At 37.7% G+C, this 72,089-nt stretch overlaps 1 pseudogene; it reads right to left on the reverse strand.

The window, feature by feature from the left end:
* Window positions 1–33,853: 33,853 nt before the first annotated feature.
* LOC118829890 lies at window positions 33,854–37,146 on the reverse strand (annotated as a pseudogene).
* Window positions 37,147–72,089: the final 34,943 nt, after the last annotated feature.

Consider the following 72,089-nt stretch of genomic DNA (forward strand, 5'->3'; position numbering starts at 1 on the left):
CCACTTTGAACAATCACAAATTCAAGCAAGTATTTTGTCACAGATTTAGCATCTGTAGAAGCCAGATTCTGTATGGAAACTTTGGTGCTGAATAATGACTTAATAAAGGTCATGTTCTTGCATTTATTTTGAGTTTCGCAATCTATGCTTTTTAGAACCTAGGCCCTTCCTACATTTCTAGTCCTATCTCATAATTTACTCTCCTTTGGGATACTCTGCAATACCATAAAACTGGCCCTTCTTGCTATTCCCCATACATGACACTCCAGCTCTCAATTCTGGGCTTTTTCACTGCTTGTCCCAAAGGTGTTCTCCAGCCTCACTTCCACACCCTAACTTTGCTAGCTTCCTTCAAGACTCGGATCTAATCTCATCTTGTATGGGAGGCCTTTCCAGCTCTCTCTTGCACACCCTTTCCCCTACTCCTTAGTGACTTCTCTCTAAAATTACCTGCTATTTGTACTGTAGGTATCTTGCATATATAGTTATTTGTACCTTGTCTCTCCCATTAGACTACAAGCTGCTTGAGGGCAGGGACTGTGTTTTTGTCTTTATTTATACACATAGATCTAAGCATAGTGTATAACACATAGAAAGGAGGTTTTGATAAGTACTAGACTGATTTCTATTTGCTTCATCTAATTTGATCCTTCCTATGAGGCAGACAGGGAAGGAATTATTATCCTTGCTTTAACAGATGAAGGAACTAAGAATCAGAGAGTTAGTGTGGTATATTGGTGGTGGGGGGCTTGGAGTTAGAATCAGGGGACTTAGGTTTGAGTGCTATCTCTGTTTCTTACTCTGTGAACTTAATCAACTCATTTAAACTCTGATTTTTCTTTAAAATAGAGATAATCATACAAGTACTACCTATCTCACAGAGCTGTTATGCGGTTGAACTGAGATAATGTATACAAAGCACTTTGTAAACTATAAATATTTTTTTTCTTTTTTTTTTTACTATAGTCATTTTTTTAATATTTCTAATTTAAATTTATTTATTTAACATATTTAGTTTTCAGCATTGATTTTCACAATAGTTTGAATTACAAATTTTCTCCCCATTTCTACCCTCCCCTCCACTCCAAGATGGCATATATTCTGGTTGCCCTGTTCCCCAGTCAGCCCTCCCCTCTATCACCCCTCTCCCCTCTGATCCCCTTTTCCCTTCCTTTCTTGTAGGGCAAGATAAATTTCTACACCCCATTGCCTGTGTATCTTATTTTCTAGTTGCATGCAAAAACTTTTTTTTTTGTTTTTGAACATCTGTTTTTAAAACTTTGAGTTCCAAATTCTCTCCCCTCTTCCTTTCCCACCCACCCTCCCTAAGAAGTCAAGCAATTCAACATAGGCCACATGTGTATCATTATGTATAACCCTTCCACAATATTCATGTTGTGAAAGACTAAATATATTTTGCTCCTTCCCAACCCATCCCGCTTTATTGAATTTTCTCCCTTGACCCTGTCCCCTTTCCAAAGTGTTTGTTTTTGATTACCTCCACCCCCATCTGCCCTCCCCTCCATCATCCCCCCCTTTTATTTTTTCTTTTATCTTCCTCCCTCTTCTTTCCTGTGGGGTAAGATACCCAATTGAGTACGCATGGTATTCCCTCCTCAGGCCAAATCTGATGAGAGCAAGGTTCACTCATTCCCCCCTCACCTACCCTCTCCCCTCCTCCCACAGAACTGCTTCCTCTTGCCACCTCTATGTGAGATAATCCACCCCACTCTATCTCTTCCTATCTCCCTCTCTCAGTATGTTGCCCTCTCATCCCTTAATTTGATTTTATTTCTTTTAGATATCTTCCCTTTATCTTCAACTCACCCTGTGTCTGCTCTCTCTCTATATATATATATATGTATATATATATATACACACACACATATATACACACATATATATATATAAACACACACATACATACATATATACATATACACACACAGATATATACATACATACATATTCACCTATATATACATAAACATATATATGCATATTCCCTTCAGCTACCCTAATACTGACATCTCATGTATCATACACATCATCTTTCCATGTAGGAATGTAAACAAAACAGTTCAACTTTAGTAAGTCCCTTGCAATTTCTGTTTCTTGATTATCTTTTCATGCTTCTCTTGATTCTTGTGTTGGAAAGTCAAATTTTCTATTCAGTTCTGGTCTTTTCACTGAGAAAGCTTGAAAGTCCTCTCTTTTATTGAAAATCCATATTTTGCCTTGGAACATGATACTCAGTTTTGCTGGGTAGGTGATTCTAGGTTTTAATCCTAGCTCCATTGACCTCTGGAATATCATATTCCAAGCCCTTTGATCCCTTAATGTAGAAGCTGCCAGATCTTGGGTTATTCTGATTGGGTTTCCACAATACTCAAATTGTTTCTTTCTGGCTGCTTGCAGTATTTTCTCCTTGATCTGGGAGCTCTGGAATTTGGCGACAATATTCCTTGGAGATTTCTTTTTGGGATCTATTTGAGGAGGCGATCGATGGATTCTTTCAATTTCTATTTTGCCCTGTGGCTCTAGAATATCAGGGAAGTTCTCCTTGATAATTTCTTGAAAGATGATATCTAGGCTCTTTTTTTGATCATGGCTTTCAGGTAGTCCAATAATTTTTAAATGATTTCTCCTGGATCTATTTTCCAGGTCAGTGGTTTTTCCAATGAGATATTTCACATTATCTTCCATTTTTTCATTCCTTTGGTTCTGTTTTATAATATCCTGATTTCTCATAAAGTCACTAGCTTCTACTTGCTCCAATCTAATTTTTAAAGTAGTATTTTCTTCAGTGGTCTTTTGGACCTCCTTTTCCATTTGGCTAATTCTGCCTTTCAAGGCATTCTTCTCCTCATTGGCTTTTTGGAGCTCTTTTGCCATTTGAGTTAATCTATTTTTTAAGGTGTTGTTTTCTTCAGTGTATTTTTCAGTATTTTTTTGGGTCTCCTTTAGCAAGTCATTGACTTGTTTTTCATGGTTTTCTCGCATCCTTCTCATTTCTCTTCCCAATTTTTCCTCTACTTCTCTAACTTGCTTTTCCAAATCCTTTTTGAGCTCTTCCATGGCCTGGGACCAGTTCCTGTTTTTCTTGGAAGCTTTTGTTGTAGGCTCTATAACTTTGTTGACTTCTTCTGGCTGTATGTTTTAGTCTTCTTTGTCTCCAAAGAAAGAATCCAAAGTCTGAGACTGAATCTGGGTGTGCTTTCGCCACCTGGCCATATTCCCAACCAACTATATTAGGAAGGCAGAATTTGTGATTTCAAGGAGAATCTCATATGTGCATAAAAGGTCCGGAACCGCAGGATATAAGGAATTCTCTAGGCAGAAGGCAGGAGAACTAAAGCATGTATTTACACTCCACAATAACAAGCCCACAAACCAGCGTCCCCATTTTGATATTTTCATCAAAAGCTTCCAGGCCCAATAAGTCCGCCTTACAAGGGTAACCAGGAGGCCACAGAGAAGCGAGATGGTATAAGGCAAAATCATATACATGCTTCCCCTCTATGGTAAGAAGATTACCCACTAGCCTCTAGTCAGCTCTGCTACCGGCAGCTCAGCTTCGGCTGTAGGCATCTCTGGCTCCAACCGGAAAAGGAAAGGAGGATCTTCAAGCTGTCCTCTCCCCTCTTATAGAGTTTTTGACATCATCAAGCGCCGCCTGAACGACCAGGGCCGATTGGTTCTTGACTTGGCCCCTCCCCCTAGCGTAAACCACGTTAACACACCTCCCCTCAGCCAGCCCCACGACTCATCACACAGGAAGCTCTCCAATCCCTGGCACGGTCGCTGGGCCTCCTGCCCCGGAAGAGCAAGCCCCAGCATCCAGGGAAGCTCAACGAGGCAAGCTGAGTCATTCAAAGAAAACAAAGTCCATTCTGGCTACACCAACTAACTCAACCCTTGAGTTTTTCAGTGGGGTATGACTGCTTGTATACTAACGAGTTCTATGTTCCACGTTTGGGGGGGGAGGTGCCAGCTCTGTCATACCCGCACTTCTCCTTCCCCAAGAACCCCCAGTCCAGACTGGGCTTAGATCTTCAGCAGGCTGTTGCACTCCTGCTCTGACCCGCCACTTAATTCCTCCCACCAGGTGGGCCTGGGGTCAGAAGCAGCAGCAACTGTAGCTGCCCCACCTCCGCTGCCCCCGGGGCTGGAAGCCGAACCGCGAACTCCTTCCACTCACGCAGCTTTTCCCACTAACTTTCTCCGCAGTCTTTGGTGTTTGTGGGTTGAGAAGACCAGCAACTGCCGCAGCTCACTGACACAGGGCACCAGGGCCCTCTCTGCCCGGCTCCTGGTCTGGTTGATCCACACCGCTCAGGCTGGGCTCTGCTCCACTCCGTTCCCAGCTCCCAGCTCCCAGCTCTGTGTGGGATAGACCTCACCCAGAGACCATCCAGGCTGTCCTGGGCTGGAGCCCTGCTTCCCTCAGCTGTTCTGTGGGTTCCCCCACTCTAGAATTGGTTCAGAGCCATTTTCTATAGGTTTTTGGAGGGACTCAACTATAAATATTTAAATATATTAAGGGTCTGTGTGATCACATGATTATGGGTCCCATTTAGAAGTAGAAGGGACCTCATAAATCATCCAATCCGAAGCCCTCATTTTCCAGATTGCACAAGAGGAAATGGTGAACATTTCCAATATCACCCAAAACTTCCTTTTCATTGAGTGGATTTTCTTGAATTGTTGTTGTATCCAGATCTTTGATATCACAAAATAGTAATGCCAGAATTATTTTGATGTACATAGGATCTTTTGATTTTAATCTGTGTATAATTCACAAGGGGATTTCTGGGACAAAGGGCATGAACATGAAATAGTATTTTCAAAGAAAAAAATGATCCTCACAATTCTCTTCTCTAAATCTATGCATTAAAATAGTCTGTGTTGGAGGTGGGGTAGAGAGGGTGGGCAGTTTGGGAAGCACTCCCACAATTATCTCAGTGTAATATCTTTATTGGGAAACCAGGTAATTGAAGCTCCATTGATTATTGAGCCAGATCCAGTGAGATCAGTTGGCCAAGGGGGAGGCTCTTTCTGGGTCAAAGGTGTGGGAACTGTTCTCCTCCACCAGGTATGACATGTTCTCTGTAGTCAAAGGGAGATGGATGAAAGGGGGGTTTCTTTGGCCTCCCTAACAAGCCACAGAAGGTAAAGCATAATGTCTGACCCAAATTGAATGTATCTACAATGCTTATGAGTAAATTAATTTTGCTTAAAACAAGTTCCAGACTATCCAAAACAAGCTAATGTCTTGAGGTAGCCAAGTCTCCTGTCAATGAAATAGTTTGCTAAAAGACTCCATTCAGTCAGAAAGAAAGAAAGAAAATGTATTTTTGCCAGCTATGAGTTTCTCAGTGCTGTGAAGACACAGTCACATAGTACCTAGAATACTCATCCGTAAGCCTGCCTCAGCTTTGCTGGGAGAGAATCTGTTCCCGAAAGATGAAAACTGTAGCAGATGGTAGTTTTCCATGACACAAGTATATATAAAACACTTGGTCTTAAATTCTCTTTCACCAGCTGTTTATTTTGAATTTGAGCCCTGAGGTGCATCATTAATTCAAAAAGTCTATGATACCATTCAATGGTTGAGTCTGTTGGCTAAATACTTAGCCTTACTATTCATGTAATGGAACACAGCTACCCCCTCCCAGATGCCTTCCAATGCTGAGAAAATTAACATGCCCTATTAGAGGATGCAGTGTATTATACGCTGGTCACACCAAAACATGGAAGATTAATACAGTATTTAAGTCCAAGTCTCCCTAATTGAACAGCATAAATCCAGAGAAAGTTAAATATAAAATGATATATTTGAATTATTTTAGCTGCAGACATGAATGGAACACAACACTGTTACTCTCCAACTGAATAGTTATTTGGTTCACTCTAAAATAGCAGTACTTGGTATAGGGAATCATGCTCATATTTTAATAAGAGAGGCAGTATAGAGTGGTAGAGTACCAAGCCTCAGTGTCAAGAACACCTGGATTCAAATCTTGCTTCTGTCACATACTGGCTTTGTGATCCTGGGCAAGTCATATAACCTCTCAGTTTCCCAAGGAACTCTCTAGGTAGCGAATAGTTAGCATTTATATAGTTCTTACTATGTGCCAGGTGCTGTGCTAAGCACTCTATAAACATGATATCATTGGGTCCTCACAGCAATCTTCAAAGTTAGGTGTTATTATCTCTATTTTATAGCTGAGGAAACTGAGGCAGAGTTTAAGTGACTTGCCCAGAGTCAAAGAGCTAATAAGTTCATGAGGCAGGATTTGAACTCAGGCCTTCCTGTTTAGTCTCTATGGTACTTACCTGCCTATAAGTTGCAAAACAGATTTCAATCTGTATTAGTAGAAGGAATTTCCTCACTGGGACTTCCATCTACTGGTGAAATGAAAGGATCAATTAAAAAGAAATAAAATAGGATAGAGTGGTTATCTACCACATTGTTGGGGGGAATACTCACACTGTTGCCATCATGAATTTATCCATTATCATCTGAGCTTCTGGGACTTTTGTTCATTCCCTTCCAGAAAACTTCCCTGAGGACATACATCATGTGTTCAAATATTTTTTCTCTGAGTGGTAACATTCTGTGATTCCCAGGGTCAGGTTGTTCATCATTGTGTTCTCTCTCATTCTCACTACGTGGGTGGCCTGCCTCCTCTTCAAAGCATACATGCCCTTGATGAACATGGCAATAATGGCTCCTATTTCTGTAGCACTTTAAGATTTACAAAACATTCCCCATACATTACCTCTTTTGCTCCTCACGACATCGGTGCTACCACTTCCCCCATTTGGTAAGTAACTGTGGAGGTCAGAGAGGTTGCTGAGGCCTACAACCAGTGAGCGCAGAATTCAAACTTGCAGTTTCTTTCTTATTCAAAGTCAAATGCTCTTGAATATACCATATTGCCATGATATCTTTTACAGCAGTTCTCACATTGTGTGCATGGTTGTGGTTTGTCCTTCATTCTCAAAGAGGACGGTGACATGACTTGCAGTTGACTTTGATTTGAGTGAGGGAGGGCTGTGCAAGGCCACCAGCCTTACTTTCTCCTCCAGAGCCATTTGGGTTGAGTGGACTGATATTCACCAGGATGACTGGAGATGGCCCAGGATGTAGTGGGAGATATTGGCCCTTTAACTCTAAGGTCTTTCCAGGTTCTTACTTTGAGTGAAGAAACACTCATTCAGTGAAAAGGTCTCTTCAAGAAGTGAGTCAAGGGGTGGCCCCATTTAATCATAAAAAAAATCTAGCTGGGAGGGGAAGACCCTCAGGGCTGCTGGCCAAAGAGAAACAGTTACTATTTACATTCACTCTGAGTCAGGAAGGCAGGGACCTATTGTCTAATCCATGAGATCCAGAGTGAATTAGGTTTGAGGTTTGGTCTTTGAGAAAGAAATCTAGCCAGTAAACCCCAAATTAACTAGGTAGCTTTCAGCCATCAAAACTTACCTTCCTTCAAGCAGAACACCCTGGAGAGGAGAGGTGTGGAGAAGAGAGTATTTTTGCATGCTATGGGTCTTTGCACTATAATTTTGGATCACCTGCAATTCCTATTGTTTAGAGATAACAAAATCCCGTGATTCTTTGCCATATTAGCATCACTTGGAAATATGTCTGAAAAAAATGAGCTTTGGCATCATGCAGCAGCTTGGAATCATTATAAGCACCATGTGATTTCCCAAATACAATCAGTGTATCCCCTTCCTATGAAATGAAGGCCTCAAATATTTCTTTACTTCCTAAGTTACATCACAGGATCACAGGATCTCAGAATTTTTAAAGACTTTAGAGGCTTTCTAGGCCAATTCATACGGGCTTAGGAATCCCTTCAAAGGCATCTTAACAAATGGTCATGCGTACTTCACTTCTAATGTTGGAGAATCCACTACCTCCTAAGGCAGCCCATTCTGCCTTGAAATAGTTCTAATAATTAGTAATTTTTTTCATTACTTCAAGCTTAATCTGCTTCTCCAAAACTTTTACTCACTGCTCTTAATTTTGCTGTCTAGGGCCAAGTAGAATAAATCTAATCTCTCTTCCATGTGCAAGCACTTGAGTATAGTTACAATATCCACCCTAAGTCTTGTCTTCTCCAGGCCAAACATCTGTCGTTCCTTTTACCAGTCTTCACATGATGCCATCTTAAGACTCTTTATCGTCCTATTCACTTTCCTCAGGATGTTCTCCGATATATCAGCGACTTGCCTAAAATGTGCCCAGGGCTGGACCCAGTCTAACACAGATAGAATACAACAGAGGTATCTCTTCCCATGTCCTCAATACTCTTCTATTCAATATAGCCTCATTGCCTCATTTTTTGGCAGCCATGTCATCGTACTCATCAATATTAGTATATCAAGATCATTTTTGGATGAGTCTTCCATCTATTGTTTTAACTGTCCCTACCAGATTTGTGTCATCTACAACTTTGATAAGCATTTTATCTTTGCCTTGATCACTGACAACACTACCAAAATCATCTTTTCTGTGATAACTTTTTTAAACTCTCTCACTCTCTTGTTCTCTCTCTCTCTCTCTCTCTCTCTCTCTCTCTCTCTCTCTCTCTCTCTCTCTCTCTCTCTCTCTCCCTCACTCTCTCTCTCTCTCTCTCTCTCTCTCTGTTTCTTTCCCTCTCTCTCTCTTTCTTTCCCTCCCTCTCTCTCATTCTCTTGCTTGCTCGCTCTCATTTCTCTCATTATAATTATCTTTGTACATGTTGGATTCCTAGCTAGAGTTTGCTAAAACTCCTAAATATTTTTTCTTGTAAACTATTGTGTAGCTACGCCTTTCACATGATGAATTTGTGAAGGTGATTTTTTAAATCCAAATGTAGGATTTTATATGTACTAAATTAAATTTTATTAAATTGGTCCATTGTTCTAGCCTGTCAAGATCATTTTTGATCTTAACTCTGTCTCACAAGGTTAGCTGTCCCTCCCAGTTTCATATCATCTGCAATTTTGATAAGCATGCCATCTATAATTTCATTCAAGTCTTTGAAACAAAAAGTAGAAATTCTTTGAGGATAGGGATTGGGGTTTGGTTTCTTTTTCTTTTGTATCCTCAATACTTGGCATGCTATCTGGCACATAGTAGGCTCATGATGAATATTTGATTGATTGATTGGATAAATTGTTTGGTGGCATATATTGGGAGATCTCTCTCCAACTTGGCATTAGCCCATTAATGGCTCTTCTTTGAGTTCATTCATTCAGGGTGTTCCAAATCCACCAAGCTCACATCTCTCCATTTTGTCCATAAGGATAACATTATATACGCTATATGCTTTGCTGAAATCTATATAAACTATGTCTTTACTATTCTGGTGCTCTACCAGTCTGGGAACCATATTTTTTTTAAATGAAATCATTGGTATTGTTAGAATTAATTCATTCTGTACTGGTTCAGGATTAACTCAATAGACTGACCATATAACTGCATGTCATAAGCTGGGTAATGTGTATTCCTCAGCCAAATTTCCCCCTTATGTGAATTATTAGGCTAACCTTTTTAGGAACCCATGAATTTCACTGAGGTATATAATGTTTTGGAGCAGATATGTCAATCATGCAGACTGTGGTCCACAATATTTATGAGTATGACTTGAACAAGATTAATATGTAATTGGGAAATGTTTAACAAAATAAGTAAAAATGTGATAAAGCTTAGACAATGGGTTTTTTTTAAAGTCAATATGTAGCCCTTATGGATCCTTAGGTACAGTTTAGTGGGACCTATTTCTATTCAAGATTGGCACTACTGTTTCGGATCATAGTATAAATAAATTCAAAATCCCTTGTAACCAGAAACGAATGGAGAAGTTCCTCATCTGTACAGATTCATTATCTATTTGGATTTTGTTCAGCATATGCTTATAATGAGGATGACTACCCTAAGTGAACAAGTATCCTTATTTTATTGCTTGTTATGTATACATATATATGTACATATAAAATGATCGTCACATATTTGTCACATCTAAGGCTCCCACTAACTTAGAGGAAATGTCTCCAGGGAAAAAGTAACAGCCTAAATTCAAGATAATCTGTGGATTCCCCTAAAACCATAGCTGATGAGCAACCACCAAAGTGCTTACCTGGAATGGTTAGCCTCAGGACAGAATAACAGGCAAAGAAACGTTTGACAAAATAGTGAAAAATGTAACAATAAAACATTTCTCCTTTAAATCTGGAGTACACATACTAACAAATATGCCGATCACTTATAGTTTGATACACATGGGACATGCATGTGGAAAAGCATGCAGCATTCTTAGGTAAAATGCCAGTATATGTTTGGAGAGAGAGCTCATGCATCTGATACTGAAAAGTCATTTATGAATTACAGTGATGTCATTACATTGCTGCAACTGGCCTTATAGTGTCTGTTACTCTCAGAATCTCGATTGGATGCTCCACAGGGCAAGTAGCTTGCCTCAGATGTTGCTTTGCCAGATGCTTATTGGTTAATGTGTGGTGCCTGCCGCATTCTATTTGGCTGAGTGCTCCTTATTAGGTACTACTCCACTCCCAATTTCTGGGTCTACTGATATCCTTGGCTATCTCTTCCTTAGGGGAAGATCGGAGCTGCCATGCAGTTTTACCTTGAGAGTATTGACTTTTCCCTATGCCTTTATTCCCCTCCAAAGCCTCTCCTAATACTCTCCAGTCTTCTTCCCCCAGAATCACTTCTGTGATTCTCCTCAGCAGGAGATTTTTCAGACTTGATGCCAAGCCCTTTAGAACAAAGAACAAGGTTCTCCCAGTTAGTCAATGCCTTTGGGTTTAATTCTTTTCTTTGTATTAAAGTTTTTAGTTTAAAGTCTCCATGGGCAACCTCATTCTAGCTAATTGGTGGGCATTATATTTGCCTTCTGATGTTAATCTCAGAGTGCTATATCATAAACCAGCCAATGGTTATTTGCTAAATAACTACCAAATGGCTTAATCAGGGGTTTGGAATTCTCGTTTTCCAACCCTAAATCTCTTCCATTCTCATATGCAGTTGCATGGCCTAGGAAAAAGGTATGAAGACAAAGCTAAATCCAGAGGACTAAAGTATCATCTCTTCCCCCAGTTTAGCCACATTTGTGGTCCTTTGATATTGAGATATGTCCAACTAAAGCCTAAAAGGGGCTTTGAGACAAATTCTTAAATATACGTGGGTGAAACTCTATTGGAGGAGAACATTTAAAGCTGCATTTGGCTCTATTGAACCAAGTGCTTCATCAAATTCAATTAGCAAACCATAAACTGGCAGAATTTATATTCTCTATTCACTCATTCATCTGTTGACCACTGTATCTGTGGCCTGCAGGGAATCACCTAGGAATGTCTTCTGATTTCTTTTTTAAAATTTTTATTGAGGATACTTGAGATATGTATATACTTGAGTCTAATAAAGATTTTATAGAGATGAGAAAGTAGGTATACAGTTTGTGGTTATTTAATATCTGCTTTTTTCCCACTGGTATTACTACAGTCCCTGATTTGTTTTCCTTACTTTTCAGATTCTCCATTCCTATTATGGTATCTGGAAAATCAGACCATAAGTGCCTTTAAACTCCTATCACCTATAACTTGGATTTCTTCTCTATATATCTGGTTGAGTCTAGCTATTTTCCCAGAATCTTTTGTTAAGTTCTTTTTACACATCCTGATGGAGTAAATTGCACACTGAGGTATTATCGGTCCAAATATGGTACTTAACTGTTGCTAATGACTTAAATGCATTTCTGTAGAAGTACTGGAAGATCTGTTGTATTTCACTTGTATTTGTTGTCTTCATTCCAGTTTCACTTATGAATGTTCTTGCAATGCATGTATACATTGACCTTTTTTTGAAAATTTTATTAAATTCTCACTAGAAGTATTTCATCTGGGTGAAACAAGATAGTTACATAAACATAGCAAAATTTTTAATACTTTTGTTTCCTGCCTAGGAATGTCATTAGCAATGCAAAGTAAGATGGTTAAATGTCCTACATGTCACTTCTGTTTGCCTGGATGTGCAATGAAGACAAATCTAAAAAATTCTTTATTTGACTCACTGAGCAGAACCTGTAAGTCATTTTTCCTCATTGATATAGCATCTTTATCAAGTCTCATTTATATCAAAAATATTCATTTGGAAGTGGTTTAGTTCCTCCATTAATGTATCCACTCTTTGGTCTTTAGACATTAATTTAAGTGTTGGTACTCTGAAGATGAGATCAATGTTTGTAGATGCTCTAAAAATTGTTTGATTCTTAGAACACTCTGGGGCCCTCTAGCAGTCTGCTGTCATCACTACAGAAGCAAAAAGGAGCCACATAAGACCAAAGGTCATTTTGAATTTTAATATTTCACATGTTGCCAGGGCCAAAACATTCTTCATTTGGCCAAAATGCAAATAATATGCCTCTTCATACTCGGGTTGCTGGCTCTAGTCTGATCCTACATGCTAGAACTCTCTACCTAGATGTCCCTTTAGCAATTAAATATCAAATGCCCAAAATGGAAATCATATTTTCCTGAAACTTGCCACTCATCAATAATTCACACTCTTACTGAATTCACCAATTCCTTGTCTCCCAGGTTTGAAACCTTGGAGTCATCCTTGACCAGGTCTCCCACATTTTTCCAACCCATAACCCTTCAGTGGCCAAATCAATTTTACCTCCAAAATACTTCTCATCCATCTTTTCTTAATTCTCACAAGCCCATCATCCTTTTCCGAGTCCTCAATACCTCTTGCCAGAGTTATTGCAACAATTTTTAATTGATCCTCCAGCTTCCAGGTTCTCCCCTTTCCAATTCACATTGCTATAAAAAATAATCTTCCTAAGGTACAAGTCTGACTTTGTCACTCCTCTGATCAGATACTTTCAGTAGCCCCCTATTGTATCTAGGATAAAATACAAACATTTAAACCTGGTTCTTAAGTCCCACTTCAGTCCAGCTCTACCTTACCTTTTTAACCTTAGCTCCTTCATGTACTATTATGTTCCAGCAGCTATTTCCTGAAGTTAACATTCAGCTTTGAGCCTTCTTGCATTTTTCACAACCCATCTCATTCCTAAATGTACTACCTTTTTATCTCTGCCTTTTGGAATCCTAGTCTTCAAGGCTCAACTCAAATGCTACCTGCTCCATGAATCTCCCCATTTACCGGTTCCTTCCCAAAAAAGCCACCTCTTATCTTGACTGTATTTATGTGTATGTGCATATACCCAATAAGAATATAAACTCTAGAGAAAAAAGATATTTAATTTTTATCTTTGAAGTCTAGTAACTAGTATAGTGCCTTTCATATAATGGGCACTTAATGCATTTATTTGGTAGAATATACCAGAACTTGCATTCTGGTGCAAGCAAGGCCCTTACGAGTCAAGCATTACTTGCATGACACAGTGAGGTGTCAGAGTAAGACTCTGTGGAGGATTATAACCTCTCACATTGATATGACACTTTTTATTTTACAAAGAAATCTCTTTAAAATAATCCTATGTTATTGCAAGTATTACCATTTCTTTCTTCCAAATGGCAAAGTCAAGGCTCCAAAAGGGTAAATGACTTGCTCACAGTTGCATAGCTTATGAATGATGTAGAGCTAAGACTGGAAACTAGATCATCCCCATTTAAGGCCACTGTTCTTTCCACTCTGCCACAAGTTTATATCAGGGGCTAGACTAGAACATGGAAAGGAAAGGAAATTATTTTTACCCATCATGAGTTAATGGTTGCCATACAAAAACATATGGGGACCACATCAAGAGCTCCTCTTATTCACTTACGGCATCCAGCAGGAGAGAGAAAACTGTGGCAGTTTTAGATAAACTTAATAGAGTCTCTTTAACTATGACTAAATCAGAGTAAATGAACACCTAGTTCTGTGTGGCTGGATGGCTCAGCAGACTGGCTTTGACCAGTACTGTTTCCTCTTGTCTGGTATGCTTTTAGGTATTACATCACCTTCTTTGATTCTGTCCCTCCCTACCATCACCCAAAATACACAGGACAGTGTTGACTTGAGGTTTTACCCTACAGGTGTGTGTACACACATAAAATACTTTGAGAAGGGAAAAGAAGTTGAATTCCATTAGACAACTGGTTATTTGGGTAAAGGAAAAGAGGTTCTGTCCAATTACTAACTACGTAGTTGACTGAACTGTTGTGGCTAAGTGTATGTGTATAAAACTTAAATATTAATACTAGGGATAAGAATAGGGACCAGACCCATGATTTCACTGATATGGGGAACTCCCAATTGAGGAAACTCTCTCTACCAATGTAGATTAGCACCTCCTCTGTGGCTAACAGTCTTAAAGAGCTGTCTAAAATACTGAGATGATGCCATTTGTCTAAGGATACTCCTTCATAATGGCCTATAAAGACTCAAACCCAAGATTGCTTGACTTTCTATCCATACTACCTATAAGCATTATTACTAAACAAGCAGAATATCAGCTACCATTTCTAAAGAAAGGCAAGGTCCTTAAGAAATGGCCCTCTTAAAAAAGTCACCTTCTTTCAACAATGAGTCATCAGAGTTAGACTGTATTTAAGATTATAATAACATCTCATTATCTAGTATTTAGTTCGTAGTTTTTAAAAAATATTTCCTCACAAAAGTCCTGTAAGAAATAGTGAAAGTATAATTATCTCCATTTTACAAATGGCAAGGCTGATTTTCAGGAAGTTTAACTCACTTATTCACCAATACAACACTCATGAATGATTTATAGCCAGTTCTGAATAATGAAGTATGCTAGAGTTACTATCTTTCTTGCTAAAATATGTCCTAGGGTGGGAAGGGGAATAGATTCATAGTAGCTATCCTATAGCCACCTAACATCAGCAGTGATGATAGGAGATATGTTGGACTGGAACAGCTATTACGACTTACAATTTGGAATATGGCTAAGACGTAGAGTTCGATATTACCAATATTGACCAGGGTATCAGTTTCATCCCCTTCAAAGGCAACAATGCTTCCCTTTATCAGTTACAGTGTCACCACGAATCCATTGGAAAGATCATTTCTAATTTACCTGGTTCCAAGGCCTGGGGAAAAAATTATATTATGGGATTGTGTGTTCTTCCTGTTATTCTGTTTTTATCTAGGTCCATATAATGGCAAGCAGGGTAGGACTTTTTGCTGTTTTTTGTTTTGGAGTGCTTCTCAGCGCTAAGGCAATTAAGTGCCTTTGAGTCTTGCCTCCGTTTCAATCCAGAGTCTTTGATTGAATCAAGAGTCTTTGATGACCTGCTTACGTCACAAGAAAACCTGAGTCACATAAGTCACATAGTTGTGATGCCCTTTGACCCTGAAGAAGTGTGTATGTTCTCCGAGGTTAGCATTGTTCTGGGAGCTTACTCACTGGAAGAGTGCTGGTGTGGCGACTCTGTGTAGCCGTTAAGGAACCCCCCAGCTTTGAAAACCCAGATGTTGGTGCTTCTCTCTCTGGTAACTATGTATGTATAGTTTGGTCAGACAGCTAGAAGCCTGTCTGTTGAGTTGTGCTATTTGCTCTATTTATATTTTCTCTGTTTGTAATTTGTTTGTATTTGCTCTTAAGTTCAGGGTGCTGACTTTTTCCCCTGAATTAAGTGAATGACATATGTATGTTTAATTAAAGTGAGATTGTAAACCCCTTAAAGTTGCATTCCTTAGAAAAGCAGATCAAAGAACCTGTGCTAGCAGCCCTCCTATGTGCTGGTATTATTGGCCTTACACAGCCACAGTAGCTTTAAGTAACATTGTTGTTACAACTCATAATGTTCAAAAGAACATTAATGTAAGTCTTGGTGGGGAAAAGAAGTTAAGGAGGGTTTCCCTGAGGCTAATATGTGGAAGCAGACCATTAGTGTGCCATGGGGGAAGATGGTGGTAATTACTGGCAAAGCTATCTTCTCAATTTAATTCATTTTATGTGGGAAGCACTATGCTAGAAGCTGAGGATACAGAGACAATAAGGAAACAGTCTTTGCCCTCAAGGAGTTTACATTCTCCTTGCAGAAAACAGTATATATGTAAGAAATTAAATATAAAATATATACAGGGTAATTTTTTATTAGTTGAAGGGCACTAACAACTGGGGCATCAGGGTCACTTTCCTATAAGAGCAAGGCTTGTGAGCAGGCTCATGAGGAAGGCTCTGAGCAGTGCCTTAAATGAAGTTAGAGATTCCATGAGGAAGAGGTGAGCAGGGGCAGAGGGGGTGCATTTTAGCCAACCTGTGCATAGGTACAGAGATGAAAGGTGGAATATTGTGTATGATGGACAGTGAAAAGGTCAATTTGGCTAGAACATAGAATATATGTTGGAGAATAATGTCCAATAAACAGGCTTCTCTAGGATCAGATTGTGAAAGGAATGAAAAAAATCAAAATTTGTGTTTTATCTTAGAGGCACCAAGGAGCCACTGGAGCTTCAAGAGTCAGGAGAGTATTATGGTCAGATTTGTACTTTTGGAATATCACTTTGGCCTCTAGGTAGAGGATGGCTCTGAGAGAAGAGAGCCTAGAAAGGGGGAGACTATTTAGGGTTTATTTTAATTTTTAACTTAATTTTAATTTTGAGTTCCAAATTTTTTCTATTTTCCTTTTCCTTTGACTTCCTTTGGGTACAGATCTAGTAGTTGTAGTGCTGGGTCAGAGGGTTTACACAGTGTTATAGCCCATTGGGCATAGTTCACAATTGTTCTCCAGAATGTTCAGACAAGGTCACAGCTCCAACAGTGAATTACTGTACCTTTTTTCCTATATCCCCTCAGGCATTCGCATTTTCATCTTCTGTAATTGTGGCCAGTCTGATGGGTATGAGGTAGTACCTCCGAGTTGTTTTAATTTGCATTTTTTTAAATTATTAGTGATTTAGAGCATTTTTATATAACTAATGATAACTTTGTTTTCTTCCTCTGCAAACTGCCTATTTATTCCTTTGACCATTTATCAATTGGAGACGAGCTCTTATTTTTATAAATTTGACTCAGTTCTCTATATATTTAAGAAATGAGACCTTTATCAGAGGAAGTTGCTGCAAATATTTTCCCTTGTTTCCTGCTTTTCTACTAAGATTGGCAGCATTGGGTTTGTTTGTGCAAAAACTTTTCATTTGATATAATCAAATTATCTATTTTACCACTCATTAACCTCTCTGTCTCTTTTGGTCATAAACTCTATCCCTAGCCATAGATCTGACAGGTAATTTCTTCAATATTCCACTAATTTGTTTAAGTTACCACCCTTTCAATGTTTATGTGATTACACATGTATAACCTATATGTGATTGCTTACCATCTCAAGGAGGGTGTAATGGCAAGCAAAGTGGGACTTTTTGTTTTGCTCTTTCAGCACTAAGGTAATCAAGTTCCTTTAACTGAACCTTGCCTTTGTTTGAATCAAGAGTCTTTGATTGAATCAAGAGTCTTTGATGACCTGCTTAAGTCACAAGAAAGCCTAAGTCACAGGAGTTTGAGTTACATGTTTGTGATGCCATCTGTGGGCTGGCCCTGAAGAAGTGTATATATACTCTGAGGTTATCATTTTGCTTCAGGGGCTCACTCATTGGAAGACTGTTCCTGTAATTTGGCCAGATGAGACTCTAGGTAGTCATTAAGGAGCCCCCTACCCCCACCCAACTTTGAAAACCCAGATGTTGGTGCTTCTCTCTCTGGTAACTATGTATGTATTGCTATGGTCAGACAGAAGCCTGTCTATTGATTTGTTTTATTTTCTCTGTTTGAAATTTCTGTTTGTATTTGCTCTGAAGTGCAGGGTGCTGACTTTCTCCCCTGAACTATGAATGATATATGTATGTTTAATTGAAGTAATATTGTTAACCTCTTAAAGTTGCTTTCCTTAGAAAAGCAGATTGAAGAACTGTGCTAGCAGTCCTCCTGTGTGCTGGTGTTGTCGGCCTTGCACAGCCACAGTAGCTGCAAGTAGCATTGTTTTTACAAAATGGCATAGTCAGCAAGATCTGCAAACTAAAAACAAGGTATGGGAGCTGGAATAATCATTTGTTTCCCAGTTGTGGATGATTCTGTGGAGCCATGGAACAGGAGTGGGAAGAGCCCTCCAAGAGCACATATGAGCCTCTGAGAGAACAGAGGAGCCTCTGAGAGCACAGAGGAGCCTCTGAGAGTACAGAGGAGATCTCCTAGACCACCTGCCTCCCCCCCACCCTGAGGGGAAGCTAAGTGGTGCAGAGAGTAGATCACTGGCCCTGAAATCAGGAGCACCAGTGTTCAAATCTGGCCTCAGACACTTACAGCCATGTGTGACCCTGGGCAAGTCACTTAACCTTGATTGCCTCCAGCTTGGTGGTTCAGTGGATAGAGCACAAGCCCTGAAGTCAAGAGGACATGGGTTCAAATTTGGCCAAATAACAGGAACAGTTGTACAATGAGTGAGCCCCTGAAGCAAAATGCTAACCTCAGAGAATATGTACACTTCTTCAGGGTCAGCCCATGGAGGGCATCACAACCATGTGACTCAAACTCATGTGACTTAGGCTTTCTTGTAACTTAAGCAGGTCATCAGAGACTCTTGATTCAGTCAAAGACTCTTGATTCAAACAAAGGCAAGGCTCAATCAAAGGCACTTGATTACTTAGTGCTGAGGAAAAGTAGAACCCCAAAAGAAAAAAGAGCAAAACAAAAAGTCCTACTTTGCTTGCCATTACAGAGGGGAAAAGGGAAGGAAGAGAAGGAGGGTTAGAATTTGGAACTCAAAACCTTTTCTAAAAGTGTTAAAAATTGTTTTAACATGTAATTGGGTGAAAATAAAATATTATATATAAAAAAGATGTTAATTGTTATGTTTAAATCCTATAGCCATTTTGAGTTTATCTTGGTATAAAGTATGAGATGTTGATCTATACTTGGTTTCTGACAGACAACTTACCAATTGTCCCAGCAGGTTTTGTCAAATAATGAATTCTTATCTCAATAACTGGGATTTGGGGGTTTGATAAACCCTTATTATCCATTTATTTTATTATGTAATGTATATTGTATACATATTTATTGTGCAATGTATATTGAATACATGTCTATTCCATTGATCAATAATTCTATTTTTTATGTGGTATCAAATTATTTAGATGATTACCATTTTGTAATAAAGTCTGAGTTCTAAGCCCCCATCTAACATTTTTTTCATAGATTCCTTTGATATTCTTGATCTTTCATTACTCCAGTTCAACTTTGTTATTTTTTTTTAGCTCTCTAAAGTAGTTCTTTAGTAGTTTGGTATGACACTGAATAAGTAAATTAATTAAATAGCACTATCATTTTAAAATATTGGCTTGGCCTAACCTTGAGCAATTAATATTTCACTAATTATGTGGATCTATATGTGAAGTGTTTTCTAATTGTGTTGATATAGTTCTTGTGTGTCTTGGTATATACTTTTTTTAATATGATCTGCAGTTATTTTAAATGGAGTCTCTCTATCACTTTCTGCTATGTTTTGTTAGTAACGTAGAAAAATGCTGATTTGTGGAGGTTCATTTTATATCTTCCAACTTTGCTAAACATGTTAATTGTTTTGACTAGATTTTTTCAGTTGATTCTCCAGGGTTCTTCTGTAAGTATACCATTATATCATCTGTAGAAAGTATTAGTTTTGTTGCCTATGCATATTCATCCAGTTTCTTTTTCTTGTCTTATGGCTATATCTAGCATTTCTTTTTTATAATTCTTTTATTTTCTTTATTTTTCTTGCTTTTTAAAAAACAATTTTATTTTCCTTCCATTTTTAATGTTTTTACTTAAAGTTTTGAGCTCCAAATTCTATCCTTCCCCTGCCCCGCCCTGAGACAGTAAGCAATCAGATATAGGTCATATATATGCAATTATGTAAAATATTTCCATATTACTCATTTTGTACAAGAATACTAGGAAGGAAGGAAGGGGAAAAGAAAGCAAGAGAGAAAATGGCATGCTTCAGTCTTTATTCAGTCAATATCAGTTCTTTCTCTGGAGGTAGATAGTATGCTTCATCATTAGTCCTTTGGGATTGACTTGGATCATAGCCAAGTCATTCACAGTTCTTCACCCAACAATATTGCTGTTACTATGTACAATGTCCTCCTGGTTCTTTTCACATCACTATGCATCAGTTAATGTAAGTCTCTCTGAAATCATCCTTCTTGTCATTTCTTATAGCATAATAATATTCCATTACAGTCTTATACCACTGCTTGTTTAGCCACTTCCTAATTGATGACATCTCTTTGATTTCCAATTCTTAGCCAACACAAAAAGAGCTGATATAGCTAGCATTTCTAATAAAATACTGAATAATAATAATGATGATGATGATGGACACCCTTGCTTCACCCCTGGTCTTATTGGAAAAATTTCTTCTACCTTATGCCCGTTACAGATGATATTTGCTTTTGGTTTTAGATATATGCTGCTTACTATTTTTAAGAAAGGCTCCATTTATTCCTATGCTTCCTAGCTTGTTTAATAGGAATGGTGTTGTATTTTGTCCAAAGCTTTTTTTTGCATCTATTGATGTAATCATATTTTGGGCGGGTTTTTTATTGATATGGTCGATTTTGCTTGTAATTTTCCTAATATCGAACCAGCCCTGCCTGAATTCCTGATTAAAAATCCAGCCTGGTCACAGAATATTATCTTTGTTATATATTGCTGTAATCTCCTTGCTAGCATTTGGTATATTAATATTAATTAGGAAAATAAGTCTATAGTTTGGCTCTCCCTGGTTTAATTATCAAAACTATATTTGTGTCATAGAAGGAATTCGGTAGAACTCTTTATTTTTTTCAAGCAGTTTATATAGTATTGGAATGGTTCTTTAAATGTTTGGCAGAATTCATTTATAAATCCATCTGGTCCTGGTTTCCTCACCTCCTTAGGGTGAGGAAAAACCATTAAACCATTATAAAAACCATTTATAACTTGTTCAAATTATTTTTCTAAGACAGGGTTACTTAAGTATTTTGTTTTATTTCCTCTTAATCCTATTTATACTTTTGTAAATATTTATCTATTTCTTTTAGATTGTCAGTTTCATTGTCATACAGTTGGGCAAAATAGCTCTTAAAAATTTCTTTGATTTCATCATCACTGGGTTGTGCATTCATCCTTTTCATTTTTGTAATAAGTAAATTGGGCTTTTTTTCTTTTTTAAAAACAGAGCCAATAGTTTATGGATTTTATTGGGTTTTTTTTTCATAAAACCAGCTCATATTTTTATTAGTTGGGTTTTTTTTTACTTACAGTTTCATCAACCTCTCCTTTGATTTTCAAAATTACTATTTTGGTGTTTAACTGAGGATTTTTTTTTGCTTTTTTTTGGCAGAGCAATTGGGATTAAGTGACTTGCCCAAGGTCACACAGCTAGTACATGTGTCAAGTGTCTGAGGCCGGATTTGAACTCAGGTCCTCCTGACTCCAGGGCTGGTGCTCTACTGACTGCACCACCTAGCTGCCCCAAATTGAGGATTTTTAATTTTTTTCTTTTTCCCATTGTTTTAGTTGCATGCCCAATTTGCTGATCTGCTCTTTCTCTTTTTTAATTATGTAAGCATTCAGATACATAGATTTTTCTCTCAGGTACTCCTTTGATTGTGTCTCACAAATTTTGGTATGTTGTCTACTTATCATTATCTTTTTAAAAAATTATTATTTCCATGATTTGTTCTTTGACCCATTCATTCTTTAGGATTATATTATTTAGTTCCCAATTAACTTTTAACCTATAATTCCAAGGCTTCTTATTGAATGTATTTTTTGTTACATTGTAGTCTGAAAAGGATGCATTTAATATTTCTGCTTTTCTTCATATGTTTGTGAAATTCTTGTGTCCTGATACATGGCAAATTTTGGTGAATGTGCTATGTACACTTACGAAAAAGGTATATTCCTTTCTATTCTCATACAGGACTCTCCAGAGGTCTATCATATCTAACTTTTAAAAAAATCATATTAGTCTCCTTAACTTCTTTCATGTTTATTTTATGGCTAGATTTTTGTAGGTCTAAGAGGGGTATATTGAAGTCCCCTTCTAGTATACTTGTACTGTCTATTTCTTTCTACAATTCATTTAATTTTCCTTCATGGATTTGGATGCTATGTCATTTGATGTATTTATGTTCAATTTTGATATTACTTCATCAGTTATAGTAGCTTTTTTTTTAGCAAAATGTAGTTTCCCTGATTACCTCTTTTAATTGGGTCTATTTTTGCTTTGGCTTTGGCTGCCTTTTTTTTACTTCCGTGGAAGCATAATTGATTCTGTTCCAGCTCTTTGTTGTAACTTTCTATATATTTTTTCTGTTTCAAGCATGTTTCTTGTAAATAATAATTGTCAGATTGTGATTTCTAATCTGTTATGTTGTCTTTTTCTGTCTTATGTGTGAGTTCATCCCATTTACGTTCACAATTATAATTGCTAACTATGTATTTCTGACCATCCTATTCTCTTCTACTGATCTTTCTTTTTTATTCTGTTTTCTTTTCAAAGGCCTATTTTGTTTCTGGTCACTTAAGGCATCCCTTAATTTACCCTCCCTCTTATCACCACCCTCACTTTCTCCTATACTCTTCTCCTCCTATTTTCCTGTTCAGTAAGTTGAATTCCTCTACTCAGCTGTATGTATATGTATATACACCTACATACATAGAACTAGTTGGCATGAAAGCAAGATTCAAACATTGCCTTCCCCCGACACACATTTCCCCTTCTGTTGTAAAAACTCTTTTACGTTTGCCTCTTTTGTGAAATAATTTCCTCTATTATTCCTCTTTCTGTCCCCTTATCTAGTGTAACTTTCTTTTTCATTCTTCCATTCTTCTTTTGAGATCATCCCAACTTATTAGACTCATACTCTAAGTTTTAAATTTAACATGCCCTCCTTCTAAGTATATTCTTTCTTACTTACCTAATGGTGATAAAGTTCTTAATGGTTGTATGTATCATCTTCCCATATGATTTCTCACTTATTTTTACCTTTTTATATTTTCTTTATTCTAGTATTTGGTCTTTTCATCAGGAATGCTCGAAAGTCCTCTATTTCATTAAATATCTACTTTTTACTTTCTACGAGTGTACTTTTGCTGGGTAGGTTATTCTTGGTTGTGATTCCAACTCCTTTGCCTTCTAGAACATCATTCCAAGTCCTCTATTCTCTTAGTTGGTAGCTGCTAAATCTTATATGATGCTGACTATGGCTTCATAGTTGTGTATCTGAATTGAATTTTTTTCTGGCTGCTTGCAATATTTTCCCATTGAAATAGGAGCACTGAAATTTTATTATAATGGTCCTGGGAGTTATCACGTTGGGACTGGTGTTTGGTGGATTCTTTCAATTTATACTTTGCTCTATGATTTTAAAATATCTGGAAAATTTTCCTTTATAATTTTTGAAATATGACATCTGGGCTCCCTTTTTTTAAATCACAGCTTTCAGGTATCCATATATATTCCAGGTCAGTTGGTTTTCCTTTGAGATATTTAAAATTCTCATTCATTGTAATAACTTTTAATTTTGTTTTATTGTTTCATAATGTCTCATAGAATCATCAGCTTTCAGTTGGCCAATTATAATTTTTAAGGAGATAGGTTCTTCAGTGAGATTTGGTACGTCTTTTAACCTTTGACCAACTCTGATTTTTTAAGGATTTATTTTCTTTAGTATTGTTTGTACCTCATTTACCATTTGGCCTATCATGATATTTTTAAATTTTGATTTATTAGTTTATTTTTGACATTTCTTAAGTTATGACTTTCAAATTCTTTCCTTTCCTCCAGCCCTTCACCTACTCACTGAGAAGGCAAGCAAAATTAATTTTAAATGTGAAAACATGCAAACCATGTCTCCATATTAACCATGTCACACACAAACACACACACACACACAAAATAAAGTGAGAAAATTATACTTCAATTTGCACTGATGGTTCATCAGTTATCTCTCTGGAGGTAGATACACTTTCCATCATGAGTCCTTCAGAATTGTCTTGTATCATATTGATTGTATTGATCAAGCATTGCCATCCCTCATTCCAACCCTATTTTCTCTTCCACTGTAAAAACTCTTCACATCTTTTATGCATAACAAATTACCTCATTCTTCTTCTCCCTTCCCCATTCTCCCAGTGCAACCCTCTTTCTTGCTCTTTCATTTTTTTAGATCATCCTGACATAATCGACTCACACTCATGTCCTCTGTCTATGTACACACATTCTAACTGCCCTAATAAAGAGAAAGTTCTTACATGTATCATCTTCCTATATAAAAATGTAAACAATTTAACCTAATTGAGCCCCTTATGATTTCTCTTTCATGTTCATTTTTTATGCTACTCTTGAGTTTTATGTTTGAATGCCAGATTTTCTATTTAGCTCCAGTCTTTTTATCAGGATTGCTTGAAAGTCCCCAATTTGATTAAATATCCATTCCCCCCAAGGATTACACTCAGTTTTTCTGGGTCCCTTCCAGAATATTATATTTCAAGCCCTCAACTCCTTTAACATGGAAGCTACTAAATCTTATGCGATCTTGACTGACTTTATGATATTTCATTTTTTTTCTTTCTTTCTGCTAGCAATATTTTTCTCCTTAAGCTGGGAGCCCTGGAATTTGGCTATATTTTTGGAAGTTTTCATTTGAGGATCTCTTTCAGGTGGTGATCAATGGATTCTTTCCATTTCTATTTTACCCTCTTGTTCTAGGATAATGGGGGCCTTTTCCCTTATAATTTTTAAAAAATATAATGTCTACGCTTTTTTAATCATATTTTTTCAGATAGCCCAATAATTTTTATACATCTCTCTCCTTGATCTGTTTTCCAGGTTAGTTTTTTGGGGATGAGATATTTCACACCTTCTTCTAATTTTTCATTCATTAGATTTTGTTTTATTGTTTCTTGATGTCTCATGGAATCATTAGCTTTCTGTTTGCCTAATTCTCATTTTTAAGGAATTGTTTACTCCAACAAGCTTTTGTACCTCTTTTTTCCACTTAACCAATTCTGCATTTTAAGGAGTTCTTTTCTTCAGTGAAGTATTTTTTAATCTACTGCTCCATTTGACCAATTCTGCTTTTTAAGTAGTTCTTTTCTTCAGTGAATTTTTGTACCTCTATTTCCATTTGGTATATTCTACTTTAAGGTAAAAAGTTCTTTTAGTTTATTTAAAAATCTACAATTTTAACAAAATGTATTTTATGGTATGTGCATGTGTATAAACTATGCTTCCACAAATTTATAACTAAGTAATGACTGTACAATCATTAAATATTTAAATAGTCCTTCTTATTTCTGAACTTTGTTGCTATGGTCATTTCTAAAGTCACATGAGTTGAAAAAATAAAGGTTTGTATTTTTGTGCAACACCATCTTTTTTCACAATATCTCTCAACCTCTTCTCCCAGAGAGGCATGCCAAGCAAGAAATAGTACTTGAAGACGAAACAAAAGAATAATAAGAGAAAAAATCAGTATAACTGATCTATATATTTAAAAATATCTGACATTATGTATGATGTAACTCTCTCATGGATCTTGGCCTCTGCAAATGGGGGGGGGGGTCATACCAGCTCCTATCTGTTTTTGAGTGTTCTTTATCGTTTGTAGTTTTGCAACATTGATTTGATTTTTTGAGAGGTTGTTTTTTCCATTTACACTGTTGCAATCATTGCATATATTGATTTCTTGACTCTGCTTACTTTAGTCTGCATCAGTTCATGTAGACCTTTCTGTGGCTCTCTGTATTCATGACATTTATCATGCCTTACAGTATGATAATATCCCATTACATACAAGTATGACAATTTGTTTAGTCATTCTCCAATTTCCAGTTCTTTGTTATCCCAAAGCTTTCTGCTTAAGACATTTTTGTATACATAGGAAATTTCTTCTCTCAGTGGCCTTTTTGGCATATAAACCTAGTACTAGACTTGACGTTTTATTTATTTTCTTTACATAACTCCAAATCACTTTGCAAAACTGTTGCATTGATATACAGCTTCACAAAGAATTAACCAGTGTGCTTTTCTTGGCATAAGCCTGCCAATACTGACTATTACAATTTTTTGTCATCTTTGCCGATTTGCAAGATGTGAGGTGAAAACTCAGGGTTGTTTCGATTTTCATTTCTCTTATTATTGGGGATTTGAAGCATTCTTTCATATAATTGTTAATAGGTTGCCATTCTTTTTTTACTGTACAAAATTATTTTAATATCCATTTAAAAAATATTGAATTCCAAACTCTCTCCCTCCCTCCAGCCCTTTCCCCACCCACTGAGGAGACAAACAATATGTCAGTTATTAATGTGAAATCATGCAAAACATATTTATATATTAGCCAGGTTGCAAAAAAGCAAGAAACATAAAGTGAGAAAATTAAGCTTCAACTTGCACTCAGAGTTCAATAGTTTTCTCTCTAGAAATAGATTGGATTTTTCATCATTATTTCCCCTCTTCCTGCCTCCCCTGCCCTTCTCTTATCTCTTCCTCACCCATTTTCCTGTTGGGTAACACGGATTTCTATATCCAATTAAATGGGGTGTGTGTGTGTGTGTTCTTTCTTTAAACCCAGTCTGTTAAGAGTGAGGTCAAAGTGTTACCTGCCACCCCAACTCCCCCGCTTTTCTCCATCAACTATAACAGTTCTTATTTGCATGCCCCTGTTTGGCCTTTAAGGAGTTATTTTTTCAGTGATTATTCTGTGCCTCTTTTACCACTTGACCAACTCAGGTTTTTTAAGTGTTATTTTCTTCAGTATTTTTGTGCCTTTTACTGAACTGGTAGTTCTCTTTTCATAAAATTTTTTTGCATCGGTCTCATTTCTTTTTTCAAAATTTTCCACTATCACTCATCTCTTCCTTTAACTCTTCTAGGGATTCTTATTGGACTTGGGTCCAATTAGCATTTTTCTTTAAGGTTTTGCTTGTAGCTTTTCTCACATTGTTGTCTTCTGAGTTTCCATCTTAGTCTTCCCTGCCACCTTAGCAGATTTTTATAGCCAAGTTCTTTTTTATTTTTTGTTAATTTTTTTCCAGTCTATTTCTTACCTTCAAACGTTATGTTAAAGTCCAGTTCTACTCACCTGGTGAGAATGTAAGGATGACAAGACACTGTCTCAAGCTTCAGGCTTTTTATGCTGAAGTTCTCAGATCTAGTTCTGGGGGTTTGTATGTTTTCATTGGTAGGCCCTTCACCCAGTGCCAGCAAAGGATCCCCTGTAACCTCTGATCAGTTGCCTGACCCTCTTACCATCTCTGGGCTGAGACCTCCTGAACCTGCTGATATTGCAGAGTTGCCTCCAAGGCCCACCATTGATATTGCCATATGCATTCTAGGTTGGCCCTCATCTCAGTGTCATATATTTCTCCTGCTAACCTCCTAAGTTGTCTTAGGCTCGAAAACTGTATCATCCTAAACTATAGTTGGCTCTGTGATTCTAGAATTAGATTTAAGGTTTTATTTTATAGCTGTTTGGGGGGAAATGTCAGGAGAGTTCGGCTGGTTTGCTGCATCTATTCCATCATATTGGCTCCACTCTCCCCAATTATGATTTTTAAGGAGTTACTTTATTCAACATTTTTGTGCCGAGCTGTTAATTCTCTTTTCATAGTTATCTTTCATTTCTCACTTTTCTTTTCTCATTTTTTTCCTGTCACCATAGTAGCTTTTTATGGTAAATATTTTTCTGTTTGCTCATTTTTCTAGCCTATTTCTTGACTTTGGATTTTATATTAGGGTTGAGCTCTGTTTACCTCAGAGTTGTGGGGGGAGGGATATGTCTGGCCTGAGCTTCTGTCTTTTAAGAGCTTCTGCTGCTTTTACACATGAGTAGGTGCATGTAGGTTTTTAGCACTTCCAAAATGCTGTGATCCAGAAATGGTCTGCTCACTGCCCTACTGGTCTGTGCTCTTGTCCTTACATATTTAGGGCCTTTGTTCCCTCATGACTGTGACCACTCCTCAATTCCCTATAACTGTGAAAAAAAACTGGGTCTTGGGCTCCCAAATGGCACATAATCCTTCTCTCATTGCAAGTACAAAGGTCTCCTGGGCTCTCTTTCTAACCAGGTGTTTAGTCCCCTTAGTCATCCCCAGTTGCTTGGTTGCTCTTGCTGCTACCACCACACAGCTAGTTCAGCTTCAGCTATGTTGCACCCCTGGCCACCACACCCTAGTGTCCACCAAGTTCTCTTTTGAGTCTATCACTTCTCTGCCAATATGTGGAAAATATGCTTCAATTTTAGTCCTTTGGAATCATGTTTTATCAATTCATTGACGAGAATTCTCAAGTCTTTTAAAGCTGTTATTAATAAATTTTTTATTAAATAAATTGTTATATTGGTTCTGTTTACTTCTTTCTACATCAATTTATACATGTTTTGCAAGTTTTCTCTAAAATCATCCATTTCATAATTTTTCTAACACAAAAGTTCAACCTGGAGTACATATGGTAGCGACACCAGTGATGGGCCTTAGAGACAGCTCTGCAACATTAGCTGCAGCAGCTTCAGAAGGTCTCAGCCCAGAGATGGTAAGAGGGTCAGACAACTAATCAGAGATTACAGGGGACCCTATCATTAATTAATTTTCATTTATTCATATAATATAATTTCTTCAGTTATTGACCAATAGAATAGTTTACAATTTTTGTCTACCATGGAAAGAGCTACTATAACTACTGTATCTATTGATCTTTTTCCTCTTTTTTTAATGTCTTTGTGATATAGGCTGGATTAAACAGTTTGTTTCATTTGTTTTTCTTTGTATTGTATCAAGGCAGTGCCTGGCATAGGTAAGGAACTTAAAAATGTTTGTGGATCTGAAATTAATTCACAGAAGACTAGAACTTAAAGATCATCTATTCCAGCACTTTCTTTTTTAAAATGAGCAAACTGAGTTAGACCAATCACTTCTGCTTTGTGGTATTCCTGGCTTCCTTCACAACTCTGCTTAGATGCATAGCTGACTGGTTTTTTTTAACCTAAGTTGATGATTCAGTTCATTTAAAATGGCCCATCTAATTTCCCCAAGTCAAGACAGCCTGCTCACCATTTCATTAGGAATGACATTAAACAGCAAACTTGTTTGACAAAGATCAGTCTGGCCTTATCCATCAACCCTACTGTTTGGAAAGATGCTACTCAATCCTGTAAAGGCGCCAAGGTTTTGGTGGTGTGCTTCTGAGAGATTATCAGCCAAGTTTAATTGATTGCTATACCATCTGGAGTTACCTGATTGGAAATGGCATGTTGTGTTGCCACCCTTATGTAAAATTAGGATAATATTTTGAACAATAACAGAACGAAGGCGTTGGGAAATCCTTACTAGTAACTATTAGGCAATTCTACTTTGAATTTTGGCCAGAGTGTTGCATTATATTATTGCTTTGTATTGTATGAACTCTTTCATCCAGCAGAAGAGTGATATGATTTTCATATTATACTAGAGTCCCTGCCCCAAATCTACAGGAGTTGAAGGTAATGATTTTTTTTAAAAAAATTGGCTATATAATTTAGTAGAGGGACTATAATAGGTTCCATAACAGAAAAATCAGAAATTTTAAAAGTAAACCTTTGGGGAATATCCAATGCTTGTGGATGCTGCATAATTTTTATTCACCGATTTTAATTAAGCCTCTGATCTTATTTATTATTTCTTAATTACTAACTAACATGCTTATCTTCCGCTTTTGTCTTTTTATTATTCCCATTTTTTTTTATTTTTTAGTATTCATTAAAAAAATTTAGTTCTAATTTCTTTCTGTTCCTCTTCCCTCTCCCCCAACCATTGAGAAGGCAAGAAATGTGATATCAATTACACATTTGAAATAATGCAAAATATATTCCCATTTTAGCCATGTTGCAAAAAAGCAAGAAAAATGAAGTGAAAAACTATGCTTCAACCTGCACTCAGCCTCCATCCTTTCTGTTTCTGGAGATAGCATTTTTCATCATAAGTCCTTTGGAATTGTCTTGGATCATTGTAATGATCAGAATTCCTAAGTCATTCACTGTTGATCATTTGTATGATGTATTGCTGTTACTGTGTGAAATGTTGTGTTGGTTCTGCTCACTTCACTTTGCATCAGTTCATAGAAGTCTTCCCAGAGTTTTCTGAAACCATCCTGCTCATCATCTCTTACAGCACAAGGGTATTCCATCACAACCATATACCACAACTTATTCAGACATTCCCCGATTGATGGGCATTCTTTCAGTTCCCAATTCTTTGCCACCACAAAGAGCTGCTATAAATATTTTTGTACCTGTAGATCCTTCTTCCTTTTTCTTTGATTTTTTGGGATACATACCTAGCAGTGGTACTGCTGAGTCAAAGGGTGTGTACAGTTTTAGATCACCTTGGGCATGGTTCCAAATTGTTTTCCACAATGGTTGGAGTAGGTCACAACTCCACCAGCAGTGCATTTTGTTCTTGTTGTTTGGTCATTTTTCAGTTGTCTCCTACTCTTTATGATCCTACTTGGGGTTTTCTTGGCAAAGATACTGGAGTGGTTTGCCATTTCCTTCTCCAGATAATTTTACAGGTAAAAAAAACTGAGGCAAACAGGGTTAACTGACTTGGACAGAGTCTCATAGCTAATAAGTATCTGAGGCCAGATTTAAACTCAGAAAGATGAGTCTTCTTATCTCCAAGCCCAACTCCATCCATTGTGCCACCTAGATACCTTGACAGTGCATTAGCATCCCAATTTTTCAACATCCCCTCTGAGATTTGTCATTTTCCTTTTCTGTCATATTAGCCAATCTGATAAATGTGAGGTGGTACCTTGGAGTTGTTTAAATCAATAGTGCTTTAGAGTTTTTTTTTTCTTATGACTATAGATTTCTTCCTGTGAAAACTGTATAACATGATTATCTTTGGAAGAGATACCTGGTTTGCAATACCTTGCAGTACCAATTGCAATACCAATTCTTTTCTTTTGGAGAACATTCAACAGTGATATCTTATCCACCTCAAAAATCTCTTTTGTGGTACTATTCAGTTATCTCTCCTAATTGTTTTGTATTTAACACTCTTAGGAAAGAGAATGATAAGATTTGGATAAAGTCTTTTTATTGCATTGAAGACAGTCTGATCCATGTTTAATTTTCCCTCTCATGACTCCATACCTTCCTTCACTTGACCCCTACACATTGGAAGACCATTAGAATCACCACTTCTGATTACATTAAGAATTTAAGGTCCTAGGTGACAGTAGCCAAGTGTCTTTGATTGTACTGTATAATGACTATGTAGCATAGAACATTTCAGTGGAAAATGCCCTGCAGCCCAAGAACCATTTCTGTCACTTACTAACTGTTTAAATGTGGGCAAGCCACCTGATTTCTCTGAATCTCAGTTCTATGATATATAAAATCAGGGAGTTGAAATAGATGACCTCAAATCCTTTCTTATTCATGATCTATCATCCTTTGGTCAACTCTATCCATGACTAGAAAAAAGTAGGAAATTTGGTTATGTGTAGAGACTAAAAAATAACCAGTGTTAAATCCAAATTCTTCATTGGCAACATCCCTAGGCCCTGTTCATATATGCTCCTAGGCTAGGCCTTTGGAAGCTCCTGGGAATACAATTCTGTAAGGCCCTGACTGGGCTTCTAGTTACCCTGAAACACAATTCATCTCCTGCCCCATAGGTGGGATTCAGGAGTCCTAAGATGGAACAACACAGGAGATGAGGTTGTTGAGAACTATGCCATCACTTAGAAACCTTAGGAGAGGGAACTTTAAACCTTCTAAAGACCTGCCTTCATCAGTAGACCTCTTCCCAGTCATTCATAAGCTATCTGAGCTCATTCTCCAATGGCTAACATTCTCCCAGCTCCCCTTACTTTCTCTATCCCAGTGATGCCAAACCTCTTGATTGCAAGAAAAATAAATGACTCCTCCGCAACCCTAGATGTCCACTCTCTTATTCTCACACACCTCCATACTTCCTGCTAATGTCCCATTCCAGATCTGTCTGTCCTTTCTGCTTTGTCTTCTGGAATTTCCATGACACACATAGCAAATTTCCTTTCATCTTAGACTTCTTTTCTTGCTTCTTTTGTCTTTGGGCTCTCACTAATACCTGGCTCCTCTGGAATAGGACTGCTTTATTGTCTATCCTTTCTAGTTATGCTTACACTTTCTGAAATACCCTCTCCCACTAAACCTATTTGTCCTGACAGGGACACTTCTTACTACACAGCATGATTTTTATTCTCCCCCATGATCACTCAGCAATCTCTATTCCTTTGAAGTTCACTCTGTCCATATTCATCATCCAATCCGGATACTAGTGATCATTACACACCAACCTGCAGGACATTGTCCCTTCTTTCTCAATGAGTTCATTGTCTGTCTTATAGTCTCCATCTCCAACCCAAACCCTACTCTCTCACTAAAGGACTTCAGAATACATATTGATGTTCCCTCAAGTATCCTAACTCCTCATCTTCTTAATCTTCTCAGATCCCATGATTTACTGCTCCACTTCACCTCAGCTACATGTAGGGATGGTGATACCCTTGATTTTGCTATCACCTATAAGTGGTCCACTTCTATGTTCAAGGACCTTTATCCAATCATAATCTTGTAACATTCTGTCTGCTCCCCCATCCCACCTTGCTCCTAAAGTGATTGTTCCTCCTTACTGTGGCTTCCAAACTCTCTACTCCTCAATACTTTCCCAGCTCATCATCCTTGTTCTGGCTATTCTCTTCTTTATCCCCAATCTTGACAATCTGTTGAATTATTTCAACTCCATACTATCCTCCTTTTCTCAGATCACCTGGCCTATAGCCAGTCATGCCTTTCCAACCTCTAACCTCCACCAGCCTCCCCTTTCACTTCTCCTGACATGTTGCAGAAAAGAAGTTTAGGAAATTACAAACCATTCTCACCAGATCCACATAAATTTGTTATCTAGTCTTACTGGGGCCCTCAGTGTACCATTAAATCTTTTTAACACTCCCTAATCAATTCTCTATTTCACTTAAAACAGGAGCTTTTAAAAAACTCTTCCTCTCATCAAACTTCCATTGGCAGCCCTTGCTATATCCTTTCAAATGAGGGCCTCACCACATACTTCATTTTAAAAAATTCAAGAATTCTCAATTTATTTGCAAACAATTCAACTACTAAATTCAAAATTTACAGTGACACAGTGATACAAGAAATTGAAAAATAGTATAATGTAAAAACTCCATTGTAAAGATAAATAGAATAAAAAGTGTAACATTAAATATTTATTTGATATGAACTTACTTAATAAATTGGAATTAGTAGTTGCATAGAGGAGACAATAGTATAAGCAAGAAAGCAACATTCTTTTCATATGCACATGGAATCCTCACAAAATTTGGTGTCAAAACTTTTTCTTTCTGGATAGGGTCCACATGTGGGAATTCGTTTTATTTGAATATATGTATTTGTGCAATACTTTTTAATTTTTTTGTCTGTGCTGGTGGAGGGTGGGGTAAGATGAGAAAAAGAAAATTTCACTTTTAAAAATTTTATTTCATTTAAACATTAATCTCAGACTAACTTACGAGCTCCAATTAATTCAAAAAGGCAGAAATTAAACTAAAACAACTCAACCAAAAGCTATAAACTATATGAAAACTATTAAATTAAAAAGCAATCCATACAATTATATTCTAATAAATCAGAGAACCTAAAGGGAATAAATGATTACCTACAATAATGTTACATAAACTGAAAAAAGAATTTTTTCTATGCTCTAATATTTTTATTTGATTTTAGAAACTCTGTTAGTTCTTATGTATTCTCTTCAACAGTGGTGAGAAAGACACCTTTTCTTCAGGATAGACAAATCCAGGGCTTATTAACTTTGCTAATAATAAAAATATTTGAATGAAAAACCATTGTCACTGGCATTCTTCACACTGATAACATACAAAGAGCCAGGATGTCTCCCTCTATTGCAAAACACACCAATTGGACCCAAGTTCACACCAGTGGTCACCATACACAGGTTGGTAGTATCAAATTTGATTAAATTAATGCTCTTGCCGGTCTCTGGATCAATCTAGATTGTATCATTCACTTTGATTACAGGATCTAAATCCCAGATGGATGGGCATCATTGGTCACCAAATGAGGGATAGCTTTTTTGCCTATAAAGTTCTTCACATTGCACAATTTACATTTTACCTCTTCAGCTGTGATGCAATAAACAGCTAAATAAATGGCCATTGGCGTCATACACCAGACTTCTTAATGCCGATGACATCTGTAAAGCCAGCAGGATGTGTAGTGTCAGCGCATACCTTGCCATCAATATTGATGAATTGCTGAATATAGATCTCCTTTACCTCTTCTCTCAGAGCATACTCTATTCTTTTTCTAAGGAAGATGATTAATGAGAGATACTCCTTCAGCTTATATTAAGGCCTGTGGGTGTTTTTTGAACAAAAACTCATTCATTTGTCCAGCATTGAATGCTTTGATTTTACTATATTCTTCACATGCTTCTTGGGCCCATAAGCCACTGCTGTGCCAATTGGAATCAGAGATCCAGGGGAAATGACTCTTGGGTCTCTTTAGAAGCCCTCAGCATGAGAGGGTATAGTCTGATCAGTCTCTGAGTCCATCCTTGTTCTAGATCAGCAGCAAAGTGGCCCCTGGTGATACAAGGTGTAGTAAAGAGGTCACACTGGAATGTGCTTGGCCTGACAACAAGAGACAAATGTTAGGTGTATCAGCAGTGAAATGTATGATAAAGAAAAACAGACTTGCCTTGTCCATGGTGGAAAAAAATGGAGATCACCTGCCATCACTTTCCTCTCTTCCTTATTTCACATCCCACTGACATCATTCCCCCTTTATTACATCCTTCTCTCTAGTTTCCCAAGAAGAATTACTGTTTCTTCTTGCCAAAGCAACCCCTCCAGCCTTGGCTCCACCTTCTCCAGCATAGTTTATTATGACACCTTTCCCTCTATTCTTCAATCTTTTCCTTTATATCGACTGTGACCTACAAACACATTCAAGCCTCCTCTATCCCTAAAAACTCTTATATCTTATTTTCCCTGCTAACTATTAATCCTATATTTCTCCTATCCCTCTCTGCTACAGTCTTAGAAAACATTGTCTGCATTCAGTGCCTCTACTTCCTCCACTGTGGTTCTTTTCTAAACCATCTAATCTTGTTTTTGATCTCTTTATTTATCTGAAACTTCTATCTCCTAAGTAATGAATAATTTTTAATTGTCTAATGCCCCTTTCTTAATCCTTAACCTTCATCTTTCTGTAGTACTTGACACTATTTATCTCTTCCATATACTTTCTCCTCACTAGTTTTCATAACCCTGTTCTCTCTTGGCTCTCCTCCTACCTGTCTGACCTCTCCTCTCAGTATTCTTTGATGGATCTTCAGTCATGTCATGCTCACTAATTAGAGGTATACTTCAAAGTCTGGTCTTGGTTTCACTTACACAGTTACTGCCTTACTTCAGGCCCTTACCATCTCTTGCTTAGGACAGGCAAAAGGCTCATAATTTGCCTCCAGCCTCAAATCTCTCTCTGCTCCAGTCCACCCTACAAACTGTGACTGAACTAATTTTCCTTTAATACATATCTGACCATTTAACTCTCTGTAAGACAGTTCTTAATTTTTGTGCATCTGGAACCCCTTGGCAGTCTGGTGAAGCTTATGGTCTCTTTGGAATGTTTTTAAATTCATAAAATAAAAAATAAAATTACAAAGGAAAACAATTATATTGAAATACAGCTATCACAGTATGTTTTTAAGTTTATGAGGACCAGGTTAAGATCCCCTGTAAAATATAAAGTCCTGTTTTGCTTTTAAAGCACTATACAACCTGACCCCAACCTATCTGTCTAGGCTCATTGGACATTATTCCCCCTCAGATGTTCTGTAATCCAGGCAAACTCACTTTCTCTCTCTCTGTTCCTCACAAGGATATTCCATCTCCTAGGTGTATCAGCAGTGAAATGTATGATAAAGAAAAACAGACTTGCCTCATCCATGATGGAAAAAAATGGAGATCACCTGCCATCACTTTCCTCTCTTCCTTATTTCACATCCCACTGACATCAGGCCGCCTTTATTACATCCTTCTCTCTAGTTTCCCAAGAAGAATTACTGTTTCTTCTTGCCAAAGCAACCCCTCTACAGCCTTGGCTCCATCTTCTCCACATGACAGAAATATGCTCCCTCCTTACCCTAGTTTTTCTCTTGAGTTCCATCCCGGAATCATCAACTGCCTATTAAATATGTCAAGATGGGTGTCCTAAAGTCAACATGCTCAATAAAGAACTAATTACCTTTCCCTCCAAACCTATCCCTCTTTCAAACTTTCCTATTATTTTAATAAATACCATGATTCTATAGTCATGCTGGTTCTTAACCTCAGTGGGACCTTCAACTCCTTACATACGTGTATTTATATATATATATATATATATGATGTTATATATAATATATACATGTTATATATAATATATAACATCATATAATATTATATGACATATAATTGTATGATATACTAATAATTATATTATTATAAATATAATATATAATAATAAATATATCAAATATAATATTTTATATTATGTATATGATATATATATATATATATATTCAACTCCTTACTCCTTCATGCCATATATACATTTACCGACCCTTCTACTTTCTGCTTCTAGAACATCTCACTTCTATCATGTTTTCTCCCCTCACAAAGCCACCGCCCTCATTCAGGTCCTCAATGCCTCTCACCTGTACTATTTAACAGATTCCTAATTGATCTCCTTGCATCAAGGTTCTCCCCTACTCTAATCTATGCTCCACATAGGTGCCAAAGTAATTTTCCTAACCCATAGGCCTGACCACATCACCTTTCTTCCCTATTTAATAAACACTTGCCTTCCTCTTACCACTAGGATCAAATATAAGTTCCTCTGTTTTGCATTTAAAGCACTTCACAACCCTTCTTCCTATCTTTTTAGTCTTCTTATACATTATTATCTTCTATAAAGTCTACATTCTAGTTCTTCACATACAGTGCTCTAACTCCTTTCACTGTGTCTGCACTGGCTACCCTCAGGTCTGGAATGCTCTTCCTCTTCATGTCTACTTTGTAGAATCCCTAGCTCTCTTAAAAACTTAGCTCGAATGTCATCTTCTACGGGATACCTTTTCTGAACACTCTAGGTGCTAGTGTCTTCCCTCTAAAGTTTCCTTGTAGCTAGCTACATTACATATATGTCTTGTATAATCAATCACTCTAAAAATCAACAACCATTTATTAAATGCTTGCTAGATCCTGAGGACACACAATAAAAGAGACAATAGACTGTACCACTGTGTAACCTACCTGCTAATAGGTAGTATGAGCATATATACATATATGTGAATATACATATGTATACATACTATCTCCTCCAGCACCTTTGTATTCGCAGAACCTGACCAACAATAAATCCTTGTAAGTCAAATTATTATTAACCATGAAATACTGAAAACCTAGAAAGTCCTCCTGTGTGCTGAGTTGATCTTCCATGGACTATTAATGGAAAGACAGAAACATGAGTTTGCCCAAGTAAAGCTGTGAAGACAGGCTATGACATATTCTAGGGTTCAAAGCACTCCATACCAACATGATCATAAAGCCACTGAAATTGTGGAGGATTAAAATAACTGAATAGGTGAGCACTAGACATTTTGTGAAGGAAATTATTATTTTCATCTGATCCCAGGAGTATATCTGTGATTATTAAAAGGATAAAAGCAGTTGAATTTTTAACAAAAATGAGCAGATTTGAGAGAGTTAGAAGCTACTAGTAGACTGAGAGGGGTAGGAGTGCCAGGCACGTGCAAGGGCACCAGACCAAACAAACCAAGAACAGACGAGGAATCCAGCCAGCGCACCGGTCTGGGAGGTTGCTGGGTGAGCGAAACACCACAGCAGGAACAGGCACAGGGCAGAAGTACCAGCTCTGGCCACAATTGAGCCCCAGGCCTCTCAGCCCAAGAATGGAGTCTGTCAGAGCACAGAGCCTGCGGCTGTGAGAGCAGCTAGCCTGGATGCCTCCAACCCACCATCTAAAGGTTTCAAACTTGCCTTTTTAAACTTCAAGGAGTCATGATGTCCAGGTAAAATGACTCTCATCCCTCTCTTGAATAAACCCAGATAATACTACCTCAGGAGAAACAGAGGAGCCAGAAGTGGGGCTTCAGTAGTGAGAGAAGTGGGGGAGAGGGCCCTTCCTGTGGTGGCAGAAGGAGACTAGTGCAGGAAGAGAGGTGTCTCAGCAGCCCTCACCTCAGCAGAACAACAAGAGTAACTGAAACCCAGAGAGTGGAGCTAACTAACATCAATACCAGGACCCCAGACATGGCTTTGTACAGCCAGGGGAAGTGGCAGGTACCAGCACAGAAAACAGCTGAGATCGCCTCTGCTGTAGAACCGTCCTGGGGAAGAGGAGACTCCCAGCAGCCAGACCACCCGTCTCCCATACCTCATGAAACCAGAGGCCATAGAACATAAAGCAAATAAGCAGGCCCACAGACTCCAACACAAGAAATTTGGAACAGGGCCCCTTGAGCCTTAGAAACAGAGATTCACTTTAGAAGCCAGGAGGGAAAAAAACAACATGAAAAAAATGCTAAAAAGCCAAAGACCATTAATTCCTATTATGGAGACAAGGAAGATCAAAATACCAATTCAGAAGAGGACAGCATGGACATTATACCCACATCTGAAACCTCAAAAGGGAAAGTGAACTGGTCTCCAGACCAAAAAGCATTCCTGGAAGAACTGAAGGAGGACTTTAAAAACCAAATTAGGAAGGTAAAAGAAAAAATGGGAAAAATGGAAAAAAAATCAGGGAGGAAAACAAATCTTTAAAATGTAAGATCAGTGAAATGGTTAAGGAGAATCAGAATATAAATGAAGAAAATGTCTCATTGAAAAGTAAAATCAACCAAAAGGAAAAGGAGATAGAGAAGATAAAGGAAAAAAACAAAACATTAAAAATTAGAATTGGGCAATTAGAAGCTAATGACTCTATGAGACACCAAGAATCAGTCAAACAAAGTCTAAAGAATGAAAAATAGAAGAAAATGTGAACTATCTCATTGGAAAAACAACTGACCTGGAAAATAGACCCAGGAGAGACAATCTAAGATTTATTGGCCTAACTGAAAGCTATGATGGAAAAAAGCACCTGGACAGTATGTTCCATGAAATCCTTAAGGAAAATTGCCAAGATGTCCTAGAACCAGAAGGTAAAATTGTCATCGAAAGAATCTACTGATCACACCCTGAAAGAAATGCAAAATTGAAAACTCCAAGGCATACTGTAGCCAAATTCCAGAATTATAAGGTCAAGGAGAAAATAGTGCAAGGAGCTAGAAAGAAACAATTCAAATATTATGGAACTACGGTCAAGATCACACAGGATCTTTCAGCTTCTACATTAAATGACAGGAGAAATTGGAATATGATATTCTGAAAGGCAAAGGAGCTTGGACTACAAACAAGGATCAACTACCCAGCAAAAGTGAGCATAATTTTCCAGGCAAGGAGATGGACATTCAATGAAATAGGGGATTCCAGACCTTCCTGATGAAAAGGCCAGAGGTCAATGGAAAATTTGATCTCCAAATACAAAACTCAAGAGAGACATAAAAAGGTAAAGGGGGGGAAACCCTAGTTAATCAATAAGGCTAATTACTTACATCTTTATATAGGATTCTTTTGTGTATATATATAGTATTATATTGTATATATATGTATTATATATATATATAATATGTCAGTCTTGAGAATAGTGACAATTATGACAATTGAAAGGGATATTCATAGACTATGGGTATCAGTATAAAATAACAGATATAATGGTAAAATATATATACAATTAAAACCAAGAAGAGGTAAGGAGGTAGTAGAAAAGGGTAAATTACATCACATGAAGAGGCACAAAAACATATTATAGTAGAGAGAAAGAAGGCAGGGAGAAGAGCAGTATTTGAGCTTTACTCTCATCGGATTTGGTTCAAGAAGGGAATAATATACCCTGATAAGTATAGAAATCAAACTGGTCCTACAGGCAGTAGGAAGGGAAAGGGGAAAGAAAAGGGAGGGGGTCATCAGAAGGGAGGGAAGAAGTAGCAAGGGGAAAAAGGTAAGATAAGGCAGGGGAATCAAGAGGGAGGGTAAACTGAGGGAGGCTGTGGTCAAAACCAAAACTCTGTTGAGGAATGGAAGGAAAAAGGGAGAAATAAAAGCATAAAAAGGGGGAGGGAAAAAGGATGGAGAAAAAGACACAGCTTGTAATCATAACTGTGCATGTGAATGGGATGAACTCTCCCATAAAACAGAAGCAGATAGCAGAATGGATTAAAAACCATAATCCTGGGGCTTGTGACACAGTGAATAGAGCACTGGCCCTGGAGTCGGGAGGACCTGAGTTCAAATCCAGCCTCAGACACTTGACACATTTACCAGCTGTGTGACCATGGGCAAGTCACTTAACCCCAACTGCCCTGCCTTCCCCCTCCAAAAAAAATTTTAAAAACCCATAATCCCACAATACACTGTTTACAAGAAACACATTTGAAACAGGGGATACAAACAGGGTAAACATAAAAGGCTGGAGAAAAAATATATTGTGCTTCAGCTAAAGCAAAAAAAAAAAGAAGTAGCAATCCTAATCTCAGACAAAGGAAAAGCAAAGACAGATCTAATTAAAAGAGATAAGGAAGGATACTGTATCCTGCAAAAAGGCACCATAAACAATGGAGCAATATCATTATTTAACATATATGCGCCAAGTGGTATAGCATGCAAATTCTTGGAGGAGAGGTTAAGGGAATTACAGCAAGAAATAGACAGCAAAACTATGATAATGGTGAACCTCAACCTCCCCATCTCTGAACTTGATAAGTCTAACCTCAAAATAAGTAAGAAATAAGTTAAGGAGGTGAATAGAATTTTAGAAAAGGCAGATATGATAGCCCTCTGGAGAAAACTGAATGGGGATTAAAAGGAATATACTTTTTTCTCAGCAGTACATGGCACATACTCAAAAATTGACCATGTACTAGGGCATATAAACCTCACAATCCAGTGCAGAAAGGCAGAAGTAGTCAAAGCATCATTTTCAGATCATGATGCAATAAAAATTATTTGTAATAAAGAACCATGGGAAAATAAGATAAAAGTTAATTGGAAACTAAACAATCTAATTCTAAAGAATAAGTGGGCCAAAGAACAAATCATAGAAACAATTAAAAACTTCATTCAAGAGAATGACAATAATGAGACAACACACCAAATCTTATGGGATGCAACAAAAGCAGTTTTTAGGGGAAGTTTTATATCTTTAAATGGTTACATGAACAAAATAGAGAAAAAGGAGATCAATGAACTGGGCATGTAACTGAAAAAGCTAGAAAAAGAACAAATTGAAAATCCCCAATTAAATACCAAATTAGAAATACTGAAAATCAAAGGAGAGATTAATAAAATTGAAATCAAGAAAACTACTAAATTAATAAATAAAACCAAGAGCTGGTTTTAAGAAAAAACCAATAAAACTGACAAACCTTTAGTCAATTTGATTAAAAAAAAGAAAGAAGAAAACCAAATTACCAGTATCAAAAATGAGAAGGGTGAATTCACCTCCAATGAAGAGAAAATTAAAAAAATAATTAGGAATTATTTTGCCCAATTGTATGCCCATAAATTTGACAACCTTGGTAATATGGATGAAAATTTACAAAAACACAAATTGCCCAAGTTAACAGAAGAGGAAGTAAAATACCTAAATAACCCCATCTAAGAAAAAGAAATTGAGCAAGCAATTGAACTCCCTAGGAAAAAATCTCCAGGGCAAGATGGTTTTACATGTTAATTCTATCAAACATTTAAAGAACGATTAATTCCTATACTTTATAGACTATTTGGGAAAATAGATGAGGAAGGAGTCCTACTAAATTCTTTTTATGACACAAATATGGTACTAATACCCAAACCAGCAAGAGTTAAAAGACAGAAAGAAAATTATAGACCAATTTCCCTAACGAATATTGATGCAAAAATTTTAAGTAAAATATTAGCAAAAAGATTACAGCAATATGTCATGAGAATAATACAATATGACCAGGTAAGATTTATTCCAGGAAAACAAGGCTGGTTCAATATTAGGAAAACTATCCGCATAATTGATCATATCAACAACAAAACTAGCAGAAATCATCTGATCATCTCAATAGATGCAGAAAAAGCCTTCGACAAAATAAAACACCCATTCCTATTAAAAACACTAGAAAGCATAGGAATAAATGGAGCCTTCCTTAAAAGTATAAATAGCATCTACCTAAAGCTATCAACAAGCATTATTTGTAATGGGGATAAGCTAGATGCATTCCCAATGAGATCAGGGGTGAAACAAGGATGTCCATTATCACCTCTATTATTCAATTTGGTACTAGAAATGTTAGCTGTAGCACAAAGAGAAGAAAAAGAAATTGAAGGAATTAGAATAGGCAAAGAAGAAACTAAATTATTGCCTTTTGCAGATGATATGATGATTTACTTAGAGAATCCTAGAAATCAAGTAAAAAAATACTTGAGATAATAAACAACTTTAGAAAAGTTGCAGAATATAAAATAAACCCACATAAATCCTTGTCATTCCTATACATTACTAACAAAGTCCAACAGCAAGAGATAGAAAAAGAAATTTCATTTAAAGTTACTGTAGACACTATAAAATATCTGGGAGTCTATCTGCCAAGATGAACCCAGGGCCTATATGAACATAATTATGAAACACTATTCACACAAATAAAGTCAGATCTAAATAAATGGAAAAATATCAGTTGCTCATGGTTAGGCCAAGCTAATATAATAAAAATGACAATTTGACCTGAATTTATTTATTCAGTGCCATACCAATCAAACTACCAAAAATTATTTTACAGAGCTGGATAAAATAATAACAAAATTCATCTGGAAGAATAACAGTTCTAGAATATCTAGGGAATTAATGAAAAGAGATGCTAGGGAGGGTGGCCTAGCCATACCAGATATTAAACTGTACTATAAAGCAGCAGTCATCAAAACTACTTGGTACTGGCTAAGAAACAGTGTCATGGATCAATGGAATAGGTTAGGTACACAAGACGCAGTAGTCAATGACTGTAGCAATCTACTCTTTGGTAAACCCAAAGAATCCAGCTTCTGGGCTAAGAATTCACTATTTCACAAAAACTGCTGGGAAATTGAAAATGGTAGGGTAGAAACTGGGCATAGACCAATATCTTACACCACATACCAAAGTAAAGTCAAAATAGGTTCATGATTTAGGAATAAAGGCTGATACTATAAGCAATTTGGGAGAGCAAGAGACAGTTTACATATCAGATTTATGGGAAAGGAAAGAATTCATGACACAACACGAGATAGAGAGCACTACAAAATGCAAAATGGATAATTTTGATTATATTAAGTTGAAAAGTTTTTGTATAAAAAAGCCAATGTAACAAAGATTAGGAGGGAAGCAGAAAACTGGGAGAAAATCTTTAACCTAGTGCCTCTGATCAAGGCCTTATCTCTAAAATATACAGGGAACTGAGCTAAATTGACAGAAATACAAGTCATTCCCTATTTGAGAGATGGTCAAACGATGTGAAAAGGTGGTTTTCAGAGGAAGAAATTAAAGATATTGTTTCAACAATCCAGCTAGCAGCTGCTGTGGGGAGTGTAAAATCAACAACAACCAGCTCACAGAACTCTGCAAGATCCCAGATTCTTTTGATCTGCTTTACTAAGGAAAGCAATGTTAAGGGATTAAGAGGCTTACTTTAATCCAGCACACAAATACCATTCACTTAGCTCAGGGGAAAAAGCCAGCACCCTGAACTTCAGAGCAAAAACAAACAAATTACAAACATCAACAGACAGGCCAAATACAATTCATAGTTACCAACATCTAAGTTCAGCCCGGGAGTTCATAACAAGGCCTGGCCCAGAGTCACACATGCCACCACTGCTGTGGTAAGAGCTCTGAAAAATAGAAAGCCAACCCGTGGTTTCATATCTTTTTCAGGGTCAAGGGTGAGTCACACGTGCGATTCACCTACGTGACCTAAAATCGTCACAAAGAGGTAACTTAAACCCAGTTGGTCTAAAAGCCTCTGATGTCCCAAACATTCCACTAAAACCCATGTAAACGAAGTCCTCCCCTGAGGCAAGGAGGTCACCAAGGACTCCCAATCTAATCAAGGGAACAAAGGCCAAACTCTTCAAGGACACTTGGTTGAACTAAGTGCTGAGAGCCCATTTTGATTGCCAATACAGATATCTATAGGCATATGAAAAAAATGCTCTAAATCACTATTGATTAGAGAAATGCAAATCAATACAACTCTTAGGTACCACATCTCTTTTGTCAGGTTGGCTAAAATGACAAAACAGGAAAATGATAAATGCTGGAGAGGACGCGAGAAAATTGGAAAACTCACATTGCTGGTGGAGTTGTGAACTGATCCAGCCATTCTGGAGAGCAATTTGGAACTAGGCTCAAAGGGCTATAAAAATGTTCATACTAAAAACAATGTACATACCCTTTGACCCAGCAATGCCACTTCTAGGTCTATATCCCAAAGAGATCACACAAGTGGGAAAAGGACCTGTATGTACAAAAATATTCATAGCGGCTCTTTTTGTAGTAGCAAAGAATTGGAAATCAAGGGGATGCCCATCAATTGGGGAATGGCTGAACAAGTTGTGGCACATGAATGTAATGGAATACTATTGTGCTATAAGAAATGGGGAAGATACGGACTTCATAATAACCTGGAAAAAGCTACATGATATAACACTGAGTGAGCGGAGCAGAACTAAGAGAACATTATACACAATCACAGATATATCGATTCTGTGATGACTAACCTTGATAGACTTCTCTCTTCTCAGCAATACAAGGTTCAAAGACAACTCCAAAGGACTCATGATAGAGAGAACTATCTACATCTAGAGAAAGAGCTATGGAGTCTGAATGCAGATTGAGGCAAACTGTTGGCTCTCCTTTTTTTTTTCTTTTGTTTTGGTTTTTTGTTTTTGTTTTTGTTTCTTCTTTCTCATCATTCATTCCATTGGCCATAATTCTTCTTTACAACTTGACTATTGTGTAAATAAGTTCAATGCAAAGTTGTATGTAAAAGATGTTTTGGATTCTATGCCATCTTGGAGCGAGGAGGGAAGAAAATCTGGAACTCAAAATCACGCAGAACTGAGTGCTGTAAATTAAAAATAAAAAATCTTAATTAAAAAAATGGTGACAGTACAGTCACTCATTAGATAAGGGATTAACTGTATGACATGTTGAAATCCATATGAATCAACACATTAAATGATGTTTTACATATGCAACATGAAAACAAGCGCTATTGACTACAGATGACTTCACAACGTTGTTGTAAGGAAAGGACTTGATAAACCTTAATGTACTTTATTAATATGTTTATTTTTATTGTAGTGGCACCTTGGCAGTAGTCTTATATGGACTTCATGGCTTAGAATGAGGAAGACCTGTGTTCAAATGTGACTTCTGACACCTACTATTGTCTCTGGGCAAGTCACTTGATTTGCTTTTGACAACTTCACAGGACTTACCTACTATGTCATGGGCAATTGGAGATCTATGTTGAGAGAGTTCTCATACCAAGCATTCTCTATACTTATGAATTACAGAACCTTCATGTATTAGCTGCTAATAATTAGTGTATCACTGTTTTAACCCTACACAGAATGTAGGCAAGATGGGATTACAGCTTCCTTTCTATTCAAATCTTTCATATTGACTATTTCTGAATCTAGATCTTATACTTCTCTGCCATTTTATGCCAATTCTAAATACTGAATTGACTATGACATAACTCACCGTACCTTTGGGTACCTCACTCTTTGAGCCAGGGAGTATGCTGTTCTTTCTTTGAATTCTCCAGCATGCATTAGCACAGCAACAAGTATATAGTTGGCAATTAATACACATGTGTATATAATTGTTAAATTAACTTGATTGAGAATTGAATTAACCTGTTTGTCCTTTAAAAAGAAATTGTGATGCTTTACTATCTGGTGTGTTGAATGAAAGGTACTAGTGCCACTCAAGAATTATTAAAGAGATCTTATAAGTAAGATAACTATAATTAAGCAATTAAATCTTTCAGGGTGTGAATCACAATATATTTATTACCTGATGCTCAGTGAATTGTTAGGTGGAAGACAAAAGGCCAACAATACCTGCAAAGCTAGGTGTCAGCTAATATGCCCTAATTTTCTCACAGTATCAACTGTGATTACTGAATTTCTTTTTCAAAAGAATAATTACATTGCTAATGGGTGACAAGATTAAAGGTAATCAGACTCAAGTACAGTTGACACAGTTCCCAGCCCAGAATTACAATCTGATATCTTCTTTATCTGTTTCTCACATTTAGTGACATATTTTATACCACACTAACACAAATGACTAATTCAATCAATGTAAGTCAAGTTGTTTAGCATAGGTTGTTTCCCTGGTTACTTCTTCAGTGAACTGAGGTGGTTAGACTAGATGGTCTGGAAGTTCCCTTGCAGCCCTAATATTCTATAATTCCACATTATAACACAGGAAAGACTATTAGATGACTGGCACCTTTTTAAAATTTTCATCTAATTGGTCATCTGAAAGATAGAATAAATCCTTTGCAGTAGAGACCAACAAAAGTCACACTTTGAGGTGTAAAGACATTTGACTTTAATAATACACACCTCCAAATACAAGGGAAATTTTCCAAAGGAAATTACTTCAGAAGTTGGCCTTTTCTCACCAGAGCTGGCAGCAGCATCTTAATCAGGAATATATGCCTTTACTCAAGAGATAGCTTCCTGAAACATTTTGTGTAAATCACATTTTGGTAGACCCACTCATGTTTTGCAGGAATGAAGAGAGATTGCGATTTAAAAGAACCCCCATTGATAAATCTTTGGTAAAGTCAAAGAATTGAGAGGAAAGCACTTTTAATACCTTAAATGAATAAGAATTGCTGTGATTGCTGCTAATTAATATGTACCTTTTAGGTTTGATTTTTCTCTTATATGGTTTTCTTAAACCTAGGTCAGCCTTACCAGGAATTCAAGAAACAAAACATCAGAATCATCGTGTGTAATCTTACTGTGTAACACCATTATGCCTCTAATTCTGTTGATATAAAGCCACCTCTTTGGTATCATAGACCCTTTTAGCAAGCTGATGGAGCCTTCTCAGAATCATGTTTTTAAAATGCATAAAATAAAAAAAATAATCAATTTTGTTGAAATCCAGTTATCAAGATGCATATGTATATATATACGTATATACATATATGTGTGTGTACATATATTCATCTGTGTATAATACACACATAATTTTAAATCTAATGACCCTAGGTTAAGCACTCCAGACTTAGTGATCTCTAAGATCCCTTTAAGCTCAGATGTTTCAAGACTCCTTATTCTATGTCAACACAGAATTTGCAGATTTTGACTATTTCTAAGGGAGACTAGATAGGGAAAATCTACCAGAGTTACCTTCCTTCTAAATTTTCCAAGGGACAAAACATTATGTTGGTATGTTAAAATAATTATTCAAATGATATTTACATAGTGTTTTAAAACTAGCAAACTATTTCATATGGCGTATTTTATTTGATACTCTCAATTAGCCCTGTGAGTGCTACAGATATTTTATCCCCCTTCTATAGGTAGAGAAATTAAGATTTAAAGAAGTTAAGTTACTTGCCTGTGGTCATAGAGCTAGTAAGTATTAGTGGCAGAATTTGAAAACAGCCCCTTCCACTCCAAATCCAATGTTACAAGATGTCTCTTGCCCAGATTTAGTAATATAGTATTATATATACATATATATGCATATACATATATGCATATATATAAAATATATAATCTAGTAATATAGCCATTTGGTAATAGTAATCTAGCCAAGAAGTAGTAATATTATAGTTAATAACTGATAGCTTTAATGGGTTGAAGTTGTTTCCTCAGCTATACTGTTCCTCATAATATAGTCAACAACCTAACACCTTCTACCTGTTTCAATGGAATGAATATAAGAGCCCACCATGCTCCCACTTAGTTCATCATATAATAATATTCCCCAACATGAGTAACAAATGGTACATAGTAGGTGCTTGTAAATGCTTATTGTTTATTGATTGGTTTGGACATAGGAGAAAGGAGAGAGATTTGCAATGTCAAAAGAAGTAGGACTCTCTTAATTTCGCTTAGGCTGTAGTGATAGACTGTCTTCAGTTAATTTAGTTGGAGGAGAGGTGTCAGGCCCTACTTTTTCAAAACTGACTATATCCATTGGTAGAGTATTCTCTCTTAAATGATGCAGCTGTGAACCAACGTGACTAAGTAGCATATTACCTAATTTGACCAGGAGTAGGTAGGTCTTCTGGAGCTTTGTTCATTGACTTTGTTTTCTAGCTCCTTTTTCCTTGGTTATTGGTGACAATAGAGCAACCTTGGGGTTATGCTCACAGTCTTTACCCTACAACGATAGCATGAGAATGCAGCAGAGGACTATCTTTTTAGTTGGTATATTTCTTTTATCTCTTTCTCTTCCTACCATGGGAAAAATCTATATGAATTCATACTCAACTGGATGAGTGCAGTAGTCATTTGAAGAATAATTGTGTGCGTGTTGTTTTTAGCAAGCATAGCCCTTATTCTGGAGCTGTTCTCCCAAATCCCATTCATACTGACAGAACGGATCCCCAGAACATAGCTATTACATTTCCCTTCAGGATTCTAAGAATGTCTCCAACGAATTGGGGGTATGCTGCCTTTTTCAATGCTGTAGTTCATGAGCCCCCACCAGTGTACCACCCCTTGCACCAACTAACCAGCCAGTTATTTAGATTTAAGAGATATGTATTTGCTGTGATTGCATAGTTGTTATAAAATACTACCTCTCCCCCAGCCCTGAACAAAAAGAGGCCCAAGACTGGGATAAAATCTACCACAAATTTATATGAAGCCAAAAAACATAGACATAAGCATAGTGCACACAGAATAAACAGGGTAACCCATATCCTTGCTGCTAGAGGTCCTTTATTCCTTTTCGTGGGATTGTTAGGAAGTTCCTATTAAATGGTGTAGTTTTTTTTTTCTGAGATCCTTGTAGAGCATTGAATATGTCTTTTGTCACTGTAGAGATCGACTCCTAATGTGGACTTCTTCTAGCATTGCTATCCTAGGGATGCTGCAAAGATAGTGATGAAAAGGTAAAATTCTTCAGTTTTTCCAAAGTTCACAATGTCTTTCTCTCTGGTCAAGTGATGGGTATGAGGAAGTTGTTTTCCTCTCAGGAATTGGCTGGTGGGTTCCACCATTAAGCACCCAGATTTTTAAGCCTTTGATTCCAAGCCAGCTTCCTAGATTGATACAAACCCCATAGGGTGAAACCAAGCCCCTCAACCAATGTGAACAGATTTCCTATCACACTTAAATGAAATGTCTTGGTGGAATGGAGATGTTCAGATCTTGTTCACACCTTGCTTACTCTTCTGATTGGTTGATTCATTTACTGTATTCTCACCAGAAAAAAAAAAGATTTTTATTGTGTTCTCGCATAAAATTAATGGTACCTAAAAGATATCCAGCTATTTTGGGTGGAGTGAAATGATATCACTGATTGACTCAAACCCCCAACTTTACATTAGGATGATTGTTAAAAAGTCTATTTTTATGATTCAAAAGTCATTATTGATAGACTTTCATGTTGTTGAGCTAGTGGTTCCCACAATTGTCTTTGTTCTTCAGTTTGGAAAACCCTCTCACTCTGAATTTCCTCCATCCCATATATAGCCATAGGAATTGAGGCTAGATATGTCAAGAGGAAGTGAGAAGAGAGAAGGGAGAACTAGAGTTGAAAGGGATGGAAAGAAGGAAAGGGATGCAAAGATAATGGCTGTTCTACTCTTGACCCTGGCTGCCTGATTCCACTGATCCTGCTTTGCGATAGCTTAGTTGAGCCCAGTTGTGTTCCAGTGTCCATTTTATCTTGTATTCCATTCTCTGATTCTTGACTCTGGACTGGGAACCACATTACTAGAGTTCATCAAAATGCATCAAGTTCAAAAGGAGACAGAGTTAGCTGGAGAGGTAGGGACCATTAGTTAAGTTTCGATGGGTAGATGCATAAATCCATATATACTTAGATCACAGATGGCACTATCCTGTAGAGAGAAGAAGAGCAGAGAAATAGAAGAGTTCAGATTCTCTGATAACCAATTCCAAACTCTACTGCTTACACTCAGGCCATTATCCTCATATACTTCACCCCTCTCCCACAAAAATGTTAAATTCTGCCTCATGAAGCATCCTATGCTCTGATAGGTGAATTTTTTTGTCTTATTTTGCTTATAAACCAGGCTTCCACATCACTTGCCACTCACCATTTCCGACCAAGCTGTTACTTTCATACTATGCCTCTTCTCCTAGCTTCTTTTTATATGTTGTCTTCCTCATTAGAATGTAAACTCCTTGATGGCAGGGATTATCTTGCTTTTATTTGTATTCCTCATGCTTAGAGTGCCTGGCTATATGGAACCTTAAATAATTGCTTCATCATCCATTCATTTAATCACTACATCTTCCCAAGTGGGGTAAATCAAATAGAGGGGAAAAATCACCCCCAGAAGTGCAGAATATCCTTCAAAATAAAATTCTAAGGGAAAAAAAAATGTAGTAGTCAAGAAATGTTTATAAGCTGCCTTGAAGCTGCTTTGAGGAGAAAAAAATTAATAAATCCTTTATGAAACTCCTACATTTAACCACCAAGTAGTACTGGTGGCTATGCACAGAAGAATCCTAGGGTCAAGTTCCAGCCACATACCATCCCTCAGTGACAAGTTCCCAATTATTTCTTCAGACCTTCCACCATTAAAACATCAATGAAATCATAACACCCAAGGAAAGAGCTTAAAATAAGTAAAACATAAAAATATGACATAGCCACTTTAAAACAGTGGAGTAGTGATGGTAAGATCAGTTCATAAAATCTTGGAGAAAACAGTCATGGTGGCTAAGGGCACCAGCAGGAACATCAGTTCCACCACATGAGTGATAATACATCCAATGTTGTCCCTGGTCCGTCCCAGAGCTAAACCATCGGAATTGAAGGGAAAAAAAGATCATTGGCTCTAGCATGCATCCTAATCTGAGGCCCCAGTAAATGCTGTTCCCAAGCCTGTCAGCCAAATTATACTCTTCCTAGGAGCCCCATAAGGGGAAGGATACCACATTTTGGCTCGTTTATAGATATCTACTGAGGGACTACCCTTTTTTCCATGGGAGGTAGATGAAGACTTCATCTTCATCTAGGCACTTAAAATCACCACTTTTGACCTAAGAATCCCCTTTCCTCCAAGTAAACTTCCCACTCACCATGACTATAAAAGGATAATTTTACTTCCTATGTATTGTCAAAAACAAAAATGCACACATCCTAATAATTCCAAACTTTGGTTCCTAAACCCCTTCTAGTGAAAAGCTTTGAGACCACAATAGGGAAAGGAAATCTGTTACTTAAAGAAGACCTGGACCATTTCCTGGATTATATGGATGATTTCTGAAGGGACAAATACCTCATGCCTTAGTCAAACCTGCAGGAAGGATGGAATAAAGGAAGAATGAAGGTCCACCAGTAACCATATCCATTCTTTCTTAACGGGCAAGTCTTCCTGAAGACTAGATGCAAGAAATTGCTGTAGTAGAGAGTCCTTCTTCTTACTGGCATTATACTAATTTATCAAAGACAGACTTTGGGAGAGAGGACACTCAAACTCAATCAAGGGGACGACAATGAAAATGTTTTAAATTTATGTTCCAGTGTTTCACAATATGAACTTCTTGGGGATGTTATGGAAGACGAAAAATCTGGTGACTAGAATAGTAATGGATCCAATCCTACACCTTCTTTGAAGTAAAATGAGGACCACATTTAGAGGCAGTAATACAAGGAAGCCCAGAGGGAAGAAGGGTTTGTTCTATAAAGACCTTAATAATAGCTACTGTTACAGAAGACTTAACTGTCACTGAAATCCCATATCCTGAGTTTGTATTGGAAACTCTGTGTATGACAAATCTCTTGTCATACAATAGAGGAACAAGGCTCATATAATCGATTTGCCAATTAGAGTCAGGTCAAATACCACATGGGATCGTACCATACAAATTCTTAAAAGGCAGGTACTCTCACTGACATGAAGAACATCATTAAGCAGAAGTGGTCACATCTTTATTAGAAAAGGAAGGCTTATGGTTCCATGCCTACTCCATGTTCTCCATAAACAGATTGATGGAACCCTTCTCCAATGACTAATCTTTTTTATGAAAGTATTAAACTGGTTATTCAGTTTGGTAGAGGGTTACTATGTATTTGGTAATCACTAGCATGCCCCATGAATGACTATATGCTGTGAGAAACATAAGCAAAATTCTTGCACTAATCCTGACCTCAAATCAGAGACCTTTTAACTGTCTAATTCTGTTCCCTCCAGATCCCAGGCCACACAGCCAAAACCACAGCCACTACCCAAGAATCAGTAACAATTTTATCTGCTCTATCCCTCAGTGTTCTCCCATAGGCCAGCCATGTAGCCTACAATTCGGACCACTGGGAGGACTTACCAGAACTCCTATCCCTTAAGGTAGGATCCCAGTTAATGAGTTACTTGCTGTTGAAGTCCAACCATGTATAACTTTATAATAATAGTCAGAACCATCAGTAAACCAAGAAAAATGATATTCCTTGAGAGCTAAGTTCTCAAAATCAAGGGACCATTGGTTAAACAGAGGATATAAAGTTTTGGAACTGGGACTAGATAGGGCCTCCAGCAACATCACAACCTGTTCATGAAGGACAATTCTACCTGAAGTGACCAAATGAGAACCATCTTGGATGTATCACTTCCATTTAATGTTGGAAACTTACTTTGCCTTATCTGCATTCTTAGAGGATCTATATTGCATCATGTGATGTACAATTCTGATCTAAAGATAATAATATGAACCATTATATAATCATATAATCCATTCAGTAATATTGTTTACATTCATGCTACTGCATGAAAGCAATTGTTTCTCAAATGTAGTAGGAGCAGCCACTTTAAGGAGTGTATAGCTTCAGAAGCCCAATAATTATTCAACATGGTCATCCCTTTGTTCCTGCCAAAGGCTCCACTCCACTTAATCTTTATAAGCACAGACCCCCAGGAAAATCAGCCTCATAATATCTTATGGACTTGAATGGAATGACTGGAAAAATATTCCAGAGCTAAAGCCTGATCTAGATGGAATAGAGCACTGGGCCTGTAGTCAAGAAGTCCCAGGTTCAAATCCAGACTCGGATACCAATTAGCTGTGTAACCCTGGGCAAGTCATTTAATTTTTGTCTGCCTCAATGTCTTGATCTATAAAACAGTATAATAAAAGCACCTGCCTCGCGGGGTTGTTAAGAGAATTCAATGTAATGTTTGTAAAGATTTTTGCAAACCTTAAAATTCTATAAATGCAAAGCTATAACCCATTCTGGTTCCCACTTAAAAATGACCAGACTTAAAAGCAACTTAATAAGTAAAAACCATCAAAATACCCAGGTGTGGAATATGGATTCTCCCAAACCAGGAGAGTTCAATAAGCTTCTGAGCTCTTTTCTTCATCTGTGTAGGGACAGGTATCAATACAAGCTATATCTAAAATCATCTGGATTTTCCACCACTGAATGTATCCCTAAAAACTCAACTTAGTACCATGAATCTTGAATTTTCTTTGAGTTAGTATCTCATCCCTTGTCTCTCACAAACTGTCATCTGATCTAGAGCCTCTGGCACTGTGGCTTTAATGTAAACAAGGCAGCATTACATAATCAATATAATGGTGGACAGGGGCAGCTAGATGGTGCAGTAAGATAGAGCCCTGGGCCTGCAGTCAGGAAGGCTCATCTTCCCGAGTTCAAATCTGGCCTCAGACACTTAATAGCTGTGTGTCCCTGGACAATTCATTTAACCCTGTTTGCCTCAGTTTCCTCATCTATAAAATGAGCTGGAAAATGAAATGGTAAACCATTCCAGTAACTTTGCCAGGGAAATCCTAAATGGCATCATAAAGAACTGGACACAACTGAAAAACCACTGACCAACAACAATAATGCTGGGCATCAATGCCCTTAGTAGATGGGGCCTCTTTCAGGTCTTTGTCTACCAAAATGTAGCAATAGGAAGGGAAGGGAAGTAAAGTAAAGAGTAAAAGTATCCTTGACTCTTTCCCAAATAAAAAGAAAACTATGCCAACTGGTTTCGATCACAGTGATGGAGAAGAAAATTGGATGGAGATTTGCCACTAAGCTAGGACCTAGTCTGTCTGATCCACCATGATGCAAAGAGGAGGAATAGCCACAGCAGTCATCATAATGACTTTATTTAGCTCATCATAACTTTCAGCAATTGTCAGATACCGTCTGCCTTCCTCATTGGCCACAAAGGGCTATTCTAAGGGGAATTTGTATGACAGAGTTCTCCATCGTCCGTCTCCATTATTAGGCAGGAAATATATTCCCTTTCCCCCCACATTGACTATATTCAATAGTAGTAATATCAGATAATTTAGATGACTCAAAGGGCATCCATTCAGTCCTACCCACAATAGCATACATAAAAGCTACTATAAGTGCTGATATAGATAATGATTCTAAAGAACTCATAATATTCATGCCCACAACACATTCACGCTGATCAGTCACCACAATTGAACCCTAAATAGAGAGTCTTCCCCCAACGTCCATCAGAGTAAGAGTACTCCTTTTCTCAAGGGTTAGTTCCTCATAATTCCTAATAGAAAGTGGGCAAGCCTATGAATCAATTGAGTCACCTGATATGATTGTCCTTAGATGTTTAGCACCTCTTTCCCTTTCTGAACCACAGTAACTTAGTGATACGAAGAATTAGTTGTAAAGAGAATCGATATTTATGGAACCAAGTATGCAGAACTCCCCACTTGATCTGCCTAAAAAAGGATAAAGAGAACTCCCCACTATAGTAGCCTCCAACTAATTCAACTGATTTTGCAAGCTCTCCTGGTCACAGAATTCTCTGACAAATGCTCTGACTCCCCCATCAGACCACAGCATCATTAACCATTGTTCTAAGATTTCACCAACTTATTTAAATATCTCTTGCAACTGTCCATGTTACTTAATTTTTAAAAATTAAATGGTTGTTTGCATCTGCCTCCAATTTCTGAATCACTAAAAAAAATTGCCTTGGCATCATAGCATTTCCAAAGATGTCAATAAGAACCAAATAATGCTTCTGACATTTCCACTTTTCTCTGATACACATTGCACCAATCCTAGTAGATTAGTTCTCTATACCAAAAATAAAGTTCTTCCTCTTGAGCCAAAAAGAACAAATCTAATCTCTCCTTTGCTTAACGACTGCTAAGATACTTGAAAACAACTGTCAAGTCCCACCTGCATATTCTCTTCTAAATAATTTTCTCCAACTGTTCCTCACTGACATGGACTCAAGGCTGTTATTTTATAGGACAAACTTGTATACAAAGATGATAGGATCATAAGAAACTACAGACCTACTTTCTGGGAAGCATGTGTTATGACTTGATTTTCCACTAGTGGTTTACTAGTGATGAATTGATTGAGTAACCCTTATTCCATTGCATCCCAACCCCCACCCCATGACCAATAGCATGCATATGTGAGATGGTTAACTTGAGGTTAAAGATGCCTGGAAATTTGTAGTCATAAAAGCAGAACAGAGCTAACTGACCCATAAAAATATTAATGTCATGACCCTAATCTCATTAAATTTCTGCTCTAATCAGCCCCATAATCTGGCCTGGGTTCAGTAAATATGAACCAAGGTATTGAATGAATTAAATTGTCCTAAGTATCTCTTCAGAATACATGTGGTCTTAAGAAAGGCATTGGTTAGTGTATAAAGTTCTATTATTCAGTCCCTTCTCCTTGAGTGACATTGCTTGATCCTTACACAATATGGTCTTTGAGTCTTCCAGCTTGGATTTTGTTTTCTCCTTCAGGATTTCATTACATCCCTTGAGTTTGCTGGGATTGCCATTAGAAGTTCATTTGAGTCTAAATGTTGTTGATTTCTTCTTCCCATTTCCCTCATCATTCATAAACTTGCTAAATATTTTTGGCGTGACATCAAAATAGCTCCATTTTCTGAATGTTCTGTTATTCTCATTATCTGTACATCATTTCTTCACCTTCCTGCCCCACCCCCAAAGTCTGTTTTTCTACTCCAGCCTTCTTTATCCTGTGGCTCCCAACTTTCCTGTCATAGCTGCAGCCACCATGATAGAATTGGCTCTAAGAGTAAGGAAACAGTTGGTCAAATTAGTCTTGCAACAACCAACAGGAAGAGTTCTCTTTCTTGTGGGGGTTCTAGTTTCTTCACAAAAGTACTCAGGGCTTTTTTGGTCCCTGCCTAAATTTTGGCTGCCATTCTCATGCCTTCAGCCTTCCCAGTCCTGGTCTATCATGTGACTTTAAGACATTAATACCCAAATCTCTGACAGCTAAATTATCTGTATTACCACTTGTTTTTCATTTGGAGTTCTATCACAATCACCGAAAAAGCTGCACCAAGAACCAGCCAACCCTGTTCATTCCTAACTCAAACAAGAAACCATTGGTTACTAGACCTTCTTTCTAATGAGTATTCAATTTCAAATTGAATCTAAGAAACAACATGATTAGCATGGCTAACTATTGGTCCCATGGTGAAATATTTCCTTTGAGCTCCCTCAATCATCATCTCCAGAAATTAAGAGATTTTTTTGAACCGCCACCTTTACCCTGGCTTTTTTCTCCAAGACATTGAAAGGAGGGAGTACAGGAAATGAAACAAACAGGATTGGTCATCTAATATTGCCAAAAGCACTCCATTAGAAACATAGTTGACATACATCTGTTCATATGTAAAATGAAAAGGAGTGAAAAAAGAATCACCAGCAGATTTGTACAAGGTAAAGGTGATACTCATTAATTGCAGAGCCAGAACTAGAACTCAGATCTCATTATTAATCTAGAACTTTTTCCATTGCTCTTTTACAGCTTTTTCCTCCTTATTCAAAGTACTTAACCATGAGTGCCGTTTTCTCTTGTTAAACCTCTAAAGTAGAGAATTCACTGCAAAGAACTCTCCCCCTTCTATAGCAATAGGACCTACCAAGGGTTAATTCCCACCTCTGACACTAAGTACCTATGTGACCTTGGACAAGTCACTTAACTGCAGTAGGTCTCATCTGTAAAATGAGATGGCCTCCGAGGTTCCTTCCAGCTCTAGATTTGCAATCTTATGATGCCATGAGGATATTCCCGAACACTTTTGTCCCCTTTACTGAAGGTCAACAATCAATCTGCAATATTTTAATTGTCCACAGAAAACTGGGTTTCACAAAGGAGGCAGAAGACACTGTCCATTCACTTTGAGGAGCACCTGCCATCCTTATACTTATAATATATTTCTTTCTGTTATTTTTATTACAGACTGAATTTGGGTAACCATCCTAAAAACATAATGATAAATGTTTTTGTTGTTGTTCTGCCTAAACACCCAACCTTAAAATGACTTTTGTGTTGTTCAGTTGTCTTACTCATGTCTGACTCTTCATAACTCCACTTGGGGTTTTCTTGGTAAAGATACCGGAATGATTTGCCATTTCCTTCTTCAGCTCATTTTTCAGATGAGGAAACTGAGGCAAACAGGATTAAGTGACTTGCCCAGGGTCATACAGCTAGTAAGTGGCTGAAGCCACATTTGAAGTCAGGTCTTCCTGACTCCAGGCTGAGCACTCTACCACTGTGTCACCTAGCCACCCTTTATGAGTTAATGCACTATAATCTCTACACTGTACAATGTGTATTCATCAGACTATCTATCCACTTGTAGGATGTGTTGGAGAACCCAGGGCACACCCAGAGTTAAGCATAAAGGCCAACCAAGACACATGCTTATGACTTATGTGTTGCCTAATGCCCCCATGGGAATCACACTGTGGTTTCTAGTTTTGATTAAAGCAAAGTTCATTTATCTTGGTTGAATGGAGTGTGACTCAGTGAGACTCATTTCAGATGTAACCCTAATTCCTTCCATTGTAGATAGGGCCCCCGGCCATCTGGCATTTCAGACACATGGCTGAGGTGGCCAGTTCATTGAAGGACTACTAGCTACAGAGATGGGAACCTCTAACTTCTTTATAAAGTTAATAACCAAAGCAAGAAGTGCAAAAGGTAAACTTCCCATTGCTCAGGAAGGCAATCCTTTGCAAACACCCTCAGCTCAGGAATGGTAAATGCAAGGCAGAGCTAACTGTTTGCTGTGAACTTGTCTTAGGGATAGAGTATATAAGCATTGCCAAAAGATCTGTGATCCTCAGAAATCTCAGCAGATGAGAGGCAGTGGGTGGCCTTGGCCACATGAGTTTCTTAGACTGACATAAAATATATCTTCATCTTTTAAATTGTTGGTCTTTCTTCAAAATTCAGCTCAGTCACCACCTCCTCTATGAAGTCTTCTCTCATTCTCCCCTCCTCAACTAAAAGTTTTCTCTGTCACCCTGAATCTCTCAGAGTACTTGTTCAGATTTCTCCTTTTTACCATTCATTTTCTTTTTCTTTGGAGGGGGGAAGGCAGGGCAATTGGGGTTAAGTGACTTGCCCAAGGTCACTTTACCATTGATTTTCTAATTTGCATTATAATTAGTTGCATATATGTCTTATGATAATAAGACCTGAGTTTGAGTCCTGCCTCAGATGCTTGCTAGCTATTTGACCCTGGGTGCATCACTTAACCTCTATTTGCCTCAGTTTCCTCATCTGTAAAATAGGGACAGTAATAGCACTTAAAGGGCTAAGTGAGGATCAAATGACATAATATATGCAAAATTTGCCTTGCACCTTTTAAAGTGCTTTATAAAAGTTACTATTTCATGTCTTACTATGTCTTATTGTCCTTGAAAGCAGAACAGATTATGCAATAGGAACTCTACAATCAACATGTATTTATTAATTAGACATCTTTTATGTTCCAGGCACTGCGCTAAGCACTAGGGATACAAAGACAAAAAACCGAAAACTTGTCTTCAAGGAGCTTACATTCTATCAAGGAAAATGACATGTATATAGCTAACACATCAGCCATCCAGGCCCAAGTGGACTGGGTATCACAAAAGCCGGTGACCTTCACCCATCCCTGTCTTCTACCTTTTTCTAGAGGTTTGCCTTAGTTTCACTGCTCTGGGGTTCCCTGTCTCCTCCATAAGGGACTAGCCTCCCGCTGCTTCAGTTGTATCTTTGCAGGGTTGAAGGATGCAGCAGCTGTGGCACAGAAGAGAAGGGAAAGGGGGCAGTAAAAAAAAAGGCATCCAGAGTACAAACACGACTCAGGTATGGAATACTCAGTTTTAATCTCATATGGAAAGAAAACACTAAGTAATTAAAAAAAGTAATCAAAGAATGATTACAATCAGTTGAGAGGCTAGTAAGTGAGCCTCACTAGGACATTTGCAACAGGGATGCTCATTAGCTATTTCGCACTTCAGCACCACTGAGTACAGCCTGATTGATGCCAAGTGGGCTCTTTTCTTCTCATTGGTTTCTCTCTCTGTGGGTGATTCTTCTCCTCTCAGCTGGTTTGCCACTGTCTCTGTTCTCATTGCAACTTTTCTTTTAGCAGCTGCCCCCTACCCACATGCTTCTTTAGGGCAAGAGGGGATGCTGTGAAGAAGGAAAATGCCAGCTGTTTTTTTTTAGATCACACAAGGTCTGTATCAAAGGGGAAAAGATGTCAAAAGGTCAGTCTTATCTCAGATGTAGGTTTGCCTAGGCGACCATGTGTTCACAAGCTAGCTTGGCATTGAGACGCATTACCCACCTCCAGGTATCCTCTGGAACTCAGAGGCTTATCTTTATACATCTTGGCCAAAAGAAGAACCAGGAGGGATAGAAAGGGGTTGTTAGTATAAGTCTGGAATTTCTGTTTCAACAACTGTTAGGGAAAGTCCTGTGCTAGCATCCTATTCGTTTACTTGATGTTGGGACCGGATGAGGTACTTTGGCACCATTGAGCATTTAAGAAAAGCAAGTTTATTTAATACTAAGATAACGAGGATATATACTAAGGATATAGTAGGCTAGTAGCACCCCCACACACACCCATCTGCATATGGAAACTCATTTGTTCAACAGGGCAGGGTATTGTAATTCATGCGGTCTTGAGACATCCACCGAATCAAAAGTGTGGGAATTTTGTGACCTAAGGTGACCAGGAAGCCAAGTCAGCCCAGCCAGAAGCCACTGGGAAGCTGTTCAAGGGAACCACAGCTCACACAAGTCAAACACATCACCCCATGATTTCATTGGTCCTCTTCCAAACAAAGGAACAACAGCTTGAGCTTACCCCATCCCCAAGCTAATCAAGTCCTGGCCTTTTCCTAACCTGCCTGTGGCTTTGCTGGAAGTGGAGAGAAATAAAGATATTGGTCCTATCACAACGATCAATTAAAGAGTCTTCGTGGCCAACAGTAAAGGCCCTTCCATCACACATCCTCAAGGGGGTGCTACACATAAAATATGCACTTTTAAAACAACGTGTGCATATGTATAAGGATATACAAAATACAAAGTATAAGTATACACATATTACATACACAGTAAACATGAGGTAATAGGGGGAGGAAGTAGAAGCTGAGGCTATCAGGAAAGGCCTCATGTAGGAGATAGGTGATGGCACCTAAGCTGAGCTCTGAAGGCAGCTAGGACTTCTATGAGGTAAAGATGAGGAGGAACAATGTTCCAGAAGAGGAGCTATGCAGGTAATGTTTCTCAAATGCCAGGACCAAAGTTTAATCTCAGTCACCCCCTGTCTGTGGGAGTTCTCCATTTTAAGAGATCCCATCTCCTTAAGTAGGGGTAATATTGTGGAAGGAACATTATGATTTCCTTTATAAGACAAAAATAAAAACCAGAATGATATATAGCCAGGTGAAATATAATTTCTTAAACTGAGGGATTTTTAAGTCCAGCAGTCGAGACCAAGGATGAAGTGGTTCCATAACCATTTCAGATGGACCAGTTGAAGAGGGGAGGATCTTTGGTTCTTCATTTAGGCAATGTGGAACAAGAAGGTTAGGCATCTTTAACCCATCTAGTGGCATCTTCTCTCTCGCCTGAGAAATCTTAATATGATTGACATATAGAGCTCTGAATAAACTGATTTTTTTTAAATCATTATGTGGATGCTGGTAGCCTGGGCTATCAGCTACCAGTAACATCAGGGCAGAAAAAGGCTGGGTTAAAGAAGTATGGTCTCAGGATAGGAGATTGGAGGTGAAGATTCTGGTTATTTTTCTTTGAGGCTCTCTCCTCTTTCTTGGGCCAGTTGCCTTGCTCAGTGTATACTCACTTGTGAGTGAATGTACACTTGACCGATATGCCTGTGAACATTTGGGTGAGGTACCTGATGTTGTTGCTTTTAGAAGGTATTGGAAAATGTTCTGCATAAGAATAACTATGAAGGGTCAGGGAGCCCTTTCCCTCCCACTTGGACTACTCCCTGTGGTTAACATTTCCAGGTACATATTAAACTTCCTCAGTATTACCTGGTACTTTGTTTTAAAGTGGCTTAATGAGTACCTATCTACATGTGGCCACACAGCCAGATGAAAACTGAAAAGAAAAAAAAATCAGCCAACAAGTATGAAATACTCCTCATCACCATCATCATAAGCAACTGACATTTATCTAGCGTTTAAAGTTTTACATATACTGTTCCAGAAGTTTTAGTGCAGTTTTAGGCTCATGAAAGATTGTTAAAACATAAAGCTACACTAATACTTTTTCAATCCTCTATGTTCTCAATTGAACATAAAACAACCTCCTGAATTACTGTCATCCCCATTTTTTCTAACATGAAGGAACTGAGATTTGAAGAGGCTCAGTGTCTTACCCATTGGTGATATAGCTCATATTGGAGGCGGGATTTGAATCAAAGTCTCTCCTAACTCTTGAAACAAGAAACGATTCTACCACATAATGCTGCTTTTATTTATTGAGGAACTACTGTGGGGGAGGTGGGGGATGCTTTTAAGCTCTATGAGGGGGATACAGGGGAAAATAAAATATGGTTCCTGCATTCAAGGACTTTACCATCTAAATGAGGAAATAATGCACATAAACAAAATAACAAGAAAAGTTAAATAACATGGCACTGTTGCCAGAGCCATTACCTAATCATGCTGCTGCATTTAAGACAATGCTACCATTCAGGGATGCCCAAAAACCATTAGATGTTCCTTATTCCTATAAGTGTCATTTGCTTTGGATAGCCCATGGCTAATTCTGAAATGCCAAAGGAATATATATATCATATACATATATATCATGTATATTATGTATATTACATTATATATTTATTGTGTGTATAGGTATGTTGTGTATTCCTGCCTCTTTAAACCTTCTATTTGGAAAAAAATATGAGGGTAAGTTTGCCATTTGTAATTTCCATTACTAGTTTGTACTCTACTATCCTTCAAGAAGACTAAAACCTTCCTTTCCTTTTGGTGTGACTCTATTTCTAGGAAACCAAAGGACACAGGAAGCTCTTCTTCCGTGCCCTGAGTCATAATTCATTATATCTTGGCTTGGATTGCTCTCACAGGGTATAAATGAAAAAGCATTTTCAAGTATTTACTCTTTTCTAGGCCCCATGTTATATGCTGGGAATAAAAATACAAAAACAATACAGTTCCTACCCTTAGGAATCTAATATTCTAAAAATAGAGAGGGGCAGGCCATATACGTGAGTGGTAGCAATGAAAGTGTTTTGCTCTGGGAAGTCTCAGAGATGGTGACTAGAATAAGGCAGTCATTAAAATGCCCTTTTTGGAAACAATAGTAATGTTGATTTTATTACTGTTTCCAGGACAAGAGATATAAAGGGGTAGAAATGAATGCCAATCAAACAGCAGGGTAGAAGATGGCTGGACTGAAGAAGCATAGTCCCTGGGCAGGAAATCAGAGCTTAGTGACTTAGCTCCTCCAGGACACAGTCTATGAAAGGCTGATTTGGGCAACAGTAGCATCAGGACAGAAAAAAAAATGGGGTAGAGCATGGTCCCAGGATAGGAGATTGGAGCTGAGGATGATGGTTATTGTTTTTCCTGGAGTCCCTCTCCTCTCTGTCTAGCTCCTAATATCTTGGCTGTTCTCATCAATATCCTCAAGATCATAGAATTTCAGAATTGGAAGAGACCTTGTTGATCATCTAGTCTGAGAGTCACCAAACTACATCAGTTTTTATACTGTAGACAAGCTAAGAATGGTTTTATATTTTTAAATAAATTGTATTTTAAAATATAAAAAAACATTCTTAGCTCAAAGATGCAAAAAACAGGCTATGGGCAAGATTTGACTCTTAGCAGTAGTTTGCCAAACCCTGATGTAGTCGAATAGTCATTTAAATTAGAATACACTCTGCAACATCTCCTCTTGAAGACCTCTATTGAGAATAAACCCATTAACCTCTGGAAGCAGCCCACTGCACTTTTGGACAGCTGTAATTGTTAGAAATTTTTTTCTTTATATCATGTCTAAATATGCATCTTCTCAATTTCTTTTTTATTATTATGTTTGAATTTATTTTAAACTTAAACAAAATAAGAAAGGAAAAAATTGCCATCTACAGAGCAGAATAAGAGGATTCATTATGAAGCAATGAATTTCCATTTCAAGAAAACCTATATAATAAATACTACACATTATTTTCAAAGCAGTGCATCTTTTCTTTGCTTCCTTGTATATTTTCTTTTGTCCTCTATTGTGTACTTTTTCCATTATTTTCTCCCTTCCTCCCCCCCCCACCAAGAAGGCTACAATTAAATACATATGTGTGTGTTTATATATAGACACACACATACATACACATATATACATACGTATACATAGATATCCACAAACATACAAATATACACTCAAATGCATATACATGTAAGGGGCTCTTGAGAGCCTGACAATCTTGGGAGTTGAGGCCCACGGACAGTCCCGTGGGAAAAAGGACTTATCCGGAGCTACACAGTCTGGCTCGGGTCCTCCTCCTGTGATAAGGCAGGCTGTGAACAGCACATGACCCCTTCCAAATAAGGACTGGACACGAGTTGTCCACGAGCTGTGATGCATGGCCCTGGGGCTCCTGATAGGCTTAGAGGATTGCGCAGGAGCCTGCTTGCACCCAGTAACGAAGGCTAGTACTGCATAAAAATCCTGCTTGCTGAAACAATAAACAGAGTTTCTTCCATCCTTGACTCCCACCTCATCATTGTATACTGAGACAGGTCTTTGCTGGCCAAGGACTACCAGGGGTGAGAGGACCCCAACATATATACATATGTATATATATATATATATATATATATGACAATATTATGCTTATTTCCACTTGTCATGTTTCTCTGTAGGTGGATAGCATCTTCCTTCATTAGTCCAAGCCTTTTCATATTTTTCTAAATCCACTAGCTCATCATTTCCTACATGTTTGTATAAAAGATATTTTGTGTTTATATTTATATTATATAGCTCTTGTATCTGTTTTGACAGGTATACTCTCATATTTTTATACTGTGTGGTTATTTTATATGGTCTAAAACTATTGATTAATATGGCTGACACATAGTGTAGTTTCCCTATTTTTCTCTTTTGATTGTCTGATTTTAGCTTTAATTTTTGTCTGAGATAATGATTACTATGCCTGCTTTTTTACATAATAAATTCTACCCCTGAGCTTTATTTTATGTTTATGTGTATCTCTCATTTTTATAGCATTTCCTAAAAGCAACATATTGTTGAATTCAAATTTTTAATCTATCAGTTTCCATTTTATGGGTAAATTCATACCATTCATTCTAAACTATAATTATTTGTTGTTTATTTTTCTCCTTCCTGTTTTCCTCACTATCCATCTCACCCTATTCCTATCCCTCCTCACTCCTCTACTTTACTTCTACCTGCCACCTTGTGCTCCTATTCTTTAACCTACCCCATCTCCAAAAATTCCTCCCTTATCCTCTCCCTTCCCTCTATCCCCTCAGTCTCTTATTTCTTTCTGAATTTAGAAGATTTTTATATCTTTTTAAATATATTCCATTCTCATTAATCTACAAACCCTTCTGTGCCCCACTTTATCCTATTCCTTATCCCCTTGGGCTCTTATTTTGTTCTGAATTTAGAAGACTTTTACCCTTCTAGATATGTGTATTGTTCCCTCTTTAACCGATTCCCCATGAGAGTAGGGTTCTAGAACTACCCACCCTCCTCACCCATCTAATTCCTCTGTCAGTTCTTCCTCTCGCACCTAATTTCTATGAGATAATTACTCTTTTGCCGTCTCCTAAATAATTTTGCTTTTTAGAATCACATCGTATTTATTTTAACCCCACTCTATTTTTCCCTGCTTGTTCTAATGCTTCAGGACAATGTTCTTTAATTATTTCTTGTATTATGTATCAAGATTATTTTTCTGATCATAGCTTTCAGTTAGTCTGATTATTCTTACATTTTCTATTCTTGATCTGTTCTCTAGATCATTTGGTTTTTTTATGTTTCACATTCTCTTCTATTTTTTCATTCTTTATATTTTGTTTTATTATTTCTTGGCCTCTCATAACTTCACTGGCTTCCTCTTGTCCAATTCTAATTTTCAAGGAGTCATTTTCTTCCTTAAGATTATGGATCTCCTTTTCCATTTGGTTGATTTTCTTTTCATAATTTTCTTGTTTTTCTTGGATTGTTCTTATGTTTTAAATTTCTTTCCTTTAATTCTCACATTGGATTTTTGAAGTCTTTTTGAATTTTTCTGTGAATTCTTTTTGGTCAGGTGACCATTTGACATTACTCTTTGGCATAGGAGAGGCTTTTTTGCTTCAATATCCTCCTCTGAAGAAGAACCCATCTTCTCTATTACCATAGTAACTCTCTACAATTGGGTTTTTTCTCCTTTGCCTGCTCATCTATTTTTTTTTTATTTTTAGCAGCCTATTATTATAATCACCCGCAATCCTGGGATATGGAGAATGGTGCCTCTGGTCTCAGATCTTTCTTGCTTTTATTTTTTGAGCTTTGTCCTGGGCCTAAACTCTGTACTCCTTTCCCCCTCCAAGCCACAGCTAGGGGCCCCTGGCACACTATGCTGGAAATGCTCTTGATCTCTGAGAATCTGCCATTGATTATGACATTCAGTTCTCCCCTCTGGCCTGGAACCAAGACCAAGAACTCTGCTCTCCTGTAATTGCCTATAGTCAGCAGCATCCCCACCCTACTGCTTCTGCACTCATCAGACATGTGCTGGTTCCTTCTCATCCAGCACCACATCTCAGGAGCACAACTGGACCTGGCATCCCTTCTCAGCAGAGGCTCCCTCAATCTTTCCCCGCTCAGATGCCCAACTCTGCACACTATCTGTAAGGTGAAAGTTCCTGTGGTTGAGGTCAAAACTATCTCCCAACCCAGCTGCCTCCAGTGCATGCTGCTTGCTGCTTCAGTGGAACTACCCTAGAGGTGTTTATACTTCACTAGAGCGGAACCCCCATCCTAGGATCTTTCTTTGGATCTTCCCCGGTTGTCACAGGAAGACCACTGTTCTGCCTCAATTCTTGTTTATTTTCACTGCTCTGCATTGATCCTGAGTTGTTATTTTGTCTTGTTTCTGGAGGAAATATGGAGCGCTTGGAATTTTTTGGTCTACTCCATCATCTTCCCAGAATCCTCTCCCCTCTTCTCAATTTTTGTCCATTATGCTATTCTGTCCTCTAGGGTCAAGCATGAAAACACTTCAAATATTTGAAGACAGCTATTGTAGTCTCATTACCTTTTATCTTCTTAAGAGTAAACATCTCTAGTTCATTCAACTGATTTTATGTCATTGTTTCAAATCTTTTGACTATTCTCTTTAGTTCAAGGTTCTTTCTCTTTGTGTAGCTCAAGCCTATATCTATCAGCTGATCCCCACAGCATCTCCACTACTGCTTTTCCTTATCAGGCTTGTAGCTCTCTCACAGCCCCTTTAGGGAAGAGTCAGGAACAGTTCCCCTATTGGATTCTCTAGTAACAAGAGTGAATTTGTATAACTTCTTCATAGACTAGTTCCCAGCTCCTTTTCTCCGAATCCTCTGGAGCTTCTTAGGGAAGAAACATGTTTAACAGCCCTCTTTCCCCAAGATCCCTTCTACTGTTCAATGAATCAGACCACAGATTCATTGATACTTCTTTGGTTCAGGGTGAGTCCTTTTATTCTTCAAAGGTGTCCTCCCTGGATATAGTATCATAGAGTCCTTCCCCCTCTTCTAACAGAGTTGAATCTCAGATGTATTACACCTCTTCCCCCTTTACAATTTTATCTCATAAGTACTATAAAATCCAGCAAAACCAGACTCCACTCTTTCCCTCAACTTACCCTTCATTTGAATTTTCTCAAGCCTTTCTTCATGTCTGGAATGCCCTCCTCTCAGCTCAGTATGTTGAAATCTTACCCATGCCACAAGACCCAGCAAAAATGTTATCTTCACCAAGAAAGTTTCATTGATCCCACAAATAGAAATGACCTTTGCTTCCTTTGACCCTAACTAGTATTTGTTTACATCTTTTTCATACTTTTACTATATTCTGTGTGTAACCTCACTCAAAGTGAGAACCTAAAAAGACCTTAACCTAAAAAAGCCAGGGTCTCCCATTTGTGATGCCAATCATGGCAGCACACCTGAGGATGGCTGTTGTGAATAATTTTAAGGGTCTAATCTCATAGTATAATGAACTCTTTATCCATAGCATAACATAGATCAATAAACTAAAGTATAACATTCATAGAAATATCCTTAAGCAAAATATATCATTATATATACATATATATGTATATATAATACATATCATAACATTCAGTGTGTCATATGGCACATAGCATATATCATTGCATTTAGTACCATTCCCCAAAATACTTGTCCCAGGCCAGGGTCTTCCCTAACCCAACACATCCCCAAGGGTAGCAGAAACACTACACCATCCACCCCTAGGTGACAATAAGAATGATCTCCTTCATCAATACAAAGTGTCCAAGTAAAGTCCTCCTTCATCTTAATTTGAGGTTGACTTCCAAGTCCCATGGCTCCTCCTCTGTGCTTCAACTGCTCCCAGCTTTTGCCTGGGTTCACACATAGGCAGCTCTCTGCTCCTGCTCCTCAGCTCATGGGACTGCATCATTCCAAGCTCTTCCTAATCCTGCATGATAGCAGGCTTCAGGGTCTCCTGCCCAAAGCTTCTGTTTCTGGGAAAACAAAGCTTAAGAAGGCTGCAATAATATTTACACACATTACCAGCACCATCATCTCAATTCATTTTAACAGCTCTTAAAAGGGATTTAAGCTAAGCCTGCTTCCAGTGGGAGGGTCCTCACCCTTCAGCTCAATTCACTCATAAAGACCAACAGACAGAGCTTCCACCTGAGACATTAACATAGACCAACAGACAGGAATTCTGTCTGAGAAATTAACACAGACCAATAGACAGGAATTCTGTCTGAGAAATTAACACAGACCAACAGAGGGAGCACTGACATCCCAAATAATCTTTCTGTTAGGCCACCCCACAAACAAGTTCCCCCAGGAAAATTCCTCCCTCCCTCATTCATGATGGCATCTTTCCTTCAGTTCCGCCTCACTCTCACATCCCGCTCTTTTTCCCTTTTTTGACAAACTCCTCCCACACTGAGCTCTAGGGTGACTAGGCTCCATGTGACCCAGGCTCCATGTGACCCAGGATGCACCATAGCTTTGAGCTGGGCCAGAGCTCAAAGCAGGTCCTATTTCATTAACATTCCATTCCATTAACACTACATTAAGCACTTAATGTGTTACAAAAACTTAACTTCCAAAAGAAAAAAAATAGCAAAAAAAATCCCACTTTGTTTGCCATTATCCCTTTGCATCCCAGGCTATCTCCAGTTGTCCTGATTAATATCTGGCAACTGGACCCAGATGGCTCTGGAGGAGAAAGTGGAGGAGAAAGACCTTGAACAGCCCTCCCTCACTCAAATCAAAGGCAAATGCAAGTCACATCATCATCTCCCTGATGTCATGGTCCTCTTTGAGAATGAAAGACAAACACAACTGCCCCATGAAGGCAGAGAATATTGTGTCAAAAATAATAAGATAAAAATTTTATAGACAATGTAAAGTCTTATATTTGGGGCTTTTTAATCTACTTTATAAGTATAAGATATAAAAATTACTGAGTCTAGACTTCGGACTGAATCAGTAATTAAGGTGGGACTTTCTTTTACTGTTTTCCCTTTTAGCACTTATTTAATGAAGTGCCCTTGAAGAGTCTGGCCTTTGTTTCTTTGATTGGATCAGTAGTCTTTGATGACCTCCTTGCCTCAAGGGAAAGCCTGGTTTGCATGCATTTGAGTCACATGTTTTTGATGCCTGAGGCTTTTAGGTCACCTAGGTGAGTCACATGTTGGGATGCCCTTTGACCCTGAACAGAATATATAAACCCAGAGGTTGATGTTTTCCCTGGGGGCTCTCACTCACTGGAAGAGTAGCGTGTGACTTGAAGAGACTCTGGGCAGCCATTAAGAGCCCCCCCACCCCCGGCTTGTAAACCCAGATGTTGGGACTTTGTTAAAACCTGGCAACTATGCATTGAGATTTGAATCAGACAAGGTCTGTCTGTTGATATTTGTAATTTATTTGTATTTGCTCTGAAGTTCAGGATGCTGGCTTTTCCTCCTGAACTAAGTGAATGATATTTGTATGTTGGATTAAAATGAGATTGTTAATGCTTCAAAGTTACTTTCCTTAGTAAAGAAGATCAAAGAATCTGTGTCAGCAGCCCTTCTGCAGTGCTGGTTGTTATTGGTCTTACACGGCCACAGTAGCTGATAACAGATTGTTACTACAAGGACCACAGTTAAAATGGCCAAATTTGTGGGCACCAGGGTTGGAGCTATCATAGCTACAGGGTGAAGATGTGTAAGCTATTATTTGCTTTGCTTGCCTGTACTTCTCTTTATCTTCTGCACCTGTGCTGGCACTGGAACTCAAACAAGTTGGACTGAATTAGCAACTACCCAAAATTCTCCTTGACATATATGATATTATGGCATATATATGACATTATGGCATATATTGACATTATGAGAATCTACTTCCAGCAACATCTTTGTAGGTGTCCTAAAGTTCCTCAAGGAAAATATAAGAATTAATTCCAAAACCACCTCCTGTTTCCAGTAACAATATAAGACAACAGTACAAGAGATATCACAAGGCAGTACATTATTGGTTATTGAATGAGTGGTATAGGCAACAATTTATATGTACCTGTAAAAAGTGAGGTTGACAAGAGTATTGACTGGATGGGGAAAGCTTTATAAAGGAGAAGTTTGAATTGGGCCTTGAAAATGAATAGATTTGAGCAGATTTGAGCTTTCCAAATGAGCAAAGCTACTTTACCAAAAGCAGGAATGCAAAAGTTTGAAGTGTGTTCAAGGCAAAATGAATTTATCTGAAGTAGAAACTATTTATCAACCATTAAAGAATGCATATGTTTAAGCACCAAATTGAATATTATAAACTCTAAATGCTATAGAAGTTTGACAGCTGGGTCACCTAAAAGAGAGATGCTAGGATCTCAGCCTCTTTCATTTTTATGAAGATCTTGACAAAAGAAAAAATAGATCTGATAATTTTCTCAATGGACAATGATAAAAGTTAGCTGTGAATTGACTGCTTATACTCCTCACTACTTTAGTACTTTTCACTTTGAGTCTAGTCTGTACACTGCCCATGTGTGTGTGCAAAAGAATTATTTGCCCTATACATTGTCTTTCTAACACTCTCCTTACCACAGCTGTTTACTAAATACTTTTTATAAAGGCTAATTAAGTTTAGCTGATAAACAATGAGAACCATACTAGTTGGGACTCATGAATAAGATGACTAGAAATCTCAGCAACTCTTGGGTTGAGAGATAGAACTCTAAAGTAGTAGCAGTAATTGCCCAATTCACCAATAGAAATGAGAGGTGTAGAAGTAGCCACAGAGAGGATGCTGCAATTATATCAGTTGTTAGTGAGATCCTTCACTTCCATGCCTATTTAGTATATCTTCTATATACACTTATTATACATATTATTCTCCCTTTTCCCCCTCTTCCCATTATAATGTTACGTTCCTTAAAAGTAAGGTCTGTCTTGCTTTTGTTTTTGTGTCTCTGGTGATAATCACAATACCTTATATATATTTCATGCTTGGTAAATGTTAACCAAATTAAATTTAATTGAATGAGCAACAATGGATTCAAAGTCATCAATTTCTACTTCCAATTCTCTTACCCATGTAATCCACAAATGGGCAACCATATCCCACTATTGGTAACACATTGGCAAGAAGTATTTATTTTTGAATATGGCATTCATTTCCCAATCCCCATAAAAATGGAGTCCTATATGACCCTATACTTCACCCTAATGTTTCAGGCTAGTTTATTTAATTATATTTTGCCATTTATTGATAAGACAATCTGATTTAGGATATATTTGACTAAAGTGCTATTAATAATTAAATAAGCTACGTGACAATGGATGGGAGTGGAGAAGATTAAAAAAGAGTTAGTTGGTATCTTCTTTATCTGTCAAGTGGATTGATTTATCAGTTTTCCACAAGTGAATGTCAGAAGCAATTTATTGGCACTTTAATGGGAGGAGGCTTGATAAAATACCAGCAGATGGTGTTGTGGGTAATGACCCAGACAGTAATGCTTCTAGTAATGACTTGCCTTCTCTACTTACCTGTACTCAACCAAAATGTTCACATTCACATGAATGTGTAAAAAAGCACAAAACTATCATTCAGCTGAAATAGACTGT

Source organism: Trichosurus vulpecula, chromosome 8 (genome assembly GCF_011100635.1).
Source record: "Trichosurus vulpecula isolate mTriVul1 chromosome 8, mTriVul1.pri, whole genome shotgun sequence".
Taxonomy (NCBI): Eukaryota; Metazoa; Chordata; class Mammalia; order Diprotodontia; family Phalangeridae; genus Trichosurus; species Trichosurus vulpecula.